Raw genomic sequence first — 72,089 nt, forward strand, 5'->3', positions numbered from 1 at the left:
ACGGACGACAACGCCACGTGCGCTAAATATGTTAGTCTGGCTACGTTACGAGTTAAGGTTCCTGTTATCTTTGTAATGAAACCGAAAAAAATAAAGGTAGAAGTCGAAGATTTACAGTTGTTGTTGACAGAATGGACAAATTTGTTATTGTTTCTCTCTGCCCAATCGTGTTGGAGCTGGATCGATGTGCTTGATTGGTCAAAAAAAACTGTTGTGTTAGTTAAAAGCTGGAAGGTAAAACGACATTATGAGAGCAAACAGAAAATCATTTGCCAAACAATTATCCACTTGACAGTAAACTGCGTAAGTATGAAATTGTTTAGATTATTTCACGTATCTTCGGGTCAAATCATGAGTTTTTCCATGACTAGAAAAAATGTTTTGAGGCTTCATTAAGGCATCATTTCCGCAAACTCAATCCTAATATTGAGAGAATAATGCAAGACGTGATGAAAATAGTAAACATTCTTCGTGCAAAATCAAGACTGGAACTTCGGGAAATTAAAATATATATATATATATATATATATATATATATATATATATAATATATATATTATATATATATATATATAAAAGTGTTCAATTTCCCGAAATCTTTTCATAATAATGTGAACGACTAAACAAAGGATGCGTTTTTAAACGATTCTCTCACCATTTCAGAAGACTTGAAGACATTTCTAATCAACATTGATCAGACATCAACCAATTAAATACTTAAGTTTACTAAGCAAGAATGAAAATGTAACTTCCATTGCTTTCTTATTAAGTATTTTTTTAATACATTGAAATGATCAGAAATCTTAAACTTCTAGGAAAAGGCAAGCTTTTAAGGGATCTATTGACTGAACTAAAAATCTTTTCGCTCAAAATAGATCGTTTTAACACCGATGTTCCAAATGATAGCCTGCAGCAGTGATAACGAGCTTGACGTTGGACAATACAACACATTTATTAGGGATCTTAAATAGGAATTTAAAAACATTATTTTAAGAAAATTGAGAATGTCGTTGTTATCACTCAGCAGCATTTACTCTATGGATCCTGCTGATGAATGGAGCAGTTAAGCTGCAAATACTTTCAGGAGAAAATGAAGCTGCTTTTCAGATGTAAAATGATGTTTCCTAATAGTTTTGATAAAACTGATTTGTGCTATTAAAATCCAGAATAAAAAAATTTTCTTGAAGCTACTCACTATGTTTGGGTCAAGGTATGTTTATCAAACAACATTTTCTGAATATTAACTCCGGTGTGTACTTGCCGACGAAAATCTCCAAGATTTAATTATAATAGTGTACACAACATTTAGTTGGAAATTCGGATAGTTCATGACAAAAATGTAATTTTTATAAATATTGTAAAAAACCCTTAGTACTTCCAGTTGTTTATTACGATTGTTTTATTATTTAACTAGCTATTCCCTCGGCTTCGCACATTTTTGGAAAGTTTGGCCGGTGAATGTGCACTTATGGTTCAAGTGAATTATATATCCAACGTTCGATGTACACTTTGGAAAGTCTAAACAATCCGTCGCAACAGTCAAGAAAATTCTGTGTATATTTTGATCTGCCATTGTACACGTGCATGTACTTTATTATAAAGTCGTTTAAACAATCATGATTTCAGTTCAACCAGAAATTTCTCTTAAAGATAAATATAAGAATTAGCGCCTCCAAGTAGTGTTTGGGCTATTTAAGATACGTACCTGTATCTTAATGTTTATAGTGTGCAGGCGGTTTGAAAATTGTTATCTTTTGCAGTGCCTCACCGCCTGGTGGCGGAGTTACATCAATGGGCATGGTATCGTGAGACAATACACATAGGTACAAATTTTTATAGAGACCGGTTAAATAGTTTACAAATTCTTATAAAGGAAATAGAGACTTTGTGAAGGAATGTGAGGAAAAGAGAAATTTGTATATATATATATATATATATATATATATATAATTTTGGAATTAGTTATTAAAACAATATTATATAATCCTTCCTGCTTATTGTGTGTAAATTAAAACCGTAATAAAATTATCTTCATTCTAAACTTGTCATGGTTCAGTTAATTTATTACCAATAAATTTGAACCAAATTGAATGAAAATGTACTTTTTACCTAAAGGTCTTTTTATTTTAAACAATTACATTGTACACAATCTTGGATATTTTGATTGAGGAATCTACAAAACCAGCGTGACGAGGAATACCGACTTCCATCCCGTAGTTTAAGCATCCCTCTTCTGCTGGAATTTATTGAGTGGCAATAATTGTTGTGCTGCGGAAGTTTGCTCTCATAACAAAGTTTGAGTTCATCTCTTCTTTGAAACAAAGAAAGTAATTGTAAATGTCCCCTGTACATTGATATAATTTATGTGTAGACGTTCCATTTCCTTGTAGAAAATTTAATCACGATAAATTTCCTAATAGTAATAGGAATCACGTAGATATATGTTTTAAAAACAGGATGCATTGAAAGTACTCGTATAACCGTTCGTCATAAAAAAACATTAAACACTTTGTTCGTCAAGGAATAAGGTTAATTTACGTCCTAACACTCCCTGGAACGTAATGGACTTCTTGAGGTGCTAATTATGCAATAAAAACATTCAAGAGAGAAACAAAGACGATTTATGACTTTGCCCAGAGACTCCGGCATATTGTAATAAATGTACCACCACTGTGCTAAGGCATTTGGGAGGGGGTAACAGAATGCTAGAGCTATTAGTGTCTTTTATTCAACATGGGTAATATTGAAAGAAAAATTCAGTGAAACAAGTCTGCATCTAGTAATAGTGTTCCCGATCTCCTTATTTCTCTTTTTTATTTATGTATACAAATTAATTTTATATTAAAGTATTCGGCCAGTAATATATGTGATTTTTGTTTTACTCATTTACGTTAGCCAAGTATTTTTATTATACTAATAATGTAAACAACCTAAAACAGTACCTGAAGATGAATTCTTTATAATTTGAATTGTACATAGTTACGAAGTAAAAAAATATATCAAAAGTGTTTAAAAGGTTTATTATTGTATAATATTTTTTGTGATGGTTCCCACTTTATTTTACTATTTATATTGCGTATACTAATTACCGTTGCTTGTTTTTCTTGGTTTATTTTTACTATATTATGCTATTGTAGATTATTACAGATTTAAATTGAGAAACTTGGTATAAAAAACAAACAGACTATATATATACCCTATTCTTAAAACTATCGTATTTAGAGAAAAGATGACAAATGAAAGCTAAAAAACCGTCATGACAAAATTGGGATTTGTCTCAGACAGAATAACTTTACTGACATTATGTACATAACTTGACAAATATTGTTTTTAGTGCGCTTACAGAGGATTTGTCGAGGATTTGTTTGTTTGGTTATATGTTTATAAGTTATTAGAGACTGTCTTCTAGGTATTGTTTGTTTTAGGACTTCTTGTGCTTTATGCTTGTTTTGTTGACAAACGTTGAATAATTATAATTTTAAAAGAACTAAAGAAAAATCTTAGTTTTGCAAAAAAATATACTACCACATCTCCAAAGTTGTAAAGCACGACAAATTTTTAGTATATAGTACAAACAATCACTTGTGACTCCGTTGCTGAATAATTCTGTTTGGAAATGGATGGCTACAGTGCAGGCTCTGTAGCTCTGTTTGTAACGGTTATTCCACGTAACATAGTAAAATATTACCTAATGGCTGATTTATTATTATTGCAATACGCTCAAATCGCCTGGATCAAAACTAGAAAGAATTTCAATCTCTTACAGTTATTTATTATTTACCAATAATAAATAATGACGATAAACTGATTGAAGATATAAGTCTACATGAGGAGGTACATATATGCCAAATACAATTATAGTTCACAAGTGTAACCACATGCAATTTTTAAACTTGTCTCAAACACTTATGGAACAAAAAGACTTATGCATTAAGGGCCATTGGAAATTCCTGACACTATTTATTTTAGGATCTTAATACTAGTGTCCATAAATTTCTAAGTACAAAATGTTTATTGCAAATGTCTGTTTAAAAGTTTAGTAATAGTGTTCTAGTAATACAAAAATTTAACCATTAAGTTTGTAAAAATGCATATTTTGGCCAAAATAGATTTTAGTAACGATTATTTTATTTATATGGTATTATATTAGTTCTTTACAAGAACTTCCAAAATGTTTGAAAGGTATGTAAATTAGTAATTCGTACAGTAATTTTTTAATTTATAATATAACTATTCAAACACTACACACAAATAATGAAAAAACAAGATTCGGAAAACCTTGTAAGAAACTTCGTTATATTTAATATTTAAACGCTAATTCAAATACATAGTAATGAATGTGTATATTAAAAGCTCTTCTTTAACAACTGTCATAAGAGTGTTAAAACATAAAATCATATATATTTGTACAACCGAAAAACCAAATATATAACATTGCAGATAACTAAAATTCTGCGTTATGAGGTAAATTCTATATAGAGAAGTGAAGCTGCCAGATGTCTTCAATGCAGATTTCTTGTCTTCTGTTTTCGATTTCCCTTGAGTTCGTTTTGTCACTGTCAAATTTAGAAGCCAAAGATTGAACGTCAATTCCTAGGTTTTTATTCAACATTTACTTTCAATTGATCTCTTCATTTCTCTCAATATAGTGTCATTTGAACACTGTAAAACTGATTAAAGTATATATTGTTACATATCAATATTTCATTTAAATATCAATGATTTTCCAGTTTTATACATTTTATTTCTGAAGCCGGAACGTTTAATAAATATCTTTCGGATTGTAAAAATAAATTAAATTGAATACATATTTTACCAGAACTTGCAGGACGCTGCACTTCGTAATTTGTGTAATTAGAGCCGTACTTTAGATCAAAGCTTTACAAAATTATATATAATCTTTATTGTTGCACTGGCATTACGGACACTAATCAATAATACGATAATCAATTGATTGCTAACAGCGAACGACACGATAATGACTCTTGAAATTTTTTAAAATTATAAACTGTTGCAATAGAAAATTATATATCAAAACAGTGTATACAAATAACAGTGACCAAAACGCGCAATTATCATTGGTGGACACATAGGAGTATCTAATAAGGTTCCGTGCCTACCTCTTAAGAAGAGTCTGGATCAGAGTAATATTTGCAAACCTGTGATAACCGCAATTGTAATGGCTGATATAATGGACCCTTTACCGATGACACACCAAGTCATAAGTCAATAGATCATCTTCCTATGTTAATGAATGGATTTCCTCAAATTTTCATAAAACTCAGGTTCTTATCTGCAATATTTAGGCACAAAATATAACGAATAGTATTTGGTTTGTCTAAGGAAATGTACAATGTTAGCAATCGGAATGCTTTACTTTCTAACTTAAATATTCATAACAATGGTCTCTACTTCATGTTTTGTTCAATACCAGTTCAATTTTCATAAATAAAGAATACACATAAACTTTTGTGTGGTCTAATAGACTTTCTTGGTCATGCTTGATGTGTTTTGTTGCCAAGTACGATATACAAAGAAACATTAATGAAGGTTCTATGACATCCTTAAGAATATCATTAAAATTATCACTTGTCTTTGAATATTTATTTTAGTTTTTTAGCTTTCCATTATTATCTTTAAAATTTAAAGGAACTGAAGTAGGGATAAAAGCCGTACGAGTAAAATGGATAATATAAAGTTGCCGTTGAGATATTAGAAAGTTTTACACACATTCATAATGGTTTTTAATAGAAAACCAACACTGATAGTACCTTAGACATGAAATATATAACAACATCCCGGAAGTAGAAGTTTCAGACCAACGCAATGTATGTACATACTCATACATTTTGTATGTACAAAGAGGTATTCACAACATACTGCAGTACAAGAAATCCTGTACGAGATGGGTTTCCCAGAGATCTCACGGACGCTCAAAAACAAACCAGGTTTCAAATAAGTTAAAAAATTCGTGAGACTAGTAGACTTAAGGAGAAGGTTTCTTGAAAAGAAACGTAAAGTCTGATGGAAAATTTACTCACCACTAAGAGAGTTAAAACAACAGAGCCTTTAGTGGGAGGTTGTGAGATCCTTCTACATCTCCCCTACAGCCTTAACCTTACCCTATTTTGATACCATGTGTGTGTGGACCTCTTAAAGATAGGATACGAGGAAAACATTTTCAAATCAATGATGATGGTAAAAAATCCGGAAGAAAAACTGACTTTCAGATTGACCCAACGAATTTCATGACAAGTGCATTTACAAATTAATAGAAAGATGTAACAATTGCATGTGTATTGCTGGGGACTATGTTGAAAAGTATACATAATATATCAATATTCAATCGCTTGTATAAATTTGTGTACAACTTGGTAAAGGAAATAGTAAAATCCAGAATGGACGAACGAGTTAAATGCAGCTATTTAATGGAAAAAATTATTAGGTACCCAAATTGGTTTCTTAACTGTAATGTCAAATATAAGGTAAAAAACTGTATTTAATAACTAATGTGAAAGTTTTTATAACGTATCGTACATATTATTTGTAAAAATTAGTTAACATTATCATAACAAATTGATACATTATATGTAATAAATATATAATATATATATATATATATATATATATATATATATATATATATATATATATATATATATATATATAATAATATCTTATAAGGAAGCCTCAATATCCAAAACTCGTCCTAGGGAAAAGAATGTGTTGAAAAATACCTGACCTTTGCTGTAGCCAACCCAACAAGCAACCCCCTTTCCCCCCCCCCCCCCCACCCCCCCCCCCCCCCACCCCCCCCCCCCCCCACCCCCCCCCCCCCCCACCCCCCCCCCCCCCCACCCCCCCCCCCCCCCACCCAGAAATAGATAAAAAATGGCCCCAACATGTTTTTACGAGGTAGACCCTATTACAGGATCATTAATACTATTTGTAATTTAACACTTATTTCATAAAAAAACAATTTCCTATTTATATTCGAATGAATTAAATACGGATACTATCTTGGTAATTCAATTATAAACTATGCATATAGTAATTCCATCTTCAAAGTGCAAAAAAATTATCGATTAAAGATCATAAATAAAGTTATCGAACAAATATTAGAGAGCAGTTATCGTTTTTTTTTACTGTAGAAGGAATATAATAAGCTATATTTTTATGGTTTATTATATTTATTATAACCATGAAGTGTTGTTGAAAGGCTCCAATACAAGCAGGATACAAAGGGGTAGAATATATTGCTCGTGAGGATAAAACCGTGGAATTGCGACCGAAGATGCGGCTATCTGTTGTTCATGAGTCTTTTGTAGAGTAACACTTGAATATATACATGAGATGGGGGGATTTGTATCATAGCTTTGGAAACTTCCCTCTATTGAGATTAACCTCTTGCGTTTATTGGGTTTTACTTTTCCAAATATTTCTTATATTACACTTATTTTATTGAGTACGATTGTTTAAATATTTTATGTGGCGGGTTTCTACCTATACTATTTAAACAAATATTATTTCTTTCAAAATAATTTAAATGGACAGGTATTAAATATAATTTAAATGCTACATGTCGTCATAAATAACAAACATACTTATGTCATTATGTGAATAGGACACTCCCTCCCTAAACTTGATATTTAATTTTATATTTGGGTTTTCATGCCACTGATTAAAGAATCAATTGTTTTAGTTAATATGTAAAATATTGTTATTTCCTCATAATCCTTTTTAGCCGTTTGTTTTTTAAAGTACAACCACTTTTTTAGTCAAAAAATATCACAAACTAAATATAGCCACCGCACTCTTTAATTGAATTATTAAAATTAAAGCCAAAAACTACAAATAAACCATTTTAAAAAATAATTTATTTACAAATTCATTTAAAATATTATTGTTTATTTTTATGGGCATCTTGTGGTCAAGGTGTAATAGTTCTTTCCGTTGTTGGTTCATGCTATAGGAAAATCAGTTTACCGTTCACAAAAATGGTTTCATCGACATTGAATTCAACTGATTTTGAAGTTTCCTTTTTTACAATTTTTTAAAAAAAGCAAATGAAATAAAAGGGGCCTAGTCTCTTGGCTTACCCAACGTATATTTAATTTGATTCATGAGACTTATGGCATAGCCTGGAGGATTGGGCCGATTGCTTTTTAGTATTGTGTACTGATGACTCAGGTATCACCAATCTCAGAAATAGCGTTTAGCTGTACCTTTGTAATGTTAGGTTGAGACACATTAACCACGTAATTTTGCCTGCTGCAAGAAAAACATAATTAATCGGTTCCATGTGGCCAAAATTAGTAAAATATAGGGTTTGGCAAGCATAACATTCCCAATTACCAGTCCAAGTTACCTTGAGTGATTTAAATTGCCTCTCTTGTAGACCAAGCAAATAACGTGTGTTTCTGCAAAATTAGATCAAACTCGCTGCAACCTTACCCACACCAAAAAAACCCATGTATATCCCATGTTTTAGTTTTAAACCATGTAGATGAACGTTGGTTGCCGTGCATGTAAATCAACAGGATCGGTGTCCAATGCCAACTGGTTGCTTATAATTTATATTTCTATTCAACTCCGTGAAACATGTATTGTTTTGCCGTTACTTACATACTATTACTATAAATTGTAATTAAATTTTGTATTTTAATATAGTAGAGTCCAAGGGTCACTAGGACTTCGGTTTGTTTTCAGGAAAATTTAATTTGAGAGTGAAAAGTAAAAAAAAATGTTTAAAAAAAAACTATCTAAATTGGTTGCTATTAATAACAATTTTGAACAGTTTTAAAAAATTAATGAATAGAATATATAATCAACTATGTAGTATAGGGGGTAATTGTATTAACACAGTGTAAAATTTTAAAATATCCATTTTTTCAGGCGTTATTTTTGATTCCAAGCATTTAGCTTAATGGAATTTTTACACAACTAAAATATTCCCTGGGGACAATAAGAACCACCATCGAGATATCCCGGACCACTTCCACATTCGTGTACACTCCCTCTGCCGCGATTTTGATTTGATTACTAAACAATTTTTATATCTAGTGGAAACTTTCTTTACTCTAGTGTACAGTAGCGGTTTGTGGAAAGGGTTAAAAAGTAAAGTATTGGTTACTTATTGGAAAATACTATATACATCCAAGAATATAATTGTAAATAACAAAGAATGTTAAATTATTGTTATTAATTTAATAAGATTTTATATATGAAAAACACAATTTCTTTAAAAAGTGTTCACTCTGCAGCTCATTCCTTTAGTTGCAAAAAGAGCAAGTTAAACTTGCATGGATAAAATTATGATACTTAAACATTTTAATAACTAAAAAGTTTTTCAGATCTATAAGATCCTCAATATTGATCTGCTGTTTTTAAAAAGATATTGCCAAAAGAGATCGAATTTTATTGTGATATTAAATTTAACTTTGTAGCCCTTAAAAATAGTTAATTATAAGCGTAATAATGATAAATGAACGAAGATGTTTCTTAGAGTTAAATTTCACGAGTATATTTGTAGTTCACACACAAGTGAGGCACTTCGTACATAACTAATTCAACTTTCTAAATGCAAGAAATAATAATCTCACTGAAAAATGTGTATGAGAAAAGAGTAGTTTGTGATATTGAATATTTCGTATTCCATTAGGAGATAAATTAAAGATGAAGCCATAAATATTATGAATACCTTTATATTTCTTGTGTGGCACCGAGTGAAACTTATGCAATGCAAGAAAAAGCTCAACAGTGAAAGAGATTTAAAAAAAGTTAATTTTATTAAACATAAGTAGAATTACTTGTTGCATTGAGATTTACTAACGCATCAAAAACAATTACAATGTTTGATTGCCAAATAACGTAAATGTAAAATTATAATGTAATTGAATTAAAATCTTTGTATTTAAATTATCATGGACATTTTATACATATTAATTAGATACCAATGTAGAATTTCGTATCAAACAAATATATAATACGTATAGTTACGAATTTGTTTTTCCGTCAAGAATGCTACCAATATTTGGATTAAACATAAATATTGTATGTCTCCTGTATTATTAATGTATGAGAAATAAAAAACAATAATTTATGTAAAAACAGTAACTTTTTTGTTCCTATAGTTATAATATATTAAAACCGTTATATAAACACCCAAAAGTAGACGTCTTTTTTGGTTTTTGCCGAAGGGATTTCTCATTTCCACGTGTTTACATGTATTATTATATTAATCGGAACAACGTGGGGAATTCTTATATTGCATTGGTAAAGTATGTACCTGAAGTCAACGTTTTTTGACATGAGTTTCTTACATATACTCACCTTACTTATTTTATCGAGTAAAATCTTAAGAAAAAAACTAAGTTTTGTACTGTAAATGCATTAGAATAGTTGTGAACTAAAACGCCCAGAAATGAACACTTTTTGATCGAAGTCATAAGTAGGTAAATATATTTAATTCGTTGGGACAACGAGGCAAACTCAATTGTGATACGGGATATATAAATTAATTTGAACCAGAAATGCCCCTATACACGCCAAACTTGATAGAAGTGTTAGTTCCTCAACATGTGATCGTCTAATTATGAACTTTAAAATAGCGTTAACCTGATCGTATGCGTACTTACATTAAAAATATTATAGAGTGCAATCATAATTCATCATTAGGTCAAGTTCTTAGACAAAGTAGGCTACGGATTCTTATTAAACAACCACGTGCAATGCGCGGGTTATAGCTATTAAGAAACGTAATGACTTTTATCGTTTAAAACCATTAGAGCCAGGACTAAGAAGTCGTAGAAGCTCAATGATTACCATAGCAACTGTCAATGACACTCACAGCACAACTCAGCAACAGACTGACATTCCTGTGTCGAGTTGTCTGCAGAGGGTGGCACGCTCCCGGTAACGATTATTGGTTTAAATTAATCGCAGGTAGTTCTGACAGTTAAAGTTACTAGAAATATTCCGTTAGAATTTATTCCTTTTTACTTCCCTCAATACATTAAAGAAGTGCATATTTAAGGTAAAATGAGCAACTGCTACTGTACGTAAACATTATATAAATAGTTTCGTAATGGGAGTAAATACGTTTTATAGTAATTTCAATTGTTACACTTTTAAAAATTTCTCTTATGCGTGATAATAATAGCAAATAAATAATATATCAAAAATGCATTACTCTCCATAAGTAAACAATGCATTGTAGTAATATTTTGCATCACAGATGTATGTATCGGAACATTTAAAACCCTAAAATATAGTTCAATTTTAATTATTTGTAATTATATTTTACTAATGTAAGTTTGTCTTCCTGCATATATCTAATAAACCATGTTTCCAGTTAACAGAGATAATATAATTGATATAAATTATTGTGTAAAGAATTTATGAGACTATCTGAAAAATGCATTCTTCTTGGACTTTTTAAATTGTTCTTATTCTTGCTTTTTGGTTTCTATTATATTTGTATCTCTTTGTTCATTCGCATACTATACCTATTACAACAATAACAATATTAAGTGAATAATTTTGAGATTGAGATATAAATTCAATCCTGATCGTAAAGTTAACACTAATCGTGTATTACTAACGAGCTAAAAATAGAAATAAAAATACAAAATTGGTTAGACGACGTCACGCGGGTCGATTTAGTATCCATAGGTAGACGACCAAGAAGGCGAAATCCAAGATAACGATGGAGATACACTTCACAACAGTGTACCATAGTTATAATCATTATGCTGAATCGCGGTGAGGAAGTAGGCTCCTTGTTAAATAGACGCGGTGCGTGGACATTGTTTGTAGGTTAAACCAGTAAATCAGCTGATCGAGATGTCTACGGTGATACGTTCCCGAGCCGGTTGGCTTGAGAGAGGGGAGCAGTATTGGAGTGTCGATCACAGCGTACAGACGTCGAGTTTAGACGCATTAGTTCTTCCTCTAATCCTATAGTTTGGGATATAGAGTAATTTTTACCGGGTGTAATTTAAGTTTTTAAATTTTCTTTAAGTGCGTAATAGTTTCCTTTCAGCCTCCATAGTCTTCAAAGTAGTAAGTCCCGTACCGGCGTTTAGTTTAATATATTTTATTTTTACTGTTGTGATTAAATTTCTCTAAAGTTTCCCATATTACAGAGTTTGAGAATTAATTCAATTTTTAAGTAATTGTAAATTAGAGTTTGGTCGTAAAGTTAATATCAAGTTTTGTGTTATTTTGATTTTGAATATTTTTAGAAGAGACTTTTAATTTTATTTTGTTAATTTAATCCTTTTTGGATTTTGGAGTTTACGTGATGAAGTAAGCCCAACATTGTTTTGGAAGTATCAATTTCTTCCGCAGGGCCTCTGATTCGACTCCTAACAATAAATAATAGTTGTATGAAATTCTCGAACCCTGGAAATTTCTAACCCAGCTCGACTGGCTATCTGGCAATTTGCGAATATTTTCGCTTGCCCCGAAAATGACACTGCATATTGTAGAAATGTTGCTATTCATATCAGAAATTTCAAGTACCACATAGCGGTAAGTCTATCTCCTTGTTTAATAACAATGAATATTTTTAGATTTATAAAGCTCTATAAACTAAAAACCGGTACATTGATATACATAGTAATGGGTATTGTTAAAATAATTTCTATATCGCCACTATTTTATTTGTTTCACATGTATACATCTGAAACAAATAAAAACAAACAATCCAAGAGTTTATGTTCTGTTATATTACTTTTCATTCAGAGATTCCAATAGATATATCACAGTAAAAAATTCCCTTACTCCAAAGCAGGTAACGTAAAAAATTACTGCAAAACTTCACTCTAAACTTTATCCACAAAATTTATCCAACGAGTAACTATACCTTCTGTATTAATAAGTTACTGAAAACGTATATTTACTCTTTATATTATAGACAGTTTACTAAATGTGTTTTTTTATCGTTCACAACATTATTACCGTAAAATGTATCGAAAAAGTCACTATTTAAGTAATATAAATACTCAGAACTCCAAAAAACCGATGATTACTATTTCCAATAGTGATGTAGAGATATTAGTGGTAAAATTTCACACCACGTTTCAACCCTCATAGATGGTTTTAGGCAAAAAAAAATGTTAGTAGACAGATTTTCGACGAAATTGGGCATGCATATTGCTTGCATTAAAAAATAGACATGTTTTGTACTAATTATTATAAAATAACCATTCTAGACTATTCTATTTGGATACATTAAACTTTAAAATGTTTAATAAAAATGTATCATCGTTCACGGGGCAGTTTAATACAGCATGTAGTTCCCATTGAGATGCAGCATCACGTAATGAAATGTTGATTCACTGCCAACAACATTGATTATTAATTAATAATCCAGTGCCATTGAACCTGTGTGTAGCTGAAAGGAGAAGTAAACACAAAGGTGGAATATCGGAAATAATGTGATTAGTATTAATCAGGTATTTATTTACGTATGTACTCTAATTTAAGAGGACGACCACTTTCGTAAACTTTCTCCTACATGGATGCAGTTTATATCAAATAATGAAGTGGCCTGTGTAAAGTTATTGCTTCTTTCAATGATTAATAAAATTCTTCATATATTAATTGTGCAGTGAGATTATCTTACTTGTAATGAAATAATAATAAATTCTGTACGCAATCAGTAAAATAATTTGAATTGTGGATTTATTGCTAATTTACTTAAATACTTTTTTTCCTTCAAAATCACTGTGAATTAAGTGATTTGGTTTTATGACATGTCCTCATTTATAAGTTTATCTTTAATTAATATTTTTTTTAATAACAAGATGTCACTTTAGCTTTAGAGCTCAGAGTATTGGAATCAGGAATTGTAATTAACAGCGGGAGGATGAGAGAGAATCGTGTGGTCTGGGGGAGGAGGTGCCTATGCTAGCTAATTAGACTCTAACAAGTCTGCCGTGAACTAATGAAAGTGCAGAGAACAACTTGGTTCCTAGCCACATCCATGACTCCCTTAAATATGTTCAATTTTAACATATGTAGTTCTTAATTGTTAGAGATCATTGAAAAAAATATTAATTTCAAAATTTAAATTATATGTTAAAATAATTATGTGGTTATCGCTTAAAAACAATTGATTATTAAAGAAGTAACATAAAAAATACATAGAAAATTAGGTTTAAAATAGGTACTGAATAAAATTTTGCGATTGAATTTTCCTTTCGAAACTATTCACTCCTAGACCTTAAAAAATCTGGCTTTTATTGTTGACGTTGTATTATGTCCTCAATAAACGATAACATTTTGAAACTCTCAATAAATTATCCTTGTTACCCAGAAAGCTTAGATACCCTTTTATATTTTTATATAGTGTACGGTTAGAACGGTAGATTTGGAATTGTAAAGTAATTTTACGTTATCTCTCTCTCTCTCTACTTTACAAATGGCCCAAACGCGTGTATTAGGTACATTTTTAATTTTAGGTTGGATTATCCTGTAACTAGATACTATTCTAGGTTGGGTGGCTTAAAATAAAGGAAAGAAGGGAATATAATATTTTAAGTAGGATGTATAAACTTTTTCAGACATGGAAACCTGACTATTTGTGACGAAAAATATTTAAGATTGTTTGATGTTAATTTGAGAGAAACACCTTTTGGTAATAGTACGCTCTCAGTTTCCTATTCATAGAACTGTATCGTATGGGGAGATCTTTCCATGTAATGTTCATTAGGTTGTGAATATGTTATGTAATGATATTATGAATAGTGTTAGTTATGATATATTTCGTAAAAAACTCAGAGAGGAATTGTTAAGAAGGTATTTATAGATATTAGTAAAAACTGATAACATTTGTATGATTTAATTAATAAAATAAAAATATTTTGTATGACATAAAGTAGAAGTGTATAAATTTGGAAGATACCGGGTGTAAGTGTGAAAATTGGTGGTAAATATGTATATGTATAAAATGTAGTAAAACGAGATGTAATGTTATTCTTGTAAAGTAAATATAATGCCACAACTCAATTGTAAAATTCTGTATTTGTGAAAGTTTGAAGCCTGTCCTGGTGGAGGAGTGGACCCTCGGTCCAACCAAGGCAGGGTAAATAAACGAATTGTCATTTCTCTCTCTCTCTCTCTCCTTCTCTCAGTTTTTGTATGGCAGCATAGATCGAGGTGGTAGTTAAAACAATTATTAAAAGATTGTAACTGTTATTCGTCGAGTTCTCATTTATTAAAAAAATCATTGTTTATTTGAAAGAGCAGCATTTGAGAAGAACAATATTGTTTGGCCAGAAAATTGTGACTTTTGGAATGTTGAAGGTGACGTTGTCGATAGCAGTGTGTGCAGTCGGCGTTACTATTGCTCTACAGCATATCAACTACGCTTTTTTGTGGTTGGATGTGTGTGTTCATCGCGTCGCCATTGAAATCACCCATCAGGATATAATTCAGTTAAAGGTTGGTCAAGTCTCTCAGTAAAGATTCTAGTTTTAAAAACAAAAACCGTTTCGCTTTCTTTGGGGGACTTTAAATACAAAAGCCGTTTGTTTTTGAGTTGTTCATGTCGATGTTTATTCGGATGATTACAATATTTTTATAGAAGCCCACATAATCTTTTCACATCGATATGATATTTTATTCACTCTTTAAATATATTAGTAATAAGATTCTTGTATAAATATAGACGGCTTGTCACGTTTTTTCAACATTATTTTAGAAGACATAGTATGTAAATTAATTGAGTTGGAAGCACGCCAACAAGAATAGTCTTTTAAGATATTTCAATGAGCAATGCAATTTTAATTGCAAGCATCGTGGCCTGTGGTGTCTTAATTAACTTCAGTGATAAGGTTAGAAAGTAAGTCATGACAAACTTACTTAGCTCCGTTAAAAAACATCTGTTGAATTGTATTTTTTTTCTGTTAACATAGTAGGTCTTGTAATAACTACTCACTATATCATATTGAAAAGAAAACACTAATTTTTTACATATTAACGGAGGGTTAAAAATCATGTTGCACTTTCAGTTCGTTAGGCTTAAATATATAGGCCTAGATAACAAGTAAAAGTTCATTTTAATAAATGTTTCTGTGGCAGCCACGATGTGATATATGGATTATACAAATGGATTTGCTGTTATTGTCTATAACAAATTTATTTCTCTTGGTATTTATACAAAATATTACTTAGAATTTATTTATATTTTATTTGTTCATGAGGCAATAACCAGGTTAATGGTCTTCCTGACAATATGTATATAATAAGAAAATAAGCAACAAATTGTGTTGACTCTAGATTTTTTCCACATTTACTTTACAATTAATAAAATATTTGTAATCAAGAAACGGATATGAAAAACAATTTAATGGACACTTTCAAATACCATTTATGAAACTTTCTCCATCCATCCAATGTTTATAAATAATATCAGTCAAAAAAATTAAGCAAACGACCCTTCAGCCACTCTCTTCGTTCCTCTAAATAAGGCTTCACACAACCTGCTATAGATAAGATCTTTCAGAATAAGTAGATAGTAATCAAGCTTTATATGTGGACAGTGAATTCTACAAAGTATATTTACCGTACAGGATCTGTTATATATAAAATGTGTAAATAATTAATCTTAAAATTATACTCTTTATTTTAAGAAAATTATTCATTGTATTTGCTGGAAAGAGAGGGCGACGAGAGAAAGGGAGAGATAGATTTCGTTTATATAAAAGAACTTTCTGTTGACATGAAATAATAACACAATTTCTAACAATGTATTATGTAGAAAGGGAAACGTTTCTTTAGCAACATTTAGTGTAGGTCTACTGTTTCCTGTCTGTCGCTATATAAGGAAAAAATAAGATTATACATAGGTTCTTTAAGCCTTAACTTCACTTTTAGTGAAACCGAATACTTATTATATATTTGAAGTTTCATTCCATCTATATTACGCTGTACAATGGAAGGATACGAGTAAAGGGTGAAAAGGTCAGGATATTTTTCGTTAAGAGATGAAATTGCGTTTTACTACCCCCGTAATCGTTTAAGTCCACTGCTATTCATCCCAATTGTAATTACCCTAGACCGGATTTCCTTTGCGGATGTAACTGGCTATTTTCATAATGTAAAATTCTTCATTTCTGTACTAATTCACTATTATATTGTTATTATGTTTATTTGACCTACTTTTGTCGCATACCGGTAGATAATATTTGATGTAAAAGCATTAATAATTAATTACTGTATGTCCCTTTTAATAAATAAAACTAAAAACAATCTGTACTATAATGTTAAAATATTTATAATTTATGTTATAATATTTTTTAAAATTATTGAAAATATTCATAGCTAAGTTTATCCACTTTTACAAATATATCTTACTTAAAATGCATATAACTCCAGTTAAATTTAGAGCTTTATTCTGTCTCTTTACAGAGTAACAAACCACGTGGGATTATGAAATTTTGACATCGAGTTCGTTTAATATATCCAATTTCATAAGAACACTCTACTCCCTGGATTAGATTAAGGTTTGATTTAACCTTGCAATCAGACAGATGGATAATTTTTCAGAAACCTTCATCCTATAGCTTGTGGTTTACCAGGCCACGTTTTAAAGGAAATCTATGAATCCTACCTGAAATTTCTAAGACTGTATACGTGGAGTTTATAATAAAAGTGAATTGACAAAAAATATTCTATTACTTTGACTTGAGCACTCCAACATAACTGAAAACAGTTTAGTCCAAAATTATTTTGCAGAATATTTTTTTATATTTAATTTTGAAGAGTAAAAATAAAATTCTTAAATTTTCATTAATGTTTTTGTGTCCAAACAATTTAATTACTCAAGCACAGCAAAAATTGTACTTCGAAATTGGCAGATCGCTGTTGTTTTTACACGTTATAATAGTTAAACAAGCTTGTGTTTATCCTTTTGTACGATAAACAATATTGTACTCATTTCTTAGGTTTTGTTAGTGGTCTTTGGAACATCTGCTTTTATGCTAAACGTATTGCTGAATATACTGTTACATATGTCTTTTTTGTGGTAAACTGGAATTATTCTGATGTAAATATTTTTTGCAAAAGTTAAATAAACCTTGTAATGTCCAATTATAAGAAGAACTTTAAAATAAATTACCTTATTGTGACCTAATATAAACCTACAATCATGAAACAAAACGTTGAATCTTTCGCTTAATTTAAGTCGCAATTATTTGCAAAATTAGTTTTTTTCAATGTTTTCAGGCATCACAATGGATATCCCATGATAATCAAAATAGCAACAATTATAAAAAAGTTTTGTAGATTTTCAATATAGTAATATGTTGATATTCTTGAATTCAAAATTTTTTTGTGTACTATTTGTCTGTATAAAATAGTATTTAAATAGCAGTTGACGATTTTTCAAATATTTTTAAGCATATTATTTATATACGTTTATATGTCAATATGGCTATGAATATAAATATAACTCGACTTTTTAAACGATTTCAATGTCTATCATTTGAGCTATAGAACAATAGAATTGTCAGTAGCTTTTTCATAGTATCAATAAAAAAGTGAGTATCTAATATGAAAACCCATTTTTGTATAAACTATAGAGACATTTTAATTCGGGATTTTCTTTGTTTTAGTAAGTAGCTAGAATTATTAAAAAAATACTAAACCTAGTTTTAAAGTCATAAACGAAACATTTTCTTCTTGGAGTGCCAAATCGTCTTAAGATTAATTATTAATACAGTAAAATTGCAAAAATAAGGTGAGTAACTACTATTTAATATAGATATAATTTAAACAGAGAACCACAAGAAATCGAGAATTTGGGAGACGATGCATTGTACTTTAATTCCTAAAAGGATCCTGCGATTGCTTACGAAGAGAAAGGATATTCAGGATATTAGGGGCTTCCGGTTTGAATTGGGATTAATCTCCCCCCATGAACTTGACCAAAAAAGGGAAACTCTTGTTAAATATTCTGGATACATGCCTGAAAATTCTGAATTCTAAACATTTCTGAATTCCCCCATGCAAGAGGGAACTGATACACCACAGTGTTGTATTTACGGTCTCTCGGATCTCCACTTAGTCGAGATCATATTACTATAGATAGCAGGCTATATCAAACTCATACCATCTTGGAAGAAGGGCAGGCCAGTTATGTTTAATCCTTTCCATTGAATGCATCAGGGGACAGTACTTCCTAATGTCCAGTCAAACAACAGCCTTAGCACTATCCACCTACTCCAATAATCATAATCTGCAGTATAATAGACCTATCAATCCATCATTTCCACCCCAAATATCTTAAAAATTGAGGTTAGAGATATTTCGTTCCTAGTCATCCATAGGTTTGCCTAGATTTAAGTAACGCGTCGTTTGTATTTTTACCCTGTGTAGTTGAACTGGAAGGTAAAAGCCGTCCTTTTACTTTGTGTTTATTGACTTTACCTATTGCTTCATAAGGGTGAATCCATTCGGATGGATCCATTAATGTAATTGACCCAGCTGCCACAACTAACTTCAAAGTATTTACCGTTCCGCTGTATCAAAACTTGGCTTATAATGATCATTTATCTAAACAATTAGGTTTAGATATTACAAAAATATAATTTTTAAAGCATTTTTTGATGTCTTAAGAACTCAATTTTACTAATTATAAATTCACTCTGACATTATTACTCGACCCACGATATATACTAAATATATTTGCATAAGCAATTACAATGGTTAAGTACAAAAAAATAAAAATTTAATAATAATAAGATTCCTACTCTGGTGCTGCGCTACTTAACGTACCGTTAGAATTTTACTACCTGTGTCTCTCACTTCATATTAGACAGCCCGCGCTTTGAATTTTTCTATGTTTAATAGTATATCAATAGATGAGTTGTTTCTTATATAGCTAATGAAATAAGAGTCTTCATGAGAGTGTGTAAGCAAATATTACAATAAAAATCATGTCGAATCAGAATTAAAATATCTATAGACCTCCAAATGTGTATCATGTAAGAATTGAAATAAAACACTAATTTGAAGACACGTTTCCAAAAGGCAGTTATATTTCAGTTATTTTATGAGAAAACTGTTTTGCATTTGCAATAACAAATAATAAAAAAGGGAGTTTTCCTGCGTAGGTCGAATTGTTCCAAGGCTCAGAGGTGAGTATTTCCCTCAAGGGCACTGAAGGAAATCTCTAATCTACATGCACTGAATTGTTTAAATCCTCAGAACACCAATTTATCACCCCATTTTTAGTGTTACACTGCTGAGGATTCGCGTTATACGCAGAGAATATTAATATCATCTACCAGCAAAATTAGTAACCAAGGTCTTTGTTGTTTCTGATTTAAAGCATTTGTATAGAATGCTTAAATCTGAATACATAATGAATTGAAGTTTTTTAACTATTTTAAGTTAGTAAAAAATATATTTCTATTTATATGGAAATGTATGAGCACGCTACGTCAATTAATTCTTGGGGACGTCCTGAGGGCAGATGGATGCCTAACGACATAAACTGTATGACATTATTATATTCACTGGAATAATTCAATTATATAACGCTCAGCCTTTTAGGTGTCTTTAAAAAAACAAAAAATTCCTAGGTAAACTTTATGTTTTGATAGAAAAGTGTATAATGTTGTTTTGAAATATGCACTTGAAAATATTATAACTATTTTATATGCTTCTTTTAGTAAATTATAGAAAAAGAAACCTGTCGTAAAATATATATTTAGAGCAATAAAAATGGTAGTAAATTAGTTCAAAATAGATTATTCAAGCAGGAAATAATAACGTTTTTCTAAATATCAACTGCTCGTTCTCCATCTTTCTATTGAAATATACTAATAAAACCAATCTGTTATATGTTGGGACATGATCGATCATAGATGTTTATACAAAACCGTGCATAGAAATAAACATCAATTCTAAGAGAGTTTACTCTCTCTTGCATGTTACAAATCCGTGTAGTCTACCTTTCTACTGGATAGAGAATTCTACTATGTCAGGTAGGATATTTTGATTTTTATTTAAAATATTCTAAAACAGGCAATTCAACTTAATATACACTAACCTTGTTGCAAGTACAAGATGTTTATTGGTAATTATGTTGCTAAAGAAGCCAAAACTTAACATAATATAGCTACTAATATAGTCTAATTAAATTTAGTTATATGAGAAATTAATTACGTGTTTCCCTCTCAAAGCTTTATATGCAAAAAAATGCAAGACCTGATTAAAAACAATTTCACTATTAATTCAGATATTCCCAGGTTTTAAATTCTCCACAAAGAACTCTACGCCAGTTAGATCGACCTGGGTAGTAAATTAACAATCAATTATAGTAAGAATGAATCTCATTTGATTATGGAAAGCTACATCTCGTTTTTAACTACGTGTTGTAAAAAAAATATGCTTTCCATCATTTTAGGAATAGAACATTTTTTACTTAAAGTTTAAGTAAGGGGGAAATTAGGATCTCGTTTAGAAATGTACATTTGCTTTACCAACTGACTTGTGGTGACAAAGTACAACTATAATTCTGGTCGTATCCAACTTTTAAACTGATAAACACACTATCTTTGAACGTAGGCTCATTTCACGTGTCTTATTATAAATATTTTATTATTATATAGATTTGGCGATGAACCTACTACTGTTTTCGAGAAGTTTACTATCACTCCTTTAAAGAAAAAAGGTTAACTTTATTAGGAGTCAGAGTTAATGAACTAATATGATGAATAGTATAAATCAGTTCGGGCACCTAATTATTACATGTAAAGCACGTTCAAAAACAACGTTCACGCAGTTTTTCAGCAAATGTATGTCTCATTTTATCAATATGTACATTTAGTATAGATATATTTTCATAAAAATAGGTGTGAAGTTATTTTATTTTATTTAATATTATTTTTGTCAGTGAACATGTGCATTATTACCGTTATTGAAATAGCTAAATTATTAAACATGGTACAGATTTTAAAATCACTATGTTAAACTAAATTACTACCAATTACTCATCCATGAGAAAAAAAATCTGGCATGCACTAACCTAACAAGCAATACTAATAACCACAACATAAAATTACCTTGTATCCATAACTCTATTCTATCTATTACTAGTTAAGGTAATATTGTGTAATGTCTTATTGTGTAGCAAAAAACCACCCCCTTCCATATAAACGTAAACTGCACCCGTGTTGGTATCAAGTAAGCATACGTACTGTAAGAGGGACAGTGGGTGGAGAAGGTATTGTAAGCACAGCTGATGAGAACAGCGCCCTTTCCTTACCGTTTATGTTTTTGACAGACATTGTTCTCTAGAACAATTATGTTACGAAAGATCATTCAATTGGTACTTTGCAAAGCAATCTAAAAAGAAAATCTATCACTATATTTTCCTCCTAAATACATAGGTTATAAGTAAATTTTAATATTTTCTTAACCATTCTTTGCAAAAACACAATTAATTTGTCAGGTTTAAACGATTATTTATTGATAAATAAATTAATTGTAACTTTGGCAAACTATAAATGTTATATTTATGTTTGAAATAATATTCATTAAACTTCTCTAAAATTATGTATGAAATGTGGTAGTTATAGAGTACTCAAACTTTTATGCACTTGCTTTAAGCTAACTCAAAATGTACCTGAATGATTGTAATCGTATTTCGCTAATAATTTTAAAGCATTTGTACATTTATTCCATGTGGATTAACTTTTGGACAATGGCAAATCACATTTTCAATATTACTACTCGGTGATACTTCAAAGTGATACCGATTTGAGGATATATGGTAACATATTTTAAGACGGGATTATAGAGTTAAAAATAAGAAAATAATGTTATATAAAGGTAGGTCCGGAAACGCTCCATCACTGAGTAATGGCTGCGAAAGATTTTGCTTTGTTTTCAGTTCACTTGGTGAAATTAAGTGATTCTGAAAGGTTTTTGTTCTTACTTTTTAACTCAAATAAGATGGATGTATAAACAAAGTCACCTGAAAAATCAAATAAAACCACTCTAGAGGTTGTAGTGTGAACAGTTTTTGAGAAAAAAATATGAAATTTGCCAAAAATCTAATAACAAAAATACCGTCTTAAATGTTTGATGTCGAATAACATTGTTAAATGACTAATAAACTAATTGTTTTTTCCTAATACAGATTGTAGAGAATTTAATTCTAAAAACAACCATAATAAACAAAGTTAACTAAATGTGTAAAAAAAGTTATGATATTGACTCCTCACGTATCACACTACACAACAAACGTTTGCTGTTTTATAACAAGGAATGAGTATCTGATTGGTAACAGCTGGTAATAATTAATTATTTAAACAACTGTTTAAACATTTTTAAATAATAAATAATTAGCTGGGCATTTATTATTAGATGACATATGTCACCTCATTGTTGAACAAAACAACAAACTCTAAAGATACTATGTGCTTTGTGTTAAGTATTTTAACTAGTTATTTCCATCCGTTTTATTAGTGATGTTGTTGTTGTGTGTTTCATTTATTAAAAATGGAAGGTAATATTCATGTGTATTCAAACTCTGATTTAGCAGACATGCATTTTAATGTATGGTTTGGAACGCTGCAATAGTACTTCAGCAAGACGTCTGTCTAGCAAAAGAACTTTCCTAACCGCAGCTGTCAAAGCGCTAGATTTTTGCCACTATTCATCAACGCCTATCTGAAACAGGTTCTTTGAAGTCTTCGGAGCATAGTAATGCAGGCATCGCTCGGTCATGTAGGACTGTTGAATTAGAAGAGTTGGTTCTTAATAAAATTTATGATTATCATGAAAAGAGCACTGGAGAAATGTCACTATAGTTCAATGTCAGCCAATCTAGTATTCGGAGAATACTACACGAGTACCTGTTACACCCATACCACTTCCAGCATGTCCAAAGCAACTCCATGTTTCAGCAACTCTTTTGCCGCAAGACTACGCTCCCCATGTTGTTTTTGTCGATGGCTTCTGTTAAAATGTACTGATCCAAACTTTTTGAATACAATTTTGTTTACCAATGAGGCTCACTTTACAAGAACAGCTATCATTAACTTCCATAACAACCACATTTGGGCAGAAAGAAATCCTCATGCTATCAAACCTAATCACCGTTTTCAGTAAATGTTTTGGGATGGAATCTTAGCAGATCATTTTCTCGTAATCGTGCTTCCTCCCAGGCTTAATGGCGTGGTGTACTTGAACTTTTGAAGAGACGAGCTACCTAACCTGCTTGATTATGTACCTCTGTATATGCGCCAAAACATGTGGTTTATGCATGAAGGGGCACCTACGCACTACTCTCTGGCTGTTTGTGGACACCTAAATGAGAGTTTCACAAATCAATCGATAGGCCGAGGTGGACCAGTTTCATGGCCAGCAAGATCACCGAACTTAAATCCTTTGGACCTTTTTTACCTTTGGGGACATTTAAAAACATTAGTTTACTCTTCCCCAATAGATACCACTGAAGAACTCCGATTAAACATTTATAATGGAATAGAAACCATTAAGCAGACACCTGGAGTTTTTGAATGGGTCCGAATCTTGATGAGAAGACGCCTGAACTCGTGCATTTTGAACAATGGATGACCTCCTTAGAGCATCCTTTTTAATCTTCCGGTGAGACTAAAAGCAATTTTAGATGTTTATTGTATTTAGAAATAAAATTTTGAATTAAAAATGTTTATTTTTCACCAGCTGTTACCAATCAGATACTCATTCCTTATTATAAAACAGCAAACGTTTGCTGTGTAGTGTGATACGTGAGGAGTCAATATCATAACTTTTTTACACATTTAGTTAACTTTGTTTATTATAGTTGTTTTCAGAAGTAAATTCTCTACAATCTGCATTAGAAAAAAACAATTTGTTTATTGGTCATTTAACAATGTTATTCGACATCAAAACATTTAAGACGGTATTTTTGTTATTAGATTTTTGGAAAGAAATTTCATACTTTTTCTCACAAAATGTTCACACTACTACAACCTCTAGAGTGGTTTTATTTGATTTTTCAGGTGATTTTCTTTATACATCCATCTTATTTGAGTTAAAAAGTAAGAACAAAACCTTTTCAGAATCACTTAATTTCACCAGGTGAACTGAAAACAAAGCAAAATCTTTCGCCAGCCATTACTCAGTAATGAAGCATTTTCCGGACCTACCTTTATATAACATTTGTTTCTTATTTTTAGCTCTAGAAATCCCGTCTTAAAATATGTTACCATATTTCTGACTCACACTGTATATATACATTCTAATTTATATACCGCATCACTTAGATTGTATTGTTAACGTTAAATCACAATGAGTATATTGAAAAAAAAAACATTAGAAATTTCAATTATTATTGTACATAATGTATTTTATGAAACAACAGGGTAAATTCTAGACATTAAAGTTTAACGTAATTGTATTCTTTGTATTAGAAAATATATTTATAACTAAAAATGTTGTATTGGTCATTATTACGTGGTAATATTAAGTTTAGTGTGTGCTTTAATTTATTCCTAAATTTTTAATTATGGGTGACGAATACATTAGTGCTACGATCAAACCACACTCTATAGAATGTGTTACTAATTTTATCAGTGTAACTCAGTATTTACTATTTAGTAATAAGTATAATTTGCGTGACGAACCAGTAAACGTGTTTATCCATATTGTACAATTAAATTGGTATGCTTAAACACTTTCTGTATATAATAAAAGATATACGGCTAAATCATTTACATACCGTGTTGAATTCAGTGTAATATGTATAATAAATCATTCTAGATCATTATTTAATAAATGATATATTTATACTTGGCTTATAAATTAGAATATGAATTCTAAGCTTGCACAGTCCCGTGCATTGAAATTTTCAATAACTGATGTATAAGAATATTTGGCTTATTTACATACATAAAATGCTGAATTAGTATAATATGTATAAGACATTGTACGTAAATACATCTAGATCGTTAAATAAATTTATACTTGGCTTAACTATGAGAATTAGAATCGAAAGTTTACATTCTCTTAAATGGGTTCGGTCTAGTAAATTAAACTTCTCGTTTATTCGGTTGGTTGACTGAATATAATGCTATTCTAAATAACTCCACCTAAATAAATACTCTAACTCTAACTAACTCTAACTCTAACTAACTCTAAATAACTATTATACGTAGTGCATCTTGTCCTTTGTTATTGAATCAACACAGCTGCTTCTTATTTTTCCTGTAGATATTATAAACCACAGGGAATCATTATAAAGTGAGTGCCACATGAGCAAAGACCTAGATATAGAGACAAATCTTTATAAATCAATAGTTACGAAATATTTAATAAATCTTTAGGATATCACTTCACGAATAACTGTACTTTATCTAATACTGAAATATGTCTTAACACTTTTTATTGCACCTCAGTTTGTAGATCAAAGATCAACAGGAACATATATGGGTTACGAACATAAGTATGTTTTTAAAGAGTTAATACCGGGTAATATGGCCACTAGAGTGCTATATAAACACAGCATTACAATCTATGATAATAGATACATAGTGAGCGGTAGGAATATATAGCACAACTACTGGATGTTGAGTTCATTTTATGTAGTTACTATAAATACTATTTACATATATTCAAATTAGGACCGTAACTAATTGTTAAAATACAATATAAGTTTCTTTTTTACGATATTAGAATAAAAAAATAGGCGAAGTTAGTTCCCTAAACCATACCAATAAAAACATTTATAACAAACAAAGTAAAGAAGAGACCATAATATATTTTAAAAGGCTAAAATAAACCAAAAGTAGAAGGATGTGAGACATGTTATACCATCTACCTTTGATATATGTATATGTATATATACAAGGTGGTTGTGCTATACACATAAGTTTACAGTTTCTTAAAGCAAAATAAAATGTAATATTTTCCCAAAATTATTCATCTCCTCCATAAACATACGGTAAAATTAGTGTACGTAAAAGTAGTATACCTAACTACTAATAGTATAAATTAAATCAAATAATATATTTGATATAACTTTTAAGTATGTCACAACTGTTATGTTTCTTAATGGAAATATTACTAAAATGTAGTGTGTGTCAGTGTAAAGCACATTTTAACACATCAATGACACATGTGTGTATCATTGTATTCTATTACATTGTCTCTTATTGAGGCATAAATATTAGCTATTTAATTCTAAAAATTAAATTACTTGATGTTTTGTTCTATTTCATGAATAAGACTTATTATGATTTTTAAAACATGTAAAATACGTTTACATTATGACGTGAATGTGTATTTAGATTTATATAATCAGCAACACTTTAATTATTAAGGATTACTGGTTTGAGAATGGTTGCCTTTGTAATTTGTAACGTCATTACAAATTAATTTTATTACAATTGACTTATTTCTTTTTTATTTTAAAATGTTAAAAATGTTTTACATAAAGCTCAGCATAAAAAATACTAAATTGTAACAAAATAATTAATATAAAAACCTTTGAGTTTACAAAAAAATATATCAGAGCACAATCACAAATAACAAGTTAACACCAAATGCAAACGAAAGTATTGACAGTACCAACATATACTACTAAAACATGAGATACCCGCACATAAAGAAACTGCCACTTCCAATCATATACTATATAATGATAGCAAATGTGCGCAGACTTGTGATCCTCTCAAATCAGTCATAATCAATCTAAGATTTAAATCATGGAGCATAACTAGGTTTCCATTATGATAAACTAATATAATTTACATGTTAAATAAAAGTTATATTTGAAATAATACCTAGTCTAACATCCTTCTTTAATTTCTGGTTTAATTTCTACCCTTTAATTATATCTTTGGAATTTTTTTAATTTTAAATGTCTTTTTTTTCATCTCTATATTGAATCTTCATACAGGATTTGTTATACAATGTACAAAACTCCATATTCTCCATTCAACTTATACTCCCTATAAACCATATATTGTAATACAGTCAATGCAATATTGATTCATTAGTATTGCCGTACACACTGACAGGAAGTAGTGCAACATTTTGTAAGAGATGAGGAAGTTACGGTTCCGTAGAGTGGAGGGTGCCAAACCGGAAGCTCTATTGTGTGTGACTCTGCTGTATCCGGTAGCAGTATGGTACGGTTTCATAGTTGTATTTTACTCCAATTTTACAAAGAGCATTAACATGTAATAATCCCAGACTTGCTAAATAAGTAAACAATCAATTACAAACAGTATAGTATAGAATTAAAGGGATTTGTATTTAAATCAAATGTATCTAGAGCTGTGAGTTTCTGTGTTAACGTTGTTAGTTCAATAATGGTGTATGAATTATATAATTTATTGTCATACTAGCAGTTTATCGTGATTTCTCACGCTATTTATTAGCAAATAAATTTAAATTGTATAATAAACACATCTGTAAGTGACTGGTAATTAATAAATATTAAGATTAAAGGGCAATTTTCGTCGCTCTGAGGTTGTAGGGTGAAACAATGTTTATGAGTACCTAAAGAATACACACTCCTCACTAAATTATATAATTTTTGACTATGAATAGTCTATCTGTCTGTATTATGTCAGTCTACAAGAGAATAAGAAAATATTTTTCACATACACAAGGAATTACGGGAAAAAATGAAAATTACTAAATCTTACTATAATAAATTATAGTGATTCAACAACCAGTTACATAAAATTTACTGTATTGTGGTCCTAAATAATTAATTTGCACTCCAGTTTAAATTTTTCTCCAATGCATTTTATATGATCCTCCTAAGAACACTTTTGTTGAAACAACTTGATCTTGAACGAGTGTGTGTTAAAACATAACAAGCCTTTTTACAAAGTTTGCTCTTACAGCATATATTCTCCAGCCACTTCATGATGAGACGATTTTTGCAACGATAGGTGTAAAATCGCTTTACACAAACATGCCACATCAAAATGGTGTGGAAGCCACCACACATTTTCTTGAATCAATAACACTAAACATTTAAAAAACTTTCTAACCTTAATCATTCATTTAATTTTAACAATGAACAATTTCAAATTCATTGATTAGGATTTATCTCCAAATTAAAGGAACGGCGATGGATAGTCTAATGGCCCCGTCATACGCCAATCTTATGATGGGATTTGCAGAACAAAATTTTCTTAAAGGCTCAGATTTATAGACGACATTTCTGTAGTCTGGAATTATGGTTTAGATATAATTCTTCATTTCTTTGATACTTCAAATATATTTACATGTCTTGCCTTTAATTGAAATATTAATCACAAAATCGTCACTTTTTGGATGTTCCAGTTTTCTTCAATCAAACTTTAAAACCAAAATACACGTTAAGGGTACTAATAAAATAAGTTACCCACATTACAGTAGCTGCCATCTAAATCATGTCAAATAGTCTCTCCATTAGAGCTAAATCCTTATTTACAAACTTTTCAGATTTTAAAATTTAAAAATTCTAATTTACTAAAACTTTTTTTAACAGGGGATACCCTAAAAAACTTTTGGCCCAGCAGATCAGTTAACCTAAAAGGTTACAAATATTCCAAATAACTTCCAAAATGATCCTAAATTTATAAAAAAGTATAGCCTGGTTTGCACAAATTCAACCGTTATGAAAATTGGTTATGACATTTTAATAAACTCGCCCTCAACTGAGAAATTATTGTCCAGGCCACCTAGAATAGCATTTAAAAGCCTTTAAACATTTGAAGAATATTCTCTTAATGCCTAAAATTCATGTTGGACAATTATGAAAACTTATATTTTGGCTGTGAACCATGTAAAATCCTACGTTATGGTATTTCCTAAATTATGGATAAGACCGATCAATTCCAAAGTAGCGTAATTGAGAAAACTTATGCAATATATGGTAAATTAGCTCTACTAGCATCCAACAAGTCCATTTACTAGCTATTCTGTAGGTTTTGTCCCAAGGACTACATTGGGTAAAGTTCAAACTTCAATTCTTTGCGGGTAAGAATGGCCGGTCACCGTTTTTTTATATTAATCACAAAGACGAAAAACCAGTTGCCTTACACGCTATTCAGCACAACAAAAGCTTTTGAGGATTGGTATAATCTTAAAGCTATGAGCAAAATTACAACTTGTGAAAGTAGCTCTCCAAATTATTTCAATTTAAGGAATAATGAATTCGCACAACAACTTATATTAAAAGCGAAGCAATTATATGAACTTATAATGCACAAAATTATTGCTTTTCACTTGAATCCCTAGTTTATAATCTACAAATTCACAAAAATTTAAACTTACATCATATTAAATTCTGTTATTATGTAATGACCAAAACAAACTTCAAAACTTGATTAAATGTCAAAATTGTTATGCACATTAAGAAAGTTTATTATTAGGTGTCCCTTCTTTTGTTTGTTTATTTTATTCAGTATATGTTTAGAAAGCGTACTTGATAAAGCTGTAATTATAACGAAATATTGCAGAGTAAAGAACAAATATCAATCTAATATTTAATATTAATGTAATATTTATATATTAACAAATAAATATTGCAGACTTATTGTAGTTTTTTAACTGTTTTAAGAATATATATATATATATATATATATATATATTATATTATGAACTCCACATTATAGGGTTATCTTTATGTTAGAATAATAAATCGTAAACTAAAACCCTTTTAAAATATATATATATTGGTACCCTTGTTTAAATTACGCACATTTTATTCGGCAAAATCCTATTTACTCCCGCCCATCGCGAATCACAAGTATTTAACAAAAGTACTGCACAAATAGTTTTAGACGGAGATTTCCCTGGACACTCTCTACCATGTTGCCTGCTCTTTCAAAATCAAAAGATTTCTTGTCTGTACTGTATTGCTTTTATTAATTTTGCTTATTAAATTAAATTACTTCTTATGTTTTACTATTTGCCACTTACCTTCTTCTGTGTTAGCTACTACGTTTTTTCTCAGTGTATACAGGTTCATTCTGACGCCTTTACAGATCTAATGGAACCACATTTAAGCTAGGAAGGTCTTGACACTATGACTTGTATTTATCTTAACTTAATGGTCTGAATGTTTTATGTACTAACAGTTGAGTAATTTAGTTTAGTTACAAATATTAAAAGGTACTACCGCTCTAATGTTATATACTGGTTAGGTTTAAATTTTACATTTGGTTTGCTCGATGGTACATCTTTTCGAAAGAAAATCTCTCATTATTTCTTTTTTGTACTACTTTTACTAGTTTCTATCTGGAGTTCCCATAGTACCTGTTTTGTTATAGCCTAATCCATTCATTCCTTCACTAACTAACAACCTTTATTTGTTTTACAAGCTTTATACATTAATGACTTACATCACTGAAAACTTTTTAGTAATATAACAGAGCTACAAAATAATTAATATTTAAAAATAGCATAAATTTCCACTAATGTTTAGGACATCTAAACAAAATATAGTCATTTGAAGTTTAAACCTTTGCGGATGGTTAATATTGTTATATGAAGAATATTTTTTATTATGGAGGTAATTAAAACGTATGTATAACTTCTATCTTTTTGAAAAAAAAAACATATAATGTTATTCCAATTGCAACTTAATTGCAAACCCTGCGCATGTTTGAGTTTTATAAAATTTCTTTTTTATATATTCTATGTTAGCAATGGAGAACTCGTGTATCAAATTTATAAGACAATAGGAAGTTGATATAACAAAAACATTCCTTCCGAGTGTTGCAAATTTGTTCCAACTCCAATTTCTTATGTATAACATATATATATATATATATATATATATATATATATATATTATATATATTATATATATATATATATATATATATATTATGTATCTTAAATATATTAGAATCTTACTCTTTTAAAAGCATAAGGATGTTTGATATGAATGAACATGCTTTTGTTTTCTACTTAAGTCATAAAGTATACGTGTGCCGAATTTCAATTCTCTGGGATATCGACAAGTTGGAGAATTAGTGGTTAATATAGCTTTGCTTTGATTTTTTATATATTTACACAAATTTGAGTATATTGACCTTTATCAATTAAATGGTTTATTATGATTCGTTTTGCTGTTTGTATTGATTTTTTCACTCTTTTATTCATAGTTTCTCTCTACTTTATAAAAATAATCTAATTGACAATTGCATAAATTCACGTTCAAATATTGTATACAATCGATTGAAGCCAAATGTATGCTTATAACAATTAAAATGTGGTAATGTATAAAATTTATAAGTTTTTGTAATATTACAAAAATATGCCTATTATTACACAGTCATCACACCATTAGTTGTGACTAATTGAACTTCAAAATTAATCACACATATTCAACTTGAAATCTAAGGATATTAGCTCTATGAAATCTATGTTCTTGTATCTTTTCTGGAAGATATAATATCTTTTTTACAAACCATTAGGCTGTCTTTTCTACAACCGCAATTACTTTTGCATTATCTATCCCACAGAATCATTACAAACTATGTAATTTAGTGCTCCTAAAATATAAATTTTGAATCATGATTTATCAAAAAGTAGTTAAATATACTTTACACATACAATTAAACACAAAAGAATAAAACATATTTAATTATATTAAATGTTATGTAAAAATATTAGTTTACATAATTAACTCTACTGAGGTAAGCCTTTTTCCCTTTTAGACCAATATATCTCAGAACTATAATTTTTACTACCCGTTACTTGGGGTTCCAAGGTCATTTTAAAACTCAAAGCCGGTTTCACACAGCGGAGGAATATACTTAGATGTTTTTAGACCTAAATTTACCGATACTAACTATAAAACTTTTCTTCTTCAAATTTGCTTTTGTTCAAACAATATTAACTCGTAAAATATCATAAGTATTAATATTATATAAAATTTTACCATTTATATTGATAAATTATTTTATCCTTAGTACCTAAATCTTAACATAATAAAATCCTATTAACTATAAATCCTATAACTAATTCGGGTTATCGTAAGAAATACATGTGAGATAGATAACAATGGGTTAGAATGGAAAAAAACGTGTATTTTAATGTAGGGAGATCAATAATCCTTTACTCATAAGTACGTATTAAAAACTGTACTCTAACCACTACTGACGTGTGTATCTTTGCCATACATTTATGTAACACCTAATAATTAGCTTATCTTTACTGAGGCCTATCACTCAAGACGCTGAAAAACTTCATTTCTGTCTTTTTGTCTGTCTATCTGCCTGAATCGAAAAATTCGAAAAAGATATTATTCTTGGATTTGAAATTTTGCGTGTGGATTTATTTAAATACGTTAAACACCCATGAGTTTAAAGACCCATGTTTACTCTGTGGATATTAGCTGAGCGTTGGCGAATATGTTTGCATTAGTCTTATGGGTAACCCTAATGGAAACGAGAAGATAACAGAATAAATAAGCTTCTATAAAAGCTGTGTAAGATTATATTAAATTTCAAGACATAATAACATATTTAACCTAGTAATACAAGTTTAAAAAAAAACTTTAAATATGTCGTTTGTGAGTAAATTTAAATTTTCTCGGGTACCAGTAAAAATGAATACTTATGAATAAATAAATGAAAGTTTTTCCTCTTATATATAGAGATACAGGTATTATACTTGATGTACGCTAGTGCACTTCTTAGTATCATTAGAATACTACTACAAAGTGTTCAATGTCTGATGTCTTAAGACTACTTTACAGTACCATAAGTAATTTGACTCACATCTAAACCTATCCCTATCAAGACTTTTCTGGACTTCGTTCTTTCTAAACATTTCCAAATAACGCCATTGAAACTTCGGCAATCAGTTTAAAGGAGGCGGGTGTCACGGGACGGCGAATTCTCATTCAGGCCGATATACAAAAGGTTAGGTTTACTGTCTAGATACAAAAAATGTTGAGGTGCACTTGAAAAGAAATGAATCCTTCCAATGCATACATGAAAATATAAACATTTTACAAAAAATCAACTGATTTTTAAAAATATTATATTTCAAAAAGCGTTGAAAAATAATGTAATGTTGTTTACACGACAAATAATGAAATTTATAAAAATAAAATAAACATAATTGTGGAATAAATGATTAATATGTTTCAATTCCTAGTTGTTAAGAATATATTTATTTTCATTTATAAACATACATTAAATAATTTTAAAGTTCACATTCTTTTGAAAAATTACCTAAGCAATCTGAGACCTGATCATAGGAAAAGGTTTGAACAATGATCATTGATTTATCGTCACAACTTCAAAAAGTAAATTTTGGTTTAAAACGCTGATTTCTATTAAATCCCACTTGTTTTCGCATTGCTACAATCTTTCATCTACTATTAGCTGTGTTCAGAACCTGATTTTCCCGATATCTCTTTATATGCTTGAATTCATGTAGGCTTCGGCAAAGTCCACAGCCATTTAGACCGTAAGTTTCAATGTTATATTTTAATTGTATGCATTATTGTATCCACAAATAGATTAAATTTTTAAAATTAATGATAATAATATACTAAGTGGTTTACAAAAAGTTATTAGTTTGTTTTAAACCATATCATCTGAACCATTAAAAGTTAATCCTTCTGAAATCGAACAACTTACTCTTGTATAACTGTTTATTTATGTAACTATTTGGTAAACAGACATACCACCTTAAAACACAAACCAAACTTTATTAAATTAATAATACTAATTTATCGACCTGTTTATTTTCGTACAGAAAAATATGTTAAAGATTACATATCATAAATAGTGAAATTTTATCATTCTCAAATTGAGGATTGCTTAATATGCTATCTGTTAAAGTGTTTCTCTGAGGTAATCTCACCAAACATCACCTCGTTATAAGGAATATAATTTGTGGTGATACCGCACTTTAAATTACCGGACACAACACTGTAAATACTCAGGGGCCAAGCTTTCTTTTATAACAAGAATCAGACGGTCGCGGTTCTATAAACTATACTGTATCAATATAACTTGTACTGTAAAACAAAATTTACATATAAAAATTATTATATTGCCTCTTTTCAACAGGATGTAGGTGACCGGAAATATATTTTTATAATAAAGTTTGCTGCATATTTTATAAGTTGCTGCTAAGTCCTCCAGTCCATTTTATTTAAATGCTGGTCCTGTGGTTGGGTTCAAGTTCACGTAGAGAAAAATCTTTCGAAAATCATCGAAACTAAACTTTTTATCCATCTTATTCGCGTATAACCTGGATATACTGGATATAAAATTTTAGAAATGATATAATTTAGATTTGATGGAAATCGTATTGAGGTTAACTTGTCAATTCCAAAAGTGCATCAAATTTCATAGTGGTGTCTGTTTTCCTTCTTATCAAAAAATAATAATTTAGCATATATCCTGTTATCTTCAACTGTTTTGGTTTCCCACGAGTTGAGCGAAGCTATTCTATATCTTATCTCAGCGTGGATCTTAGTACTTACACGTTCAAAAGAAACCCTAGTCGGATTCCGGACGAGCTTCTAAGGCTCCTCTTTTAATATGGGGCTAAAGTTTAAATTAGATTATGAAAAAAAACATTATATAAGCTATATAAGTCCTTCACTTCATTCATCTTAAATAATGTGTGTTTTCCATAAAAATAAAAAAATAATATTATTATATTTTAATCATAAATATGTAAATACTATATAGTAAACTCGTTGCCTAGTAATAAACTACTTCGTCTAGTTTATAAAAGAAAAAGACTACTTACACAATCCCAACTGGTAATATAACTAGTTAATTACTTTAATTTAGTTTGGAAAAATTAGTTCTCCTTTTCAGAAAGGAGAAAATAAGAAAACATGACGTCATGATTATGACGATGGCAACTATTTTAATCGTACTTAAAATGCTTCAAACATTAATGTCGTACTTAAACTAACAAATAAAGAGTAAGCAATAAAATTATCACTTAATTTGACGCAATTTAGATATCGATGACTTTAGCAAATTCAAATAGCAAAATAGTAAATATTTTTATGTTGTAAAAGAGGATAAAATAAGTTTTCAAACACTAAATTAGGCAATAGCAATCCCTTTTTTTTAAAGAATAATAAATTTATAAAAAATATATATATTTTAGAGAATAATAGACTCCTTTTTTAAGTTACATTGAATTTATACAAGGTATTGGATTGTATCTTATCCTGAACTATTTTAATTTGGGAAACACGGTAACCACATTATATACCCATATAAATAATAAATAAAAAGTCACTTACATATACAATTTCAAAGTGACTAACTTTCGATCATTGTATAGCCCAAAGTGAATGTTCTGTGTTATCAAATGAATATTAAACAAGCTTAAGAGTTCTTCACAGTATAAGGGCCTTTACTTATGTTAAAAATGAAGATTTTTATACCTTGTTGATAGTGGTTATAACACCCACTGTACGTTTCAAACTTATTACCACATCCTTAAAACACATTTATTGTAACAATTTGTGTTTGTATAGTTATAACATTGTAAATGTATTAAATTATTTGTATTCAATTCATGCCCCCAGTTTTATACCATTACTTGATCTATCTTCGTCAAGAGTCAAAGAAAACTAAATACAGTATTGCATTTTATAATGTAACATACAATTATGGAGCTATGAAAACTTTTTTTTGTACGAACGATTTAAAAATGTTTTTGGATTATTTTCCTTCCAATTTCGAGTTTATAAACATTTTCCGTTTATTCATTTATAAATATACACTCCAAAAGTATACTTTTTAAATCTCTGAGGCCTTTCGTGCTGAAGTAACACATCATCTCGGCCACATAACTGAATAAAAGTGGTTACATTAATAATATAAACAATTTTGTACTAAATAAAAACATATTTCATTAATGTTGTAATTAAACGTTGTACGTTTATATATATATATATATATATATATATATATATATATAAATTAATTAATATATATATATATAAATTAATTTATATATATATATATATATATATATACATTTACAAATAAAGTTTATATTTACTTAAATCACATACAGTTACGGTGAATTTTTAAAAGGCACAGGTTAGTTAATTACTAGATTATTTGAGTTATTTGTTATAAATAATTTTCCATATGCATCGAGGAGTATATTTTATTGGATTTCTTTTAATAATTTTGCGTTACAAAAAGAATATTTTACCCCACTTTCTCTATCTAAGATAGGTATTATTTCTTAAAATTCACAAAAGATTTAATGATCGAAGAAGATGTATATCCTGTATCATTTGATGATGAATCTCTAGCCAAGCGTACCTATTAAAGATCAAAATTATCGAGGACTGGGAGATTTCATTAAATAGAGAAAAAATATTGTTAACACATACATTATTTAGTAAATCTTATTATGTCCTAACATATTTTTCAATTTAAACAATAATATTACAAACAATTGTATGGTACTGCTGCTATTGGAAATCCACTTTCATGATTTCTATTTCTCAGTATATTTTTAAGTCATGCAAAAGAAACAATTGATGAGATTCTTCTTCCAGACTCTTCTTAGAATCTGGAAACAATACGTTTATGATGTTTTTGCTGTTTTCGACAAAAAACTAAACCTTCAAAGTGTTATTAATTCTCTCAATTCTTTTTACCGTTCAATACAATTCACTTTTTACATAGAAAATAACAAATTACTCTCGTTTCTAGATTGATTAATTATGAAAAATACTACTGGCCATTTTGAACGCGGTATATACAGAAAACGAACATAAAAAAGATTCATCCTATTTGATTCATTTCACAACACCCCTTCACAAAAAAGAGCAGGTTTTCAAAATTTAATCCGTCGGCTTTTAAATACACAACTATCAACAGAAAATTATAAATAATAAAGTAAGGAAAAGAAAGGAAATTGCGTGATTTCATGGCTAAAAACTGACATGATTGACAATATGGCAAACAAGAAAAAGAAAATGATTTAAAAGAAATTCTAGAACCACTATCTATCAAATGAAATGTAAATAATCTTAATTTAAGTAATCAAAATTTGATTACACTCTGTCCTCTTAATCATGGACACTGAAAAATGGGTACATGACGCATGAAGCTATGAACTTTGACTTTGAATTTCACCAAAATTGGTCTTAAATAGTCAAAAGTTAGTGAATTGGTTTGGACCTATTCAATAAAATGGAATGTTCTATAGAAATTGCTGGCAAACCCGCAAGAATGTGCTTGTCAAATACAATGTTTTCAAAACGTATGAGTCTATATTAAGCAGTCGCAATTTATATTTTAATTTAACATCCCAAATTGAATATTTTATAATATGTCATAAAAAATATGTGTGTCAAATGTTTACCTTCTGGGATGTCAAGAAGTTAGAAAATTAGTGACCAGTTATTGAGTGAATGGGGGCTTTGCCTTGTATATATAGAGATATACAATTTATACTTATTGTACATTGTTGTACTTATCAGTAACGTTATAGAAATACTACTACAAGTGTTCAACGGCTAATGTCTTAAAAATACTGTTCAGCACTGAAAGTAATTTTGACTCAGTTCCAAACCTATCCTTATCATGACTTTTCCCGAACTTCGTTATATAAAGCAATCCAAACAAACGCCATTGAAACTCTGCAATCAGTTTGATGGAGGCCGTGTCAAGGGAGGGTGAATCCACATTCAATCCAATTTACAAATGGTGAGGTTTATTCTCTTGAATGCAAAAAACAACGCAAAAGAGCTTTTGAATGAAATGTAACTGGCCTCTCTATACATATAAACGTTGTTAGACAACCTTTACTGATTTAATTTAAAAATTTATTTTAAAAGTGCATAAGATTGCATTCTATATTTAAGTCAATTATATAATAACAACACTGCTGTAAGTAGAAAGCAGATGTAACTAAGCCACAGAGTAACAGTAAGCAACGCTTTAATTAATTTGACGTTAACTATATTGTTAGTTTGAATATAGTTATGTAATTGTTACTTAAAATTAAGGTTATAGCAGGTGCTGATATAGAAGGTGGACAGATAAGCAACCGATCAAAAAAGCTGGCTACCCCGCTCCCTAAAATGTACGTTGCAGTGGTTTTCAGTATCCATTCCGGCCTTCAAATAATGGCTATGTTCCTCTTAGATTATTGTAAAGCCTAGTAATTTTGCAAACTCATTTTTAACCAACGTTAAATCTTCTCAAGATCACCTGTCGCTTATCAACTTCCACTGAAATCGTATCCAAAATCTTAAGTTTATAACGATATGTCTTACTACTTGTAAGTTATAATGTCATATAAATTTACTCAGTTGAAATATAAATTAATTTATTTCGAAGTGTACTCGTTTATATCATGTTCATTCATCACACCGATGTACAATTGTACACTAACTTCCACTTAAATCCCATGGATTGGTATCCACCATTATTGATGTTGATGTCACTTATTTAAAGTTGAGGCTTCGTGAGTTATAGTGTGGATATAACCTAAAGCAGAAACTAAATTTGACTTTTGCCTGTCAGAAAATTGGTTTATCTAACGCTCAACCTATTAAGAGATTAAAATCTGGCAATAGTTAAGAAATTTAATTTACTTTTCAGTTGTAGTAATGTAAAACGTTGTATCTAAACATGATCTTAAAATTTCTTAAAACTAAATATGTATATTTAATAGAATAAGTTTATATCAAACTTAAAGTATCAAAGTATAAATATTAGGCACAATGGCGTAACAAAGCTATTGATTTCAAGACAGATTACTCCTGCAAGAAGTACTATCACTCTCGTATGTTGTAACTCAATGTAGTGTTAGTAGCTTTCCACTGCATGGGACGATATCTTGATAGGCAGGATATGAGATTGTTCTTGGAAATGTTCTAAAACAATAAATCCATAAAACTTGGTCCAACGAGAATTAAATATTTACAAATATAATAAAATGGTTATGTTTTTGCTATTCAATATAACAAGATTGGATATGATTTGATCCAATAGTATATTTTGCCTTGTTTTCTAACCTAGAAAATGTTTATTAGATCCGCGAAGCCCAATTCTGACAAATGCGAACTAAAGTGAGTTTTATATCAGTCTTTAAATTTATAGTAAAAGTTAGATAGTACCATTGCCTTTTCAATCTAATATTTGATAAAAATGCATAGTTAAAACTAAATTAACAATGACACTAAGCGTTTTTATCCTTCTATACAGAAAAACATTTTTGATCATTTATAAATTGAATTGTTAAGTTTGTTGTCCAGCCCAGCAAACTTTCATCAAATACTGTTCTCACCGATAATTTAAAAGGCGGTTTTTTGTTTCAAATTCTGATCCTATGACTTAGAAAATTGTTTAAGATAGACTAGTACTTGCCTAATCGCTGAAATAAAAAACAGTGAAAAGTAATTGCTATTCCTTACACATTCCCAATCACTATCAATGAACATAAATTGAAAATAATAAAAAATTTTTACTCATACCAGATGGTTACATTGGACATGCTCCTTTTAATTAATGTATCACAACTTTATCACATCAAAGGCTGGTGGGGCGTAGTCCGGGGAGATGTTGGAGATAATAATATGACTATATACACCTGAGGGATCGTAAGAATGACCGTGTAAAATTTTAGTACAATCGGTTGGATATTATAAGCGTGAAAGCAAAACAAAGGCACTTCCCCATGTATAATATTAATAGGTTATTTACAGGCTGTCTCATAATTCTCTGGACAAAGGTTATAGCACTTCATTTAAAACTAAAATATTTCGCCATATGAACATTGGTCTCCCATGCTTATTTTTTCATATGTATATCTGTATGTGTTATTTATAAAGAATGTATATTAAAAGAAAATAAACTATACCGAAGATTGTTCAAATTTTTATGATAATAAGACCAGTTACAGAACAATATCACGAAATTACTTTATTATTTTTTAAAGGGATGTAAATAACACGTTGAATGTCTTTAAAACAAGCGGTTTCTGAAGAATAAAATGTAAAGCAGATTTTAGAGGATTTAACACAAATCAAAATAGACTGAAACAATTGAAATAGAATAATAAATCATTGATTTATAGCAGTTTGACTGTAACAATACAGAGCTTACATTGAGGTTGTTCTCAGTGAATAACCAACAATACAATACTGAATAAACAGCAGAAACAATCAATATTGTAGTCACGTTAACCTAGAGGACGAGTTAAGGAAGTTAACATACAGTCCACGGTAAAGAGCAATACACTTCAACTGTCTTTGTAAAGTGAAGCAGTGTGTAGAGTACTGCTTCAGAGGTAACACTCTGTCTGTATACTAGTCCATTGAATAGTATAAATACATACATACATGTACACACACGTATATATATATATATATATATATATATATATATATATAATATACAAATTTTGTAGACAATATTGAAACTCACTTTGTTATGTAAAGGTAGGATACTAAAGAAGCTTTGATACATTACCCAACCAATGTAAAATAAACATTCGTGTTCCCTTAATATTCACACGTAGAGCAAGTTCAGATTACAATAATTTGATAGGATAAGAAAACAAAATAGTGTATGTAATTATATTAAACCCGATATATATATAATATAATTACATACACTATTTTATTTTCTTATCCTACTAAATTATTGTAATCTGAACTTGCTCTACATGTGAATATTAAGGGAACACGAATGTTTATTTTACATTGGTTGGGTAATGTATCAAAGCTTCTTTAGTATCCTACCTTTACATAACAAAATGTGTTTCAATATTTTCTACAACATTTGTATATTATTCAGTTGCACACAGCTAAACTTATACCGAACATGGACTAAAAGCGCCGTTTGAACTTGTCGACAAAGTTTGTTGCTTATAAATTAACTCGGCGGTTCTCCGCTCCCCAGTTCACCATTGTTACACAGAACAGAGAGTGTAATGTGCTGCCATATAGTGTAGTGTTAGCCACCATTGTGTTGGTACAACTACCTCCGTTGTTACTGGAATAGATTATCACCTACAGCGCACTTAGGGTCGGTCAATTGAGTTTGTTTTGGTGTTTATTCCTTTGTGTCTTTACTGCAGAGTCAAAATTAGGTTAATAATTTAGATAGCTGGGAGTATGAAACTTGGAATAATAAACATTGTAACGCTTTTTATACATTTTAGTTGCACAATGTACATTTATAGTTCATCGAATTCGTCATCAGGATTAGATTATCACCTACAGCACACTTAGGGTCGGTCAATTGAGTTTGCTTTGGTGTTTATTTATTCCTTTGTGTCTTTACTGCAGAGTCAAAATTAGGATAATAAAAAAGATAGCTGGGAGTATGAAACTTGGAATAATAAACATTGCAATGCTTTTTATACATTTTATTTGCACAATGTACATTTATAGTTCATCGAATTCGTCATCAGGTACTTGCAGGTGAAGGTAAATAAATAATATAAAACAAATTGACATATATTTTAAACTACTTTGGTGGCTAAATTTTTTTATTTGGTTTATCTGTGATCAATTTATACCGTTTAAAAGTCTATTATGTAATACAACTATAAATGTGTTATAGGTCACTAATATACTAATATACAGTAAACAATCATAGTGTAAAGTCTGCTTTAAACACTTGACAGATTGCTAACATTACCAAAAACAACTATTACTGTTGATATTTAAAGTTTAACACTGTCACTGTCAATAAATACGTACAGGCCTATTGAATTCAGTTAATGATGTTTTAAAATGTTCTATAGCCCTCATAACTGAAGTATAAATGCCAAGAACTTATAGTTACTAGAAGGTAGGAGTGAAAATACGAGTAATTGTGTAGTTCTTATAGTATAGGAAATGTTAAAGCGCGTTGTATTCCAGAGGGTGTCATATAATAAGTTGCACGGAAAATTTTCATATATTTAGTTTTTCGGATCTTTATTTTAACACCTGCTAAAGTATTTCTTGGTTACAATTTTTCTACAGTAAAATAAACAAAATAATTTTTAAAACCTTTAGATATAATATTAGGTGAGTTATTTCTGTAATTAAAGCAGACTACCATATCTAAGTACTCGTACTCTCTATTACATGATCTTGATTAACTAAAGTTGCAAATGAAAGATACTCTTTGGCGGTTGACGTGGGCAAACTGTATATCTACTAGATCCCGTATATAAGTGTTAATTATACTATTATAAGAATTTCAAATTATATATTATGTAATATACTGTAAATACAGTGTGGAGCGCGGTAATTTGATGATTTGGAAATGAAATAAAAAAATTATGAACCTTAGAAAAATTATTTTTAATTTTAATTATATTGAACAGTAAGGGTTTTAAATTACATGGTTTTAAATAATGTATCTGACGTTTTCTGAAGTTTTCATTAACTCTAACAAGCATGTCGACTGGTATTCTGCTAATTTCAGCCTCAATATTGTTCCTTAGGTCTTCCCAAGTGTTGGGACGGTTGATATACACCTTCGACTTCAGGTAACCCCAAAGGAAAAAATCGCATGGGGCTAAGTCTGGTGAGCGTGCCGGCCAGTTTACATCACCCCTCAAAGAGATAAGCCGTCCAGGAAACATTTGCCTCAAACAATTCATGGTAACCCTCGCTGTGTGTGCAGTGGCACCATCCTGTTGGAACCATGTATCCTCTAACTGCATTGCCTCATGAGCCGGCTGAAAAAAATCCTGTATCATAGTCAAGTACCGTTCGGAGTTCGCAGTTATGGCACGACGGTTATCCTGAAAAAATTATGGGCCAATTATGCCTACTCGTGATATGGCGCACCACAAAGTGACGCTGTCCGAATGCAGAGGTCTCTGGTGGACTTCTCTGGGGTTTGTTTCACTTCAGTAGCGCATGTTTTGCTTGTTGCACACCCACTGAGGTGAAAATGTGCCTCATCAGAAAAAAACACAATTGCGTCACGCGGTATAGTTGCAAGCATGTCTTCACAAGAAGTACGCCGTGTCAAATAGTTCCGTGCTGACAATTGATTGACCACGCACATTTTATATGGGTGAAATCTCAGTTCATCATGAAGAATCCGGTGGAGAGAACGTCTTGATATGCCAAGAGCAAGTGATTGCTTCCGAGCAGAGCGTTTTGGAAATTGCAGTACTGCTGCTCTAACTCTATCGATGTTTTCCGGTGTTTTAATCCTTCTCTGAGGTCCCCTTCGTACACATGATACATTCCCTGCTGTTCTGAATGCAGTTACCCAATTTACAATTGATTGCCGACCAGGAACACGTCCTCGTGGGGGAACAGCGAATCGTAAACGAAAAGCACGCTGCACTGCAATGATCGAGTGGGCATTTGAAAAACACGCTTCAACACAAAACGACCTCTCCTCTCGTGTACCACTGATGATGGCAACTGGAACGCAGAGGAATACAAATCTCCCGTCAGCCACTATAAGCCACGTCCACTCTCCCCTCTCTTCGACCAACAGTGCCGCCACAGCCTGCAGTGCAAAAAAGCAAATTTCTGCGCTCCACCCTGTACAAAAGATTTATTTTATAATGCATTCTAACGCATTGCAAAATTGTAGTGTTTGCGCTGAAAAACTACCTAAAACTGGTATCTAAGAATTGTGCTTAGGATTTGGTAATGGTATTTATCTCGATTCTTGTAGTATGAAGGGGAAAACTTTGAACAATAAGTCAGCGTCCACTCAGGCAGTGTGTAAACTGCAGAAAACAGAAGAACGGCTCAATATCTCAAGTTGATAAGGAGCAGACCAATTCGACCTCCTATCCTGACGATGATTTTGAGATTAGTAAGCAGTTTATGTTTGTAAAAGTAAATTCTAGCCAATATCACTTCTCTAGTGGCCAGGAGATCAAATTTAGACAGCAAACAAGCATGAATAACCGACAATTAGGATTTTTTTTCTAGCAGAAGTATTAGCTTTCTGTAATAAAAAGGGAGGACTGAAAGATAGAGTGGATATTCTGGAGAAACGAGAAAAGTCAAATAATATTTATTAATAGTCTCTCTGTTTATTTGGCCGATATAGACCAGTATTAAAGACGGTTAAACCTAGAGGTTCACGGGTAGAAGGGGGTTGGTATTCCGAAGGAGCAAAATCTCAACTCTCTGCTCCAAAAAAAGTTGCTAAGGACAACAGTGTGTACTGCATACCCGAAGAATTCATCAGGCACTGGTCTTCAGCAGAGGAGGAACAGAAGAAAGGCAAAGATAAGTAACGTTTATTTTAGTAGACCTATGTCCCTAGCACAGAAATTTGCATAAAGGCGCTAAACATAGAGCTAATTATAGACTTGTATGGTTCAGTGGTGGGCGAATAAAAACAAAGAAATGGAACATGATGTGTTTGTAACCAAAACTTGGGGTGCTCTCTATGACATCATGTAATCCTAAATCTGATAGTTATAGTAGTCCTAGTAGTATTAGAACTCCTGAGTCGGCAGTAACTCATTGGGATAACATTTTTGTCAGTATCAGAGCGGTAGAGATCATATTTTCGTGTATAATATTTTTTCCTTTCCATGGTGTTGCTATTTGTTGTTAGCAGGTATCTGTACAGCTGTGTGCAGCATACTGATCCTACAGAATTGTAATTGGATTAAATCTTTTTGAGATTTTTCATACTTCATCTACTGTTATGTCTTTTAATTATACTAATACAATTATTAGAGACATAAAAATTATGAATTTTGTTACGTATAGCTTTTTTGATATTGTTTTGAATTCATCAATGTTCTGGTACAAAACCTAACACAAATCAGTCCTAATAGTGTAATAATTCATGGTTATTTATTTCAGATTTAATTTCAATTTTCTTGTATTATTATTTTTTTTTTGCCGTTTTATTTTACACGAATTTTATCTAAAGTGATATTTATTTATATAGTAGCCTGGGATAGCCAACACTAGTAACGTAACTGTCTTTCTGCGCATAAACATATACATGACACATTTTCGTACTTCAACCCCTAAAATCTCCGTCACTTAAAACATTTTTTTAACTACGTGACTAAGATTTCTCTTATGTTTATGTAAGAACTGTCATGTAATAATTAAATAACGATGTCTATACAAGTGTCAAACTCTCAATTTTTAAACTGAACTGGGCTCCAGACTCGTTTGGCTACAGGTTTAGTGGAACTAAACTAACATTTTTAATATTAACACATCTAAAGTTTTGTAACTGGTTGCAGTTAATTTTATTGTAAGTAAGTAGATTAAGTTTAAGTGAAGACCAAAGAGTGTCCAACGTCTCTTAACAATCGAATTTAGCTTTATATGTATTTGTACGATTGATTGCGTAATATCTAAGAATCTAATATATTATTATTTACGTCTATATGTGGTTTTAATTACTTTTTTTCTCAAATACCTCAAACATCTCTATACACATTTCTATAAAATTGTTCTTAACAGAAGTTATATTGTTTGAAAGGAAGTTTTGTTTCCTTTGTATATCTTATCAACAGTTGACAGCAGCAACCTAAGAGGCTTAGTGTGATGCAGATACAGAACAAAGCTTATCCAGTCTGTTTCAGATGAAAAATGTTATTTTTACATTTATCTTGCAAGACTTATCAAGGTATTAGAAGTATATTGTTTTCTTAAAAAATAAAACAGAATTTTGTTAGTAACAATAAAACTCTCCCCCTGTTGTTATTTATTAGCGTATTATTCTATTGAAATATACCATTATTGTTATTTAATAAACTAACCTATTTAATTATTTACTGATACCGACATAATATAATCAATAAAATCAAATGTAAAAAATGTATTACGTTATGTGTTTTGTTTAAGAAGTGTCACAAGTATCCAAGCAATTTGATTGTGTCGGTTAAACAATTTATGCGTCTTAACATGAACTTCTTCATATTCAGTCAGTGAATAAAAGGATAAATTGTATTTGCGAGAGTGAACATCATTTAATAATTATATGTAATTAAAATTATAATAAATATATAATTCTAACATCTGAATTTTGAATTTTGTGCATCTGTTGTGTTAATAAGCAACTGCAAAAATGTTCCAGCGTAGTAGTTTAGTTAAAATTAATTACTATTGTTTACCTGAATTTTATTTTTCTATTAATTTATTTTGTTCAATAATTCAATTTGTAATAGTTTGATATGCATAACATTATTAAATCATTAAAAAATGATATTATTATTTATCCAAAAAGTATGCCAGAATATATCTTTTAGAGGATTAATCCAGAGGACTAAATAAAGGCTACCCCACATGTATGCGTTATTTGCAGCTCGTAATTTTTCGTTGGATGAGATTTGCAAACAATCTTTTTTCTATGCAGATAGTTCTCTAATGTTAAATGTCTCCACAAATGAAAAGAAATTAAGATAAAATTGTCCTATATATTTGATATTTCATGTAATAATAATTGTCTTTCATCAAAAACATGTTTTGGGCAAACAATTTACAAGCGAAATATCCATAGGACAAATATAAAGAGACTTATGGCCTTGCAATTAATAAAAATTACAGTGAGATTTGCGAATTATCTAAAATTAAATAATTTTTAATTTTAGTTTTAAAACTAGAAAAAATTTCCTAATGTTGCAAAGAAAAATTAATAACAAATTCTCTTATCGGATTCAAGTATCCACTCATATCACATATCCATTAAATACATGTCAATCTCATGGTTTTTAACCACTAATGAAATCAAATAGATTTTATTTAATTAATCAACTCCAATTGTTACGCAATTAAATATAGTGCAACTAAATATAGCCCAACTAAATATTTCATAGTGCAGTAAATAAAGAATGGGAATTATGTTATGGAGTTAGTATCATAAAAGTAATGGGAAATATAAATCTATTCACTTGACCGCCCTAAGTGTTTTGTACGTAATAATCCTTTCCAGTAACTGACATGATTGTATCGACGTAATAACGGCTACAATATATGGCAGGATATGACACTCTCTGTGTGCCATCCCCAAAGGGGTTTATGTTATAAGCAACAAACTTTGTCGTCAAGCTAAAACGGTGCATTTATTTCGTGGTCTATACAAGGTTAACTGTAAATATATCATTATATTAGTATGTGAGCTACCCTGGCCACTTTCGGGTACAACAGAAAGTCTATGTAAAATCCTATTTAAAGTACCATAGATCTACTAATGTAAAGTACAATTCTAACAATTTTCTGGTGTTGTGTTGATAATTAATTTTACTTGAAAATCCAAGTATTGTTAGCAAATATTTGTTTAGTCTAAAAGAAATCATTTAAAAGCTTTGAATAATTGACTAAAATTTGCTTGGAATCAATGAAAAATCCATTTTAAAATCGATTTAAAATCTATTGGTAATGTTTTCATATCTTCTTTGAATCAATGAAAAATCCAATTGAAAGATTAACAAGGTAACTAAGAATGAACGAAAAATCTCTATACTAATAAGTTAATTGTAGTATATGTTTGACCTTAATATTTTTCTGTGAAAACTATTTATTTATATATTTCAAAACACATTTCTTGTCAAAACAAAATTAGGTAAACAAACTTTAAATTCCTCTTACTCTGCAATAATTATAAACTAAATATATTTTTAATTATCTGTAAATTTTCAATTTTATACAACATTTTTTGTATTTTATTCAATTTTATATATCTTTTAAATCTTTAATCTCTTGCTTTATTTAACTCTTATAATTCCATTTAGTAAGAAAACACTAGAAAATAATTTTAGAAAAATCTAAGAGGAATATTTTTAAAACTAATAGTAATCAATGAAAAATCTATCGGAACCGTTGCCAAATCTTCTTGAAATCAATGTAAAATCTATTTCAAATATTACATTTAATTCAATATTAAATCTATTGGAAATTTGTAAAATATGGTTGGAATCACTTAAAATGTATTAATTATGTTGTTAAATATGTTTAAATTGATGTTATGGATATGCCAAATATACTAGAATTGTTATCAAATCAGCTTTGTATCAATGTAAAGTCTAATGTAAATGTCAAATCTGCTTCTAAGATTGGAAAATGTAATAAAAATAATTGCTACTTTGTTTCGATTCAATGGAAAATCTATTGGAAATGTTGTCATATTTGCTTCTAATCAATGTAAAATCTATTGGAATTATTGGTTTATCTGCTTATTCATAATACTAAATTAGCGTTTCTTGAATATTTTAGTTTATATTTCAATAACATACAATTTTTTTTATTTCAAAATTGAAAAGCGTTTTTCAAATATTTTTTTATATACTTTAATTTAATTTGATTTAAAATCTATTGAAACAGTTGTGAGATCTACTTAGGGTTATTGTAAAATCTGCTTAGAAAACATATAAAGTTTATTCATTCAATTTAATCACTGTCAAATATACTTGAAATCAATATCAAATTGATTTGGATATAATTTAAAATCAAAAGGTCTTGTTGTAAATCATTCTCTAAAATCGGATGGGGATTTCATAAAATTTGTATAGAATAACGGAAAATAATAAATATGTTTAAAATATAAGTTGTATATGTATGAATTTAGTTATAAACATATTACAAGCTTTTAAATCTATAATATTATAGTGATCGACCATTCATATTTGGTAACTCATTAGAATCTTCATCAATTGTGCTATTGATAATCTTCCTACAATTCCTAATATGTTTCCTCCATAAACGTTTACTAGTATTAACGTATCTTATTTTTTTATATTTAACATGTTTACGGTACTTACACAGTTTTTCAATTCGATCTCTCCGAATTCTGGTTCGTATTTATCATACAAGTCATTAAATACATTTTCTTTTGTGTTATTAGAACTGGAATCTAAATTAGACTAGTTTCAACGATTTTCGTTATTTCTTTCTTCTACTATTTATCTTTTTCGCTTTTTAATAAGTTCATTACGTGTTATTTGAGAAAAATGTAAGTTAAAAAGTTATACAAATTAAACTTTTAGAGATCTATTTCAAATATTAAGTTTTCTTTTATAATAGGACCTTATTATTTATATTTTTCTAACAGACTTTTACCTTGTATTTTGATAGATTAACATTATGTAATTGCATGCGTTTGTGATTAAGGTTGTAATTTGTTTCATAATTGTAATAAAACCTCTCACATACATGGTTTTTTTCATTTTATTCTAATGATATAAAGTTTTTATTCATAACACTTTTTAAAGTTTATTTAATTATTTAGATGTTTTCCAGACTATGTATTATTTTTTTCTATATTACGAATGGAAAATGTTGTGAGGGATTTATCTATTTATTAAAACTAAATTGATAGTATAAACATTGTTTTTTTAATATAAAAGGTAAGCATGATATATGTAAAAAGCGACATAAAAACGTGGCAACAAAAATTAAATATTGATAAATCTCCAAAATTATTATTACGGATATTAAAATTGATATTAAAAATTCAATATTCTATTTTATTGTTATTTTTATATGTTTAGCAAAGGATGTAATTCTGAATTATATTAAGGAAATTCATTGCAGGTTCTTAAATATTGTATAAACAGTTTCTTAAATATTGTTATGTTTCGTAAAAATGCAAACGACATTGATAGATGTACCAATTTTTAATTTCAAAAGTGATGATTTTAATGCTTTAAATATTTACCAATACTATATACCAAATTTAATCGAAAAAGCTCTAATAGTTCACGAGATATAAGAGTGTTAACATAAGAGACGATTAGGATTGACTTTTAGAATGTCTATTTATGAAATTTTAAGTAATTTCATTAGTTTTTTAAGTTTCACATTTTTCTCCAATACAATAAATTTTTATAATATGAATAGTAAGAAATAATGAATTATTTTTTGCTCGTCGATGATTCAAATCGAAAGAGTTTTACTATAGTGAATGAAAAATTTGATGAATGGCTGTTAATTAGTTTTTGAGCTATAAATTTTGAAAAAAAAAAATTCTTTTAAAGCTCTATTTCGTGCAAAAACGCCGTCACTATCACTTTATATTTGTTCGATATATAGAGAAGTTATATTTTTAATGCAATGTTAATCTAGATAAAATAAGTTTTTAACGTCGAATATTTAAGTATTACTTATATTTGTTCAAGATTTTATCAAAATCTGTTAAGTAGTTTTTGAGGTATGAGCTTTGAAAGATACTAAAAAGTCAATTAACTAAAAACACGTTCACCAGAATTCATGCCGTGTGTGCCCAAATAAAAACAACCCAATCCTCAAACTTCCGTACAAAGTCTAAATGATAGAAGTATTAACCATCATTCTCTCAGAAGAGCAACTTGGAGTGTTATAATCAGTGTAGAATGTTCCTGATGCAGAGAGGGAGGCATATAGAACATCTTTTGTAAATTAAAACTACATTAAAAACTGAGTGTTTACATTAACATTGGTTTAATTTAAAACAATTACGTTATTTGTTTTATTCTTTTTAGATATAGTAACCAAAACTAGTCATGTTAAAAGTAAACGATTTCGTTTTTCTATATAACACTTATTTGTGTTTATGACATTAAAATGTGTTACAATTATAAAATAATTTGCTATTGTGGTAATTAGTCATTAAAATGGCAGCAAAAGACAGATAATTGCAATGTTTCACTGAACAGCTGACCATAAAAATAAGATCAACCCAAAACTAGGTGATCAGTTAGGTTAACCAACCATCCTTCTAATACTATAAAATTTCTTTTATAACGCCAATACAAAGCAATGGTTTTTATTAATTATTTGGGGAGCAAAAAATGGGGAGTTGCTTTTAAAAACCCGATTCGATCCCTACACCCCGTGCTTGTCTAGTCTTAAAATGTTTTTCGTTACAATGTTTAAAATTTAGATGGAATTTTACGCAGATTTCATAAAATCATTACAATATAGGTACTATTAAGATAACTGTGACAGTTTGAATATTTTGATCAAAAACAGTTTTTGAGCGCAGCTAGTGAACGACGCAACCTATAATTAACTTAACCACATTGATTTGTTGGTTATTACACACACTTTTTTGTTATAAACGTTGCTGTATCTCTTATGGTTTCTAAGATCTCTTGAACGTGCATAAAATATGGAACACAAGCTATATTTTTTAACTCTTTCTTCAAGAGTTCCATTCTAATAGATATACTAAACATTCTGATCAAAAATATACCTTATATAATCTTAATTCTTTGAATATTCTCAACATTAAATATATATTAACGGGAAAGATAAGATATTTACGGACCACTTTCAACGTAATGCGTAGAAAAATAAATCAAGATGTATTATGAAATCTAAAGAAGAGGATTAATTTTAGTGTATAATAAACGCAGTGCTTAATTTTTTGCACTATATAGTGATGCCAGATGTAATTCCTAGTTTTCCTTTCAATTCATACATCATAAATAAAAAATTTAAAACTAATTATGCATAATTTTTATATATTTTAGATTAAATATTGCATTATTTTTAGTATATTAAAAATGTTCAAATGATGTAAAAAATTCATAGTAATAAAAAGACGTTGTAGCAAGTGTTACTACTAACATACATTTGTACTGTCGTGTCTGTACTGTACTTCAGCAATGTTTAACATAGGTAAGAGCCCTTATCCAGCAAAGAACTACTCTTAGCTTGTTTTTTATTCATCTAATAACAAAGAAGATTCACTTGGGACCATACACTGTCAGAGAGTTAAAAACTTGCTGGTGTATTTAAATAAGTGACCCGTCGAAAATTTTTAACCAGATTCACAAGACGGACATTATGAGAGCGTAAACTGCTTCAAATATTTTAATACAAAATCCTTAAAAATAAATTCCTATGTATTTATTAGTTTTATATTAACCAAATTAATCATTACTATATCATAATGTGTAAAAATAATTCCTGAAACTGAGACTTTCAAGGAGAATAGTACCTAATTAAGGGAAACGATTATTTCATGCAATTATTATTTCTAACGTAAATACGGTTTCATACTACTGTATTTTAATAGTAGGAAGCAATTTTTAAAATCATGTACAGATAATTACAGAAAGTCAGAAGTATATGATGAAAATACAATGTGTACAATATTTCCAAAGCGCTAATGCAGTACGTGTCTATTAAAGAAAATCATTTTGTTCAATTTGTCCTAAAAAGATACACGTGACCGTTGATTTTACATATTAAAAAACATCTCTATATTTATTACTACGAATTTTACAAAAGATATTGATTTTTTAAATTATATTTCGTAGAAGATGTTACGGAAACATTTGTTAAGACTTTATCACTCATCCAATTTTACAACTTTAAAATGCATTCGTGCATTCCAATTAATACCTATTCTTTTATAAAATTATTCTAAATTCTATAATTTTATACGCAGACAAACTAGTTTTTCCAGAAATTGATAGACGATTTTCCGCTAAGGAAGTAATTGACTGTCTTCCACTCTGTAATGGAGGTTGAAATAAAAGAATATGAACAAATGTTTAAATAGCATGATATTTCGTTTATCAGGTCATATTTTATTTCCTTAATTAATTGAATCCAATAGTTAATTTTTAACTTTAATCATTTAATTTAACATTACATATACAGTTTACTAGCAACCGGGTCGTTAACATTAGTGATTTAGCTAACGATGGTATTTAGGAGATTCAAATTACAAAATATTTAATATATTAAATCAATTTCTTTAGAGATTTTAATCTTTTCAATACTATCCATAATTTCCATTTCAACCTCCACCAAATCCATCGTCACTTGAAGACTGATTGTCTGGTATACGTTAATCTACACTGTATATTTAAAATTATTTAAATAAATAAATCATATATACCACATACTGTGGAAAGCACGTTTATAAACAAATGTTGACCTAAACTGTTAGGAATAATAGGTTAAACTTTAAATATTATTGTCTAAGAATAAGAAATTAGGGTCCAAAATAAGGACTTAAGACAATTCTAAATTTGCAAAAGAATGCTCAGAATACATTTCACCAAATTATATTACAAATAAATTATCCTAAGTGTATAATTTAATCCAGGCCGTAAAGTCTTTAGAATATCCACATTAATTTGGGCAATATCCAGTTTTTGTCTCAACTATAACTCCACGTGAGAAAAAATTGCTTTAAATAGTAATATAAGACAGTTAGTTTTATTGTTGATGTCTAACTATTTCTTATTAAGAACAGCAGGTTGCAACAGTACGAAGCAGAGAACATTTACGGATATAAAATGTAAGTGAACTCATGTTGTCTATTTTGAGATCAATATGGCACATTTTTACAATGAGAGAAAAACATTAATTTTTATAAAATACAATCAATAATTACACAGCAATAAGAGCAACTATATTGAATATTCCTTCATCTTATAAAGCAGTTAGGATGTTGTGCGGGCCTTAACGCCCTCCCTTCTCTCCACCACCACAAATGGCGTCTTATTATAAACATAACTGCAGGCAAAAATAAATATAATAATTTTTCTCACTTCAAGCTATTCATCAGTACACTATTAATGCACAAAATGTTGTTGCTTTATCTACAATCGTTCGGGAACTATCTAACTCGCGGTGAATTTTTTACACCTTGTATTAAACTTTGAATTAGGGTATTTACAAATTCTGAATATAAACAAGTATATATTACACTGAAGAGAGCCGTAACTTGTAATATTTAGCCTGAGACCTCTCCGAAGCCAGCAGTCCCAAATACTAGGATAGAGAGTTACCATAAATCAGGAGTTCCCGTTGAACCGAGGCTTCTAGAGACCGGGAGCTGCTGCCACAACGCAGGTTCTGCCCACCACCAGAAGATCCTAGAGACCAATACTACCAGGGGCCAGTAAATCACGGAACCTACAAGCTACCAGAGCATAATAGATTCCAGAGATTGAAAGCTTAAGTGTTTCAAGTGATCTGGTCCAGTAACTATAAGTTTCCAGACACCAACCAGGTTCTATCAATTGTAATGTAAATCTCTCCAAATCTTGAAGCTGATGATCTAAAATATATTTTAGGATTCTTAGAATTGCATCGAAGCTTGGAAACAATTATGTACTGCTTTTTTATATTTTTGAAAGTATTGCTTTTATATTCATAAATTATATTTCACTTATAGGTAAAACCTTCTTAAAAATAACTTAAATGTTATATAATACTATATATTATTTAACAAACAAAAATTATAAAATCATTATATTCACAATGTTTAATGTCTTTGGTCTTTAATAAGCAGTAAATTGGCTTCAAATTCTTGTATATAATATCCATAACATTACAGTACAGAAAGAGCCTCTACACTGAAACAGTAATCACAACATTTCGTCCTTTAAGAAATGAAAGTTCAAGTCATATGACTTTTGCTCAACATGCTACCATACTACCTAGGCTATAAAACATTCTGCTAACTGGAAAATACAAATGGAAATCACTGTTCAGAAAAACCTGTAGGTATCAACGCAAAAAATAAGCAAGACATCAGATCGGGAAAAACAGAAGTCCAGATAAACCTGGAAAACTACTGAATACGCAAACACTACCACTCTTTAAAACTTGCAATATATTAAACTATTATCTTGAGAGAGAGGAAAACTAAAGCGTAATACAAAAATTGTTTTCAAAATATCAAATAAGCAGGTCATTAGTGTACATAGTCTCATTGGTGTGAATATGTTTTGATACAATGATACGATCACACTTCATAAATATATTCAATCGAACCTTTCAAAAGGCTCGTGAACAACAATGGCCACAAACTGCGGATTTATTACTGACGCAATGGCGTACATCCCTTTATGTTTATATTTCCCATTCAACAATGTTATATGTTACTACCATGCTTATATATTCACATAGAATACGAAATTTTGTATTTTGTTACAATAAAATGATTACATATGAAATTTATTGCCATAAAACTGAACATTTTATAATTTTATCCTGGTGTATTACGAAAGATTTAACAAAAACCTATATTTCCTGGATAAACTTTACAGTATTTATGCCTTAAAATGATTAAATTTAACTGAATTATTACTTTACAGTTGAAGAATCCAATTACTTAAGAAAACTTGTTTTGCTTTGAATACATTTTAATTTTACCTTTAATCTACAGCAACGCCGAATCTATCAGGTATTAAACTATAACAAATAAGTAGGTTTTTAATTATCATTATACTTATATATGGGTGAAACGGAACAATTTCATGTAATTCTTATTACGTTCGTGTATACAATATGAGTTAATTAATAATTATTTTTGTAACGTTTCAACAAAATATTTTCATAAAAAACGTATATAAAATATTTTAATACATAACATTTTAATATAATAAATATTTTAGAACTTTTCGTAGTGATGAAAATTAGTAAATTCCATTTAGAGTCCTTTTTCAAAATTGGAAGCACGACCTTTTTAGACGGAAATTTTAAAAGGTCATTTAGTTCCATTAGGTTACCGGAATTATGAAAAGTTATAAAAATTTTTTATTAGATATTAAAATCCATAACGTCCAGAATAGTTTGATATATATATATATATATATATATATATATATATATATTTATATTTATATATTCGTATATATATTATATATATTCATTATATATATATAAATAAATATATATATATATATATATATATATATATATTCATAATTGTCTTGAAATTTAGCCTACTAAAATTAGTTAATATTTATAAAATTTAAATGTTATAATTCTTGAATTTTTATTTTGTATTACTTACGGCATTATATTGATTCATTCCGTTACAAGATTTGAAATAATATGCAAAACAATACCAAGGAAATACAGTTTATGTTTTTATTGTTTAAAGATATTATCACTTGATAGTATACACATACCCACAAATATTTATATTCCAAGAAAAAATTAATTATTGACATATAGCTATCTTTTTAACAATAAAGGACGTGTCCTAATACAGTCTAACTGCAACAAGCGGATCGTTGCTGTATGACTAAAAGCGTCACCTGAATTGTTGCAATGTTTAGATCGATAAAAAGACGCCATCTGTGATTCACTCGTCTTCCTTTTTTTGCGTTGGGGTATTGGGGTGGATTCACAGATCCTCACACGTCAACCTGAGCTTATTGTGTGCCCCTTTGATGTTAGAGGGGTAAGCCTATATTTGTACCCTTAATTAGGCTAAGAAGCTTTTCCCCGATACTAGCATCTGGTTCGTCGCCTGGTTATTTATCACCGAAAAGAGCCCTTCTCCTTGCTCCCAGTCTCTCACAGTCCAGTATTATGTGTTTTGCAGTCTCTTTAGACTTATTGCAGAGTCTACACTCCGAGTCCTCATTTCGTAAACCTAGAGTGTTTAGGTGTTTCCTGAAGTGGCCGTGTCCAGTTATCAAGGCAATCACTTGCTTAACCCGATCCCTGCCCAGCCCCATCAGCCATCTGGTGAAGCCGGAGCGTCTTCCTTACAAAGGTATAAAATAAATTTTATTTTATCAGGCCATACTTCTACATATTATAAATATGTTTAAAATATCATCTTTTTTGTTATAAATAGCAACTAATTTTCATATTGTAATTTTTGAAATAATTATAAACATGTCACTTTGGATAAAAATATTTATGGTTTACCTAATATCTATAGTCTACATAAAATTCAAAGCCCTCATGCACTTGTTCACACACCACATTTCAATAAGCGGGGCAAAAATGCGATTGGTACTGCTACACTAGAATTACCTTAGATTATAAATGGATTATAGGGGCCGAAAATATACTTTTTAACTTAGCTAAATCTTTCAGACATATTTAAGGATATATATCTTTGATAATATTAGCAGGGCCAACCAAATACTCAAATACCAAATATTTAGTTCGAACCAGAAGTATTACTATGAGCACAAAGCCTAGAATTAGAGCCAGTTACAGTTTAGTTAAGTTTCGATTGTTATTAATAATATCAGTAAAATAATACGTACTTAAAGTATTAGACATAATTAATAGAATACACTGTATAAAATTAATTAGGCCTACTTATAACAATAATTACACACAAAGTTTACTCTATAACATAACTAAATGTCATGATTTTGAAGAACAAACTTCAAAATAACATCATAACAACTTATTATGTAACTTACTAAAAATATTAATAGATAAGTAACAATAACAACCGTAACTATAACAATTTACGTTGGAAAGTGAGTGGAAGAACAATTCTTAGTTACATAACACATCGCTGAAACAGACACATTTTTATCAATCCCTTGCGTACGTGACACCGTAGTATAAAAGCACATCTGGGAGGGAAAGCAATATTATTTCATATACTTGCATCCTATAGATAAGGTTATAAATGACAAAAAGGTTTTAAATGAAAATATAATAAGATCCTACATTTACCATTGATATAAAAAAGTAGAAAATATCGTTTCGAGGAATGAAATCTACCCCCCTTTCCAGGTGTTTAAGATAATAAAGAAACTTGTATTTCATACCATTTTAAACTTATATTGCCCCCATTTTTGCTAAAGCGAGCTTTTTTTTTTAAGGGTTTCTGCATTGTTTTGTCCTAGTAAAAAGAATTTATTTGATGTATAAAACAATCTATACTCTCATTTAAATATTCTTCTGAATGGACCACCGCAGTTTAATGAAAAAATAGACTCTAGGTACTTTACATTCATCTTTGGCTTAAATGTGTACATAGTAAATTTAAATAAAAAAATCAGCTATATCAATAATATATTAATTATTATACTTTATTTCAACTCATGACTTAAATATGTGTGAAGGATGAATTAAATATGTAACTCAAATATTTCAACACATATAAACAGTCTACTTATTTATTCAGATCAATACAATAATAGTATAATATAATGATGAAAAATTCCTAAATGTTTTTACTGTATTTATAAAATATTTTTTATTTCATTATTTATACATGGTTAGAAGATATGTAAAAACACATGCAAGGAAAATATAAATTGTTACATCAATGTATTAAAACGCTAATAATATAAAAAAACATTATTTAAAGTAAATGAGATCAGACAAATTTAAAGTTAAACAATATTTAATGGTATTGAAGTTATAGGAAAATGTAAAAGTCAAGTTATAGAGAGGTAAAAGCAAGTAATATTTAAGAACACATGTTGATGTTCTGATTAAAGTATCAAATTCTGAATGTAACAGTTTAAAATGTAATTACTGATTTATCCAATAACTTTAGAAATAAATTTAAAATTTAATATAACATAAAGTACAATATCCATGTAAGAGCTGAAAGGAATAATAATAATATATATATATATATATATATATATATATATAATATATATATATATATATATATATATATATATATATATATATATATATATATAAATTGGTGTTACATTTATGTATTGAAAACACAATAGAGAATAGTGTATTATGTTATAGTTACATGCATTAGCCTAAATATGAGTAGAAGATTAAAGATCTTCTTACATCACAATGTACGTCATACATCATTCTTACACACTGACATTTACCTCAGTGTATAAGTTTTTCGTGGTTGTGATAAACCAAGTTATGTTAACAGGTTTCTTTTTATGTTTAATATGATATTCATACCAATGATATTTTATACAGTATTCGTATCTACGCTACAATAGAATAACAATGCGGAATTTTGGTTAAAATTAGTAATGATTGTTGTTTATATCGGTAATTTATTTGGCTACACTGCTTTAAGACTACATTATAAGTTCATAAATTAACAAAGCGTCTAAATATTTATAGTATTTAGTTATTTCTTGTAATACTTTAACTGACACTGAAAAAGGCTATTTTAATTATGGTTGTGAGAGCAATGTGAAAGAATATAGTATAAGGAATTAAACACATATATTATGTTTTTTTTCTATTATTTTATAAAAGAAAACTCATTATTCCCAATAATTTTTATATTTTTGTCAAAATATATAATTATTATTAAATACATATTATATATTACATTTAAAGTAATATTTATATTTAATATTAATATTTATTTATATTTAAATTATATATTAAATAAAATAATTTATATACTTTGTGTTAAATATAAAATTTATTGGAGAATTGTGAGTTTTCCTTTATAAAATAATAGAAAATTGGTATTTCCAAAAAGAAGAGCTCCTCCTCGTACATTTATCATGGTTTCACATACTGTTTTTTATAATTATTTTTTCATAATAAATAAGGTTTCTTTATAAACATTTTATTGAACCTATGTTCTATGAAATAAACTACTTTTGATTTACTAAGAAAGACAATATCTTGTTCTCTAATAAGGAAGACTTTATACTGAGTCATGTTTTATAAATTTATAGTCTACAATGTATTATTATTATTTAAGTTTAGTTTGTAAACTTATAATGTTATGATGACGGTTTAATGATCGGAATCCTTATATCATATTTTTTAATACATAGTATAATTATCATATTATTTTAATAAGAGATTACAATAGATCCAAACACAAAAACGTTTCTAAAAATACAAATTAAATTGTTATGTGCAAATAATCACTATTTCAACTCAAACTAATATTATAAATTTAGAAATAACTTGGAAATATAATTAATAATAGTTAATTGATTTAAATACTACAGCGTATTTAGTATAATTGTGTTAGGTTAAGTTCCAAGTTAGAGATAATTATTGTGAATGTAAATACTTAATTATATTTTTGTAAAGCCTTTGTAAAATTCTCATATCTGCATGGAGTGAATTGAAAATCTTAACCTGTACAAAATAACATTTTGAAAAAAACCTTCTTCGAAGTACTCTAACATTCCGAACAATATACAGTAAAACATTAGTTAATATAAGTATAATATTATATGTTTTCCAAACTCTATACTTGGTAAGCTCTTTGTAATACCAGTGAAGGTACACAACTGTTTTAAGAGTTGAATACAAATCTATATACTTAGGAATTTTTAGATATAAAGGATGACTTCAGTAAAATATAAACTAGTGAACTATATTTATTTACTACAAAAAACTGAATTGTTTTTGTTTTGTAAAAGGCACGCTGACAAAAAATAATATATTATACTGAAAATACAAAAAACTATTAGTTTTTAGATTCACACGTACAGGAAAACGTATGTAGATGAATAAGTATAAGTTTTGTTTTAAAAAGATTTTAAGAATTGACAACCTTATAAGAAGATCTCTGCTTAAAATTGTGTTTGAAACAGAAATGCTTATGCCTTCATTCTGTACTTTAATTTTCCTACGGTGTAAAAACTTTAACCTACAAACGTGTGAAATACGCGTAAAAAACTCTACTCTACTGCTACCGGAAACAGCAGTCACACACAATAGAGCTTCCGATTTGGCACCCTCCACTCTACGGAAACGTAACTTCTCCATCTCTTACAAAATGTTCCAATCCTTCCTGCTAGTGTGTACGGCATTAGTAATGGATAAGTATTGGATTGAGCATCACAATAAATGGTTTAGATTATAAACTGACTTGGACTATTCAGATCAACAACTACATTAGGGGTCCTTGTGTCAGGTGTAAGGTACTAGTGCTACTGGATTTCAATACCATTAGAAGTTGACACTTCATTCGCTATGGCCAGGACCAGATGATGAGGAGAAACGGGAGAAAATAAAAAGGACCTGAATCTGATCTCCCCGTCCCTCATTACAAAATGCTGCAAGCATTTAGTGAGACCCTTGGCTCAAATATTAAACTATTGCTTTTAAACAGGAGTGTTTCTATCTCTCCAGGATATCGAAGAATCTGTCCCAATTTTCAAGAAATACTTATACAAACTACAGGCCTGTCTCAATGTTGCCAGTACTCACGAACATGTGAATATTTTTTCTTATAACAATCCTTCAATTTTTGGGACAAATACAATCAGCTCTATAATGATTAGTTTCGGATTAGAAAGAGCCAACAGTACTAATGCAGTGTTTACGCGTGTAGATGTGATTCTAGAGGGAATTGAATGACGAAATAGAAATAAAAATATACTACTCGAAAATATTTAGACTCGTGGTTTTCGAGGCGTGCCTCTTAAATGGCTTAGTTCATTTCTAAGCCACAGCTCCCAATTTGTCCATATAACAAAAAAATCATCTAAGCCAATAGAACTGAGTTCTTATGACCCACAGTGGTCTATTTTCAGGCCTGTGCTTTTCTTGTCTTATGATAACGTAATAAAATTTAAATAATCAGAAATTCAAACGCATATTCTTTAACAAACGGAAATTACCAAATAATGAAAACTATAAAATATACTTATTGTTTGATTTTTCAATCTAATTTTAGTTTTTATAATATTATATAAATCATTTAAAAGTATACTATTAAGAAAGTGTACAAATGCAACATTTTGTCATAGATTATGTTTACACTTGTTTCAAACATTTACAAAAGATTTTGTATTTTGAATAATTGTTATAACGTGTATTTCGACATTGTATAACGGATAGAGAACCTAAATACGTATAGAACAGACTTTTTTCAAGACCGAGGAATGTATTTACCGGTGTTTAAGTTGGGATTTTATTCTGCATTTTGAGTAGTAAAACATACCTAATTCTATATGATCAGATAAGAAAAAAAAGCTTAAATTCGTTTTTAAAAATAGATTTTCATTTATCAAATTAATAAAGATGCAATTCCCACTTCCGGGAACTACCTTTATAAGAATATGTTATGGTAAATTATTCGTATATTAGATTATTATTTTAACACATTTTCAACTAGAAAACGGGCACTTATTTTTGGTACTGTGCACATAATATTATTAACTTTTACAGCGGGGGTTTTTAGTTATAAAACCTCTCTCTTTCACATTATCGGCATAAAAATTAAGAGAATCCTAGACCAGATAGCCTTTTTAACGATATGTCAATATACAGTTTAAACTTTCGAAATTATGTGCTTAAGAAGTCATAGTACTTGCTATTATTGATAATGTAGTTTTAGAAAAGAATGATATGAATATGTAGCTCCTTCCACACGCATACAGTTTGTTAAAATTTTTGTCTAACTGGTTTTAGCCTAATATCTGTTAACTTCAAAAGAAAGAGTTACCTGCTTGAAGGACGGAATATTTCAATATTACAAATAAGTTTACAATGTTTCACCTTTTTGAGAACTTAAAAGTTTAGAATTTAGACATGTAGGTAAAAGCATATTCAAAGAATAATCGGAATTAATTAGAGTGAAAAAACAATTTGCCTTTTAACAAAATTGCAAAAGGAAACAGGATATTCTGGGTATTTAAAAATTGCTCATTGAAACAAAAAAATCAGTAACACGACTTTTCGAGATTTTCAATATGATCCGATTATGACCATATGAAATCTATTAAAAATGTACCAGTTACATCAAATAATTTCTCAAAAAGGAAACATTAAATGAATGAACTAAACCTCCTGTGCTAGTAATTATGGAACTCTCAACTAAATTCAATTATTTTCAGTTAGAGATTGAAATTTGCTGTTAAGATGAGGGGATAGAAATGGCTTGTCCACTGTCACCTGCTTTCACCAATATGTTTATTAAAGACATTGAGCAGAGAGACTTGAATTTAGCTCAGTTCCAACCACAAAATTTGGTAAATATAAATGATGACTTTGCTGTTTTTCCTCATCGAGACACTAGGTCTATAATGTTTTTTAATCGCATTAATGTTATCTATCCTTCTTTCGCATAATAATAGAAATTGAAATCCAAAAAAACTACCTAAAAAGAGTCATGTATGTATTTAAGCCTACTGAATTTCAAAAGAAAACACACATAGGAAAATATTGAAACTATCGAACAATCCATAAATATCTGTCAGGTAAGAGGTAGCCTCCTCGTTATATGACAGAAAAAAGACTTTATACTCCGGTAAAGATGGATTAAAAGAGGAATTTAAGAAAGTGGAATCAATTCATAGACGTAAGAGATATTATCAATGAGAAATAAAAATTGGAGAAGAAATATTCCTGAAGCATAAAAAAATAAAATAAAAATCTGAATTTATACCAATCATTTATAGATAAACAGAAAAGTTTAATAGTAGGTAGAAAGTACAACATTGGAACCGCGTTTAAAACATCAATACTCATAGACAAATTCTCGCGAAAAATAAACAAAAAAGTACTCAGGAATACAAAAACCGTGTTTACACTATAAAATTTATTTGCAATAAGAATACATAGGCGAGACATAAGAACAAAAAACATAAAGAAAAGTTGAGAAAGGGGCTAACAGAAAATTTAAAAAATGTACATCATTGTTGGTCCGATGCCAAAACAATACAATGGGGCCCTTATTTCTTTAAAATGAAATTAAACGAAGCATAAAACATTTAATTGTCAGACTAACTTATCAATTAACGATCAGCAGAAATGTGGCCACTTTGGGTTATAATTCTGAAAAGATTACTTACAATAAAACAAATGACAACAGATTAGAGGTTTGTAATACACCAATGCGAAGCCACAGTATAGTGTTAAAAAATTCATTTAGAATAAGAAAGTATTTAAAAAGTCCTTCATCTTCTTTCTGGCTTGACGATCGCTATTTCCTATCTTCTTCTGGTCAGTTCTATGTAGATGGATGCAGAAACTATTGTTATCTGTATTTTATAATTTGGTCAATATTAGTATTTGTTTATTGTTATATGCATGTTTCAGATTTGGAATTTTATATTTAATTGACACACTATATGATTGTTGTTATTCCTGATTTATGCATGTCATGCCGATCTGTTATGACTCGTATATTTATTGAGCATAGTTATTGATTTTTGTATCACTGAACAATGTAAAATGTCCGAAAAAGTCTTGTTTTAAACCCTTTTATCGTCAAAAACAAAGTCAAAGCAAAGAAAAATATTGCAGCATATTACTTAGAATCAGGTGATAATTTTTTATACAAATAAATTCCAGTTTAATTTATACAGTGTTGTTAATTTTGGTGTGTTCACTTGCCAGATACATGTCTTTCATTTATATTTAGTATAAAATATAATTAAATAAACAAACTATTGCTGGTAAAAGATGGGAGATAAGGCATGACATGTAGGTCAAGGTTTTGTGTGTTTGCAGACAATGAACTATGCACAGTTTTATATTATGTCCATTCCTCCTGACGTTCACTCATTATTTATTGGAGGATTCCTATATTTCGTCTAATGTATAACTACTCTACATATAACATCGATTGTGAAATTTGAGGTTTGAGAATTTTTTGATTAATGTTATACGAGATGGCAGTTAAAAAAACTAATCTTATCTGCAGGAGTATTATATTGAAAATGTGTTAATCCTGCATGATTTATGAAACATCAATTGTTTAGTGTATATTTATAAATATATGATGCAGAATAATCAATCGTCTACGTATAAAATCCCCAAATCAATATCCCTTAGTTTTCTTAAAATTCCGTTGCCTTTATCGATGCTGTCGCCATAGGCTTTCACTGTGGTAGATGACATAATTTACTGATTATGTAAATTTTGTTTATTACTTCGTTATTGGTTTAGTTTAACAAAATTATAATTTTATTATTCGAGGCTAAGCAATTTAAATTATTATATAACATGTAATGTATATTCAATGTACTTATGTTACGAGCAGATTCTCCATTACATGGTAAACTCAATTTTACTTGTACTTCTTTAGACCTATTTCAAATTATAAATTCGCAGGTAAATTTTTAATTTTAATTTTCCGCAGGTTCAAATCCTGTCTGTGACAGTTGTACAGTACCATCGACCTTGTACTGTATCGACTCTCCCCTCTATTCTGTTTGATAAGATCCTCGCACAGGCCAGTGGCCCACGAGGTCGGAGAGAATAAGGCTTAAAAGGGGATCGGTGTCTCTTTTTATTAAATAAATTTAATTACAATTTTATTAAACTACATGATAAATAAATATACTAAATATTATACAGCGTAATTAAATATAAATAACTAAAATATTATTCCTTGTTAAAATTAGGGAAATTTACTATTTTTTCCAATGGAGACTCTAATATTCTCTGTAAATGTTGTATCTTAAAACCATATCACTCTGGTAAAGTTTAGAGATTGAGAGCTCAGAGCCAGTTCGCACTGATAAGCTCATGATAAGGGTTTTCTTGAAATCGATGGACAAATTTTTCCTTACAAAGACATCGTTCGTCAGCTACAACAATTTTGATAAATGTTGGGGGAATGGTGGGTAAAAATAGAAAGTGGTATATTTTTTAAACTTATGAAATATCATATTAAAATCAATTTATTACAGACTAAGAATATCCTAGTTTTACTATAATATTTTTTTAAATTTTAAAAACAACGCTATTTATATAGAACCCGTTATTGACATTGTGCTACGGTTTAAAGTATCTTTATAATTAGATAGTTATATCAAAGCCATAAATATTTCTCTATATAACTCTTAGATTACGGTGTCCTAATGCCAATTAATTGTTAAAAACACTATTACGTATTAGCTTTGCGGATAAAATTTCCATATTATTTATGAAAAAGGTATTCATTCTACTTCACATTGAAATTAGTGTAAGACTTCCCAACTTCCAAGTTTTTTTACAATCTAGATCAAGCATATAACATCATGTAAAACCAATACTCTATCGTTAATTCGTATAACTAACTACAGTAAACAAATGATCAGGATTTTAATGATCTAACTTTACTCTCACATAATTGAACAGTTAATTCTAGATCATACGCATATGATTACTTACTACGGTAGTCGTAAAATAATAGCTGCGATAGTTGAATAATGTCTACCACTAAACTAAATTATTTTATATAATTTAAACATTGTTTGAGAGGGTGAAAAAAACAGAATTTCAAAACTCAATATTTAACCAAATAAAAAAATATTTTAATACAAATAATTAATATTTACTGAATTTAAGTTTCAGCCTAAAAATTTGTATGTGTGAACTTACAGTGAAATTTTATCAAGCATATAAATGTAATTCAAGACTTGTAATAAACTGAGAGAGAGAGAGAGAGAGAGAGAGAGAGAGAGAGAGAGAGAGAGAGAGAGAGAGAGAGTTTCTTTTCCGATTTATGGAATAAATCTTCTTTTAGTTGAAAGAACAAATACTGCAACATATATAATGTATATGCCCGATAATACATTTTTGTTGCAAGATGAATGCTCATAAACCAATTGAAGGCACAGGAACCATATTACACCATTCAATTATTTTATTATTTGACCTATTAAACTATAACTTTATAGTTCACACAATACATTGCAGAATTTTCAATGGATACCAATTTTAGTTTAATGAGAAAGAAATTTTACATTGTTTCCTTTTTTTAATAGTTTACGGCATAAATAAACACCTGTTTAAAACCACTATATTATCTCCGATTTTCCCAGATTGTAAGAGTTCCGCAATACAGCTGTACGCGAATTCGATGGCACTGGATAATTAATTAACTGTCGATGCTGGTGGCAGCGAATCTGCATTTGATAACGGAACGTTGCATCTGATTACAAACTAGATGCTTTATACTGCTTGCGTCAGTTTTCAGTATTACTCTCCTAGTAGAATGCCAGAAAGAATTTTATAAACAATAAAGTATAATTTTCCTTATACATTTAGGAACCGTAACATATTTTAAGGTTAAATATTGAAAATGGGTTAATTTGGTATGCAAAGATACTTTTTCTTTACTAAAGTATGTAGTTTTACAGTACCCTTTGGTTTATATATATATATATATATATATATATATATATATATATATATATATATATATATATATATATATATATTTATATAAATATATATATAAATTTAAGTTATATAAAGTACATTTATTTTCTATTTTAATTCTATTTGTCTTTCTTAGTCTATGTAATGCATTTTTACAGACGTTTTACAGACTGATTTATATCTTAAGTTGACTTTGAAACAAAAGCACATGTTAAATTGTGATTATTTTATCCATGTTTCAACTCTACAGGTAAAAAATAAAGTAATGCTTATCAAATTATGAACAAATTGATACAAATCTCTTAACTAATTTATACATCTATAATGACGTTCTCTATTTTTCAGATTTCCAACCATTTAGGTTTTCAGAATATTTGTTGGGAATGCTGGATATCAGTTTCCCAACCCTAGTAACCAACTCGAGTTTAACTACACTTTACCAAAAATAAAATATAACACTTATATGGTCTTTTTATATAAATGCATAAAAAACAACGACTGCTAAGCATCAAAAGACAAAGAAGTTGTTCCGTATAACATTCAGACACACTATTATCTATATTATGCAAACATATATTAATTAGTTGTGAAGTAAAAGTATTTCCGAAGAACATTTTAATATCAAACAACTGGAACAAGGCGCCATTCTGAAGACGAAGGAAGCAGCAGTTAAGCCGGATGTTCAAACAGTTACTCAGGTATAGCGTTCTTAAGCCCACTTAGTGTCAAACTACGACCACAGCTGTCTGGAGGTACAATGAAGAATCTTGGCATAGAATGGTGTCTCTACTTACTTTTGCATTCGAGTCTCTTACGATAGCTCATGTATCGTTTGCCATAATTATACGAATAAAGAATAGTGTAAAGCTAGTTGAAGTTTAAGATTATTTTATGGGAAATAATCAAGATGGTTAAATACTTTGCTATCTCTCATATATCGGACAAAGATATTAACTTTATTATTAATCAGGGTTACCGTATTTACTTCTCAAGGGATTTACAGTACTTGCCTAGTGTGATAAACACTTTCCAAATATTTCGCTGCAGATTTACAAATATATTATTTTTCTTCAAAAAATTATAGTAATTACTGATTTGTTGTATATTTTTAACAATTTAATTCAATATGCATCAATGTTAAGGGCAAATAAATGCTGTGATATTAAACTAATTCTTTTTAAGTATCAAATGCACAATTTACATTTCGTGTAAGTAAATTAGTAATGATTATTTATATATGGGAGCAAAAATGCTTGCCATAGTTTTACATCACACTAATACCAATAACTACATTATGCAAGTATATTGTATATAGCTCGTTCGAATTTCATATTTATCTTTGTTAACGCAAGATTTTTTAATATTTATTGTTTTAGAACAAAAAATAACCACCTTCTACATTAATATGTAATGCTTTCATGTTGATACTAATTGCAAATGTGCACTGTACAGGGAGTGAGGAAGTAGAAGCTATTGTAAACACAGCTGATGGGAACAGCGCCCTTACTTTACCGTTTATGTTTTTGACAGACATTGTTCTCAAGAGCTATTATGTTATGAAGGATCATTCAATACGTACTTTGCAGCCCAATCTGAAAACAAAATCGATTACTACAGTTTACTCATAAATATATAGATTTTGAAGGTTCATAATCTTAAAAAAAAATCACTCTTCGTTGGACCCATTCCCCGAAATTTACATAATAATAAATTTGAATGATTAACATCCATGGCTTTAATTTACATTTTGTTAATAACGCCCTTTTAACCTTGCCGAATTTCTACATGAAGAGTATTAATATCAATAGTAAAGAAGCTTTCCAACATTTTTATAATAATTTGTAAAAAAAGTTGACCAAGGTTGTTTAAATAGTATGCACGCCAGATACATAAAAGTACGCTTAAAACTGGTTAAACTCCATTAAACATATATTACATCAGAAATATAATTATTACATTTATTTATTTTCCTATGCGTCTTTTAAATCGTACTATAGTTTTAAATCAAATACGCAGGATATAAAGGTAATATGACATTGAAAAGTAACTAATAGCTTATTTTGTACTTTTAACTATATAAAAAAATGTAATTTTTTATTAAAATTTGTACTTTTGTAGTAAGATTGAACATAATGAGAGGATTTCAATTTGTAAAAAATATATTTGTCCCTTAACTTAACGTGTTATTATAATGTATAATATATATTATGTATTACGTGTATTAATTTAAATAATGAAATACAAAATATGCTATAATTTCTCATTTTGTCTCCCGAACTTCGCGTCACTAATTTTGTGACTGCATCAAATTAAATAATCTTTTAGACTAGTAAATATTGAATTGACCACAGGATTTATTCATCTGAAATTTATTCATTGGCTTTATTAAAATCTTTATTTGCATGTGGTCAGACAGTTACGTACTTTATAGACAGATTTGAGTTATATATATATATATATATATATATATATATATATATATATATATATATATCTTCAATAAGAATAGAAAAGAATAGAAGAAAAGAACATAAAAATTCTCTATATTTCGTCTTAAGACATTTTCAAGAGATATACAGTAGGTAAATAAGCAAATATATCAACAAAAAATAATAAACAAAAGAAACATCATATGTTAATAAAACTAATTTTGAATTACGTACAAAGAGTAAATAATTTTGCTTATTACAAGGAATATAAATTTATAAATTAAAATTGTAGTTAAATGTGTAATGTTATAAATTAAAATTGTAACGTGTAATTTATACATACTGCTATCCGTATCTCAAATTTAGACCATCCGGATGTTTAGTTTGTAGCACCCTCTGATGAGCTATTTCTAAATAATTTATTTTAAGTTTATGGGGGTTCTGAATTTTGTTTATACTTTTTAGAGAAAAGCATTCATCGATTTTTTTGTTATGCTCCATTGCGTGGGCCGAAATAGGATTTGATTTAATTTCAAGATTTGTATCACTGCGATTTTTGTTCATTCTAATGTGCAATGGAGTTATGGTCTGACCAATGTAGTCCTTCGGACAGTCTTTACATGACAATTGGTAAATAACATTGCTGGATTCACAAGTCATTTTACCAATTATCGGATAATTCCTTTTCGTTGTGCTGCTACAGAAATGTTTTGAACTTATTATTAAATTACATGTTTTGCAGCGAGGCTTAAAACAGGGTTCACAGCCAAAAGGGTTGTTTAAATTTTGAGTTAGCTCATCAGAGGGTAATTTTGGTCTTACTAATATGTTTTTCAAATTTTGAGGCTTTTTAAAAATTACTTTAGGTGGATTAGTGAATATATTTTTGGTTACAGGTGAAGCCTGTAGAATATTGTGTGCAGTTTTTATTATACCATTAATTTTGTATAGCCCTGGATGATAGGTGGTAATAAATTTTCCTTGGTTTTTATAATTCCTAGGAGTAGAGTTTTTTAATTTTTGCATGTTATCATTTACAATTTTGTTAGGATATCCTCTATTTCTAAAAATATTTTTTAATTTTTCCGTGTGACAATAATAATTATGTTTATTAGAGCAGAGTCTGTTTGCTCTAATAGTTAGACTTTTCGGAATAGATTTTTTAACGTAACCAGGATGGCAGCTTGAGTAGTGTAAATATTGCATTGGATTTGTATCTTTGACATGGATTTTCGTTTTTAGGTGTCCCTGGTCTAAAAAACACATCGACATCTAAAAACGTAACAAAATTTTTAGAAATATTGAAAGTGAATTTTAAAACTGAAAATGAATTTAATTGTTGAATAAAATGTGTTAAACTATCCATGCTATGTTGCCAAATAATAAAAATGTCGTCAATAAATCGGAACCAAACTAACGGTTTTAAATTTTGAGATGTTAAAAAATTTTTGTTCAAGAAGTCCCAAAAATAAATTTGCATATGAAGGTGCCATTCTGGTTCCCATTGCGGTTCCTTTCATTTGTAAGTAATTTTTGTTTTTAAATCTAAAATTATTCATGGTAAGTATAAAGGTTACTAGGGTAAGTATAAAGATATATATATATATATATATATATATATATATATATATCCGAAATAATACTGTAAAATTTACAGGTTATAAAAAATTAGACAAACATATTCTTGTTGGCGTAATGATGAGAATAGAAATTAAAAACGGTAATAATAACCAGTATTTATTTACTTATTGTTGTTGGGTTTTTACATAAATTAAATACGTGGCCCTATCAGATACCTCTTACTTTTATTTCGGTCAATATAAAAAACATAGGATCGTCATAATATGCTACGTCAAGACACCCTACTCATACATACGGTCATTTGTTAGTAACAAATTTATTTATTTCGAATGGTTCTTAAAAATATTGCTTCAAATTTAATTTCATCATTTATACTATTGAGATATGTAGATTACATGATC

The sequence above is a fragment of the Homalodisca vitripennis genome, chromosome 6 (genome assembly GCF_021130785.1).
Source record: "Homalodisca vitripennis isolate AUS2020 chromosome 6, UT_GWSS_2.1, whole genome shotgun sequence".
Classification (NCBI taxonomy): domain Eukaryota; kingdom Metazoa; phylum Arthropoda; class Insecta; order Hemiptera; family Cicadellidae; genus Homalodisca; species Homalodisca vitripennis.